The sequence below is a fragment of the Odontesthes bonariensis genome, chromosome 12 (genome assembly GCF_027942865.1).
Source record: "Odontesthes bonariensis isolate fOdoBon6 chromosome 12, fOdoBon6.hap1, whole genome shotgun sequence".
Taxonomy (NCBI): domain Eukaryota; kingdom Metazoa; phylum Chordata; class Actinopteri; order Atheriniformes; family Atherinopsidae; genus Odontesthes; species Odontesthes bonariensis.
In genome coordinates this window covers 221203-292946 of record NC_134517.1, presented here as the reverse complement: position 1 = coordinate 292946, position 71744 = coordinate 221203, and the positions used below count along the sequence as shown (strand labels likewise).

Sequence of the window (71744 nt, the reverse complement as noted above, 5' to 3'; positions counted from 1 at the left end):
CAGAGGGACCTGACCCAGAGGAGCCTGACCCAGAGGAGCCTGACCCAGAGGAGCCTGACCCAGAGGGACCCTGACCCAGAGGAGCCTGACCCAGAGAAGCCTGACCCAGAGGGAGCCTGACCCAGAGGAGCCTGACCCAGAGAAGCCTGACCCAGAGGAGCCTGACCCAGAGGGACCAGGACCCAGAGGAGCCTGACCCAGAGGGACCCTGACCCAGAGGAGCCTGACCCAGAGGGACCATGACCCAGAGGAGCCCTGACCCAGAGGAGCCTGACCCAGAGGAGCCTGACCCAGAGGGAGCCTGACCGAGAGGAGCCTGACCGAGAGGAGCCTGACCCAGAGGGACCCTGACCCAGAGGAGCCTGACCGAGAGGAGCCTGACACAGAGGGACCATGACCCAGAGGAGCCTGACCCAGAGGGACCCGACCCAGAGGAGCCTGACCCAGAGGGACCCTGACCCAGAGGGACCCTGACCCAGAGGAGCCTGACCCAGAGGGACCCGACCCAGAGGAGCCTGACCCAGAGGGACCCTGACCCAGAGGGACCCTGACCCAGAGGAGCCTGACCCAGAGGAGCCTGACCTAGAGGGACCCGACCCAGAGAGACCCTGACCCAGAGGGACCCGACCCAGAGGAGCCTGACCCAGAGGGACCAGGACCCAGAGGAGCCTGACCGAGAGGAGCCTGACCCAGAGGGACCCTGACCCAGAGGGACCCTGACCCAGAGGAGCCTGACCCAGAGGGACCTGACCCAGAGGAGCCTGACCGAGAGGAGCCTGACCCAGAGGGACCCTGACCCAGAGGGACCCGACCCAGAGGAGCCTGACCCAGAGGAGCCTGACCCAGAGGAGCCTGACCCAGAGGGACCTGACCCAGAGGAGCCTGACCGAGAGGAGCCTGACCCAGAGGGACCCTGACCCAGAGGGACCCTGACCCAGAGGGAGCCTGACCCAGAGGACCCTGACCCAGAGGAGCCTGACCCAGAGGGACCCGACCAAGAGGAGCCTGACCCAGAGGGAGCCTGACCCAGAGGGACCTGACCCAGAGGGACCCTGACCCAGAGGGACCTGACCCAGAGGGACCCTGACCCAGAGGAGCCTGACCCAGAGGACCCTGACCCAGAGGGACCTGACCCAGAGGGACCCTGACCCAGAGGAGCCTGACCCAGAGGAGCCTGACCCAGAGGGACCAGGACCCAGAGGAGCCTGACCCAGAGGGACCCTGACCCAGAGGAGCCTGACCCAGAGGGACCATGACCCAGAGGAGCCCTGACCCAGAGGAGCCTGACCCAGAGGAGCCTGACCCAGAGGAGCCTGACCCAGAGGGAGCCTGACCGAGAGGAGCCTGACCCAGAGGGACCCGACCCAGAGGAGCCTGACCCAGAGGAGCCTGACCTAGAGGGACCCGACCCAGAGGGACCCTGACCCAGAGGGACCCGACCCAGAGGAGCCTGACCCAGAGGGACCAGGACCCAGAGGAGCCTGACCGAGAGGAGCCTGACCCAGAGGGACCCTGACCCAGAGGGACCCTGACCCAGAGGAGCCTGACCCAGAGGAGCCTAACCCAGAGGGACCTGACCCAGAGGACCCTGACCGAGAGGAGCCTGACCCAGAGGGACCCTGACCCAGAGGGACCCGACCCAGAGGAGCCTGACCCAGAGGAGCCTGACCCAGAGGAGCCTGACCCAGAGGGACCTGACCCAGAGGAGCCTGACCGAGAGGAGCCTGACCCAGAGGGACCCTGACCCAGAGGGACCCTGACCCTGACCCAGAGGGAGCCTGACCCAGAGGACCCTGACCCAGAGGAGCCTGACCCAGAGGAGCCTGACCCAGAGGGACCCGACCAAGAGGAGCCTGACCCAGAGGGAGCCTGACCCAGAGGGACCTGACCCAGAGGGACCCTGACCCAGAGGGACCTGACCCAGAGGGACCCTGACCCAGAGGAGCCTGACCCAGAGGAGCCTGACCCCTCCTGTGATCCACAGAACCAGCTCAGCTCAGACTGACTTGACAAATGTCTTCCGGGTTGATGACAGCCCTGTCAGCTCAGGCGCGCCTCAACAATCTAACTGACAGACCCAGAACCAGACCCAGAACCAGACCCAGACCCAGACCCAGAACCAGACCCAGAACCAGAACCAGAACCAGAACCAGAACCAGACCCAGACCCAGACCCAGAACCATTAGCAGTCTGATCTCCGGGGGAACTCGTGCTTTTCCGTCCTTTGTCTGAACTTTGGCTGCTGTTTCCGGAGGCTGAGGGCTTCCTGTGAGGAGCCGGCAGCTGGACGGGACCACAGGGACTCTCCTGCTATCACCGAGCCGAACTTTAAACAGCCCACCGGTCCAACCCTCTCTGTGTCCGGTCATAAACCCACTAGGACCACCGATAGAAGCCCGGACCGTCTCTACGCCTGTTCAGATGACGTGTTTTCCGCCCTCGAGCTTCTTCTGCTTTAATCAGCAGCTCTCTGAACCTCACGAGGAGCGGCTCTTGGCTCGGTTCTGCTCCGGGATCAATCCGCCACCAACACCCCGCTCAGAACTCACCGTGGAGGGAACTCCGGTCTGTGTCCGTCTGTGCTGGAACCGAACAGCCTCCACTTCCTTGTTGTGTCTCAGCCACTGTCACCTCACAGCCACACTGGCACACGCTCCTCTGACGTCACCTGCTGCTGCTGACGTCATCTGCTGCTCATCCGGACAGACTCGTTCAGACCTTTGTCTGAATCAGGCTGCTGTGCCGCGGGGGTCCCAAACCTTCTCCTTCACTGCGGGGGTCCCAAACCTTCTCCTCACTGCGGGGGTCCCAAACCTTCTCCTTCACTGCGGGGGTCCCAAACTTTCTCCTTCACTGCGGGGGTCCCAAACCTTCTCCTTCACTGCGGGGGTCCCAAACCTTCTCCTTCACTGCGGGGGTCCCAAACTTTCTCCTTCACTGCGGGGGTCCCAAACTTTCTCCTTCACTGCAGGGGTCCCAAACCTTCTCCTTCACTGCAGGGGTCCTAAACCTTCTACAGGGGGGCAGTTGTTGTTGACTGATTCAGCTGCAGAGTCTCACCTCTGGTTTCTCTGAAAACAGACCCACAACTACCAAACACACATTATATTTCTATAGTGATAAATAAGAAGGGTTAGAGATAAATATACATATTTATTATTATTTTTGTTATATCTAACTGAGTTCAGAGTGTCTAAGCAAGCTGTGGTCTCCTCATGACAGAGATCTCATCAGGAACACTTTGGTGCACTGAGGAAGGAACACATGTCTCTGTCCTTCTCTCTGTTATTAAAGCTGCAGGTGAACACATGCTCTGGTTGTTCTGTTATTAAAGCTGCAGGTGAACACATCCTCTGGTTGTTCTGTTATTAAAGCTGCAGGTGAACACATCCTCTGGTTGTTCTGTTATTAAAGCTGCAGGTGAACACATCCTCTGGTTGTTCTGTTATTAAAGCTACAGGTGAACACATCCTCTGGTTGTTCTGTTATTAAAGCTGCAGGTGAACACATCCTCTGGTTGTTCTGTTATTAAAGCTACAGGTGAACACATCCTCTGGTTGTTCTGTTATTAAAGCTACAGGTGAACACATCCTCTGGTTGTTCTGTTATTAAAGCTGCAGGTGAACACATCCTCTGGTTGTTCTGTTATTAAAGCTGCAGGTGAACACATCCTCTGGTTGTTCTGTTATTAAAGCTGCAGGTGAACACATCTTCTGGTTGTTCTTCTGTTATTAAAGCTACAGGTGAACACATCCTCTGGTTGTTCTGTTATTAAAGCTGCAGGTGAACACATCCTCTGGTTGTTCTGTTATTAAAGCTACAGGTGAACACATCCTCTGGTTGTTCTGTTATTAAAGCTGCAGGTGAACACATGCTCTGGTTGTTCTGTTATTAAAGCTACAGGTGAACACATCCTCTGGTTCTTCTGTTATTAAAGCTACAGGTGAACACATCCTCTGGTTGTTCTGTTATTAAAGCTACAGGTGAACACATCCTCTGGTTGTTCTGTTATTAAAGCTACAGGTGAACACATCCTCTGGTTGTTCTGTTATTAAAGCTGCAGGTGAACACATCCTCTGGTTGTTCTGTTATTAAAGCTACAGGTGAACACATCCTCTGGTTGTTCTGTTATTAAAGCTACAGGTGAACACATCCTCTGGTTGTTCTGTTATTAAAGCTGCAGGTGAACACATCCTCTGGTTGTTCTGTTATTAAAGCTACAGGTGAACACATCCTCTGGTTGTTCTGTTATTAAAGCTACAGGTGAACACATCCTCTGGTTGTTCTGTTATTAAAGCTGCAGGTGAACACATCCTCTGGTTGTTCTGTTATTAAAGCTGCAGGTGAACACATCCTCTGGTTCTTCTGTTATTAAAGCTGCAGGTGAACACATCCTCTGGTTGTTCTGTTATTAAAGCTGCAGGTGAACACATCCTCTGGTTGTTCTGTTATTAAAGCTGCAGGTGAACACATCCTCTGGTTGTTCTGTTATTAAAGCTACAGGTGAACACATCCTCTGGTTGTTCTGTTATTAAAGCTGCAGGTGAACACATCCTCTGGTTGTTCTGTTATTAAAGCTGCAGGTGAACACATCCTCTGGTTGTTCTTCTGTTATTAAAGCTGCAGGTGAACACATCCTCTGGTTGTTCTGTTATTAAAGCTACAGGTGAACACATCCTCTGGTTGTTCTGTTATTAAAGCTGCAGGTGAACACATCCTCTGGTTGTTCTGTTATTAAAGCTACAGGTGAACACATCCTCTGGTTGTTCTTCTGTTATTAAAGCTACAGGTGAACACATGCTCTGGTTGTTCTTCTGTTATTAAAGCTGCAGGTGAACACATCCTCTGGTTGTTCTGTTATTAAAGCTACAGGTGAACACATCCTCTGGTTGTTCTGTTATTAAAGCTACAGGTGAACACATGCTCTGGTTGTTCTTCTGTTATTAAAGCTACAGGTGAACACATCCTCTGGTTGTTCTGTTATTAAAGCTGCAGGTGAACACATCCTCTGGTTGTTCTGTTATTAAAGCTACAGGTGAACACATCCTCTGGTTGTTCTGTTATTAAAGCTACAGGTGAACACATCCTCTGGTTGTTCTGTTATTAAAGCTACAGGTGAACACATCCTCTGGTTGTTCTGTTATTAAAGCTGCAGGTGAACACATCCTCTGGTTGTTCTTCTGTTATTAAAGCTGCAGGTGAACACATCCTCTGGTTGTTCTGTTATTAAAGCTGCAGGTGAACACATCCTCTGGTTGTTCTGTTATTAAAGCTACAGGTGAACACATCCTCTGGTTGTTCTGTTATTAAAGCTGCAGGTGAACACATCCTCTGGTTGTTCTGTTATTAAAGCTGCAGGTGAACACATCCTCTGGTTGTTCTGTTATTAAAGCTGCAGGTGAACACATCCTCTGGTTGTTCTGTTATTAAAGCTGCAGGTGAACACATCTTCTGGTTGTTCTTCTGTTATTAAAGCTACAGGTGAACACATCCTCTGGTTGTTCTTCTGTTATTAAAGCTACAGGTGAACACATCCTCTGGTTGTTCTGTTATTAAAGCTACAGGTGAACACATCCTCTGGTTGTTCTGTTATTAAAGCTGCAGGTGAACACATCCTCTGGTTGTTCTGTTATTAAAGCTGCAGGTGAACACATCCTCTGGTTGTTCTGTTATTAAAGCTGCAGGTGAACACATCCTCTGGTTGTTCTTCTGTTATTAAAGCTGCAGGTGAACACATCCTCTGGTTGTTCTGTTATTAAAGCTGCAGGTGAACACATCCTCTGGTTGTTCTGTTATTAAAGCTGCAGGTGAACACATCCTCTGGTTGTTCTGTTATTAAAGCTGCAGGTGAACACATCCTCTGGTTGTTCTGTTATTAAAGCTGCAGGTGAACACATCCTCTGGTTGTTCTGTTATTAAAGCTGCAGGTGAACACATCCTCTGGTTGTTCTGTTATTAAAGCTGCAGGTGAACACATCCTCTGGTTGTTCTTCTGTTAATAAAGCTACAGGTGAACACATCCTCTGGTTGTTCTGTTATTAAAGCTGCAGGTGAACACATCCTCTGGTTGTTCTGTTATTAAAGCTGCAGGTGAACACATCCTCTGGTTGTTCTGTTATTAAAGCTACAGGTGAACACATCCTCTGGTTGTTCTGTTATTAAAGCTGCAGGTGAACACATCCTCTGGTTGTTCTGTTATTAAAGCTGCAGGTGAACACATCCTCTGGTTGTTCTGTTATTAAAGCTACAGGTGAACACATCCTCTGGTTGTTCTGTTATTAAAGCTACAGGTGAACACATCCTCTGGTTGTTCTGTTATTAAAGCTGCAGGTGAACACATCCTCTGGTTGTTCTTCTGTTATTAAAGCTGCAGGTGAACACATCCTCTGGTTGTTCTTCTGTTATTAAAGCTGCAGGTGAACACATCCTCTGGTTGTTCTTCTGTTATTAAAGCTACAGGTGAACACATCCTCTGGTTGTTCTGTTATTAAAGCTGCAGGTGAACACATCCTCTGGTTGTTCTTCTGTTATTAAAGCTGCAGGTGAACACATCCTCTGGTTGTTCTGTTATTAAAGCTACAGGTGAACACATCCTCTGGTTGTTCTGTTATTAAAGCTACAGGTGAACACATCCTCTGGTTGTTCCGTTATTAAAGCTACAGGTGAACACATCCTCTGGTTGTTCTGTTATTAAAGCTGCAGGCGAACACATCCTCTGGTTGTTCTGTTATTAAAGCTGCAGGCGAACACATCCTCTGGTTGTTCTGTTATTAAAGCTACAGGTGAACACATCCTCTGGTTGTTCTGTTATTAAAGCTGCAGGTGAACACATCCTCTGGTTTTTCTGTTATTAAAGCTACAGGTGAACACATCCTCTGGTTGTTCTGTTATTAAAGCTGCAGGTGAACACATCCTCTGGTTGTTCTGTTATTAAAGCTGCAGGTGAACACATCCTCTGGTTGTTCTGTTATTAAAGCTGCAGGTGAACACATCCTCTGGTTGTTCTTCTGTTATTAAAGCTACAGGTGAACACATCCTCTGGTTGTTCTGTTATTAAAGCTGCAGGTGAACACATCCTCTGGTTGTTCTGTTATTAAAGCTGCAGGTGAACACATCCTCTGGTTGTTCTGTTATTAAAGCTGCAGGTGAACACATCCTCTGGTTGTTCTGTTATTAAAGCTGCAGGTGAACACATCCTCTGGTTGTTCTGTTATTAAAGCTACAGGTGAACACATCCTCTGGTTGTTCTGTTATTAAAGCTGCAGGTGAACACATCCTCTGGTTGTTCTGTTATTAAAGCTACAGGTGAACACATCCTCTGGTTGTTCTGTTATTAAAGCTACAGGTGAACACATCCTCTGGTTGTTCTGTTATTAAAGCTGCAGGTGAACACATCCTCTGGTTGTTCTGTTATTAAAGCTGCAGGTGAACACATCCTCTGGTTGTTCTGTTATTAAAGCTGCAGGTGAACACATCCTCTGGTTGTTCTGTTATTAAAGCTGCAGGTGAACACATCCTCTGGTTGTTCTGTTATTAAAGCTACAGGTGAACACATCCTCTGGTTGTTCTGTTATTAAAGCTGCAGGTGAACACATCCTCTGGTTGTTCTGTTATTAAAGCTACAGGTGAACACATCCTCTGGTTGTTCTTCTGTTATTAAAGCTACAGGTGAACACATCCTCTGGTTGTTCTGTTATTAAAGCTGCAGGTGAACACATCCTCTGGTTGTTCTGTTATTAAAGCTGCAGGTGAACACATCCTCTGGTTGTTCTTCTGTTATTAAAGCTGCAGGTGAACACATCCTCTGGTTGTTCTGTTATTAAAGCTGCAGGTGAACACATCCTCTGGTTGTTCTGTTATTAAAGCTACAGGTGAACACATCCTCTGGTTGTTCTGTTATTAAAGCTGCAGGTGAACACATCCTCTGGTTGTTCTGTTATTAAAGCTGCAGGTGAACACATCCTCTGGTTGTTCTGTTATTAAAGCTGCAGGTGAACACATCCTCTGGTTGTTCTGTTATTAAAGCTGCAGGTGAACACATCCTCTGGTTCTTCTGTTATTAAAGCTGCAGGTGAACACATCCTCTGGTTGTTCTTCTGTTATTAAAGCTACAGGTGAACACATCCTCTGGTTGTTCTGTTATTAAAGCTGCAGGTGAACACATCCTCTGGTTGTTCTTCTGTTATTAAAGCTGCAGGTGAACACATCCTCTGGTTGTTCTGTTATTAAAGCTGCAGGTGAACACATCCTCTGGTTGTTCTGTTATTAAAGCTGCAGGTGAACACATCCTCTGGTTCTTCTGTTATTAAAGCTACAGGTGAACACATCCTCTGGTTGTTCTGTTATTAAAGCTACAGGTGAACACATCCTCTGGTTGTTCTGTTATTAAAGCTGCAGGTGAACACATCCTCTGGTTGTTCTGTTATTAAAGCTACAGGTGAACACATCCTCTGGTTGTTCTGTTATTAAAGCTACAGGTGAACACATCCTCTGGTTGTTCTGTTATTAAAGCTGCAGGTGAACACATCCTCTGGTTGTTCTGTTATTAAAGCTACAGGTGAACACATCCTCTGGTTGTTCTGTTATTAAAGCTGCAGGTGAACACATCCTCTGGTTGTTCTGTTATTAAAGCTACAGGTGAACACATCCTCTGGTTGTTCTGTTATTAAAGCTGCAGGTGAACACATCCTCTGGTTGTTCTGTTATTAAAGCTGCAGGTGAACACATCCTCTGGTTGTTCTGTTATTAAAGCTACAGGTGAACACATCCTCTGGTTGTTCTGTTATTAAAGCTACAGGTGAACACATGCTCTGGTTGTTCTTCTATTATTAAAGCTACAGGTGAACACATCCTCTGGTTGTTCTGTTATTAAAGCTACAGGTGAACACATCCTCTGGTTGTTCTGTTATTAAAGCTACAGGTGAACACATCCTCTGGTTGTTCTGTTATTAAAGCTGCAGGTGAACACATCCTCTGGTTGTTCTTCTGTTATTAAAGCTACAGGTGAACACATCCTCTGGTTGTTCTGTTATTAAAGCTACAGGTGAACACATCCTCTGGTTGTTCTGTTATTAAAGCTGCAGGTGAACACATCCTCTGGTTGTTCTGTTATTAAAGCTACAGGTGAACACATCCTCTGGTTGTTCTGTTATTAAAGCTACAGGTGAACACATCCTCTGGTTGTTCTGTTATTAAAGCTACAGGTGAACACATCCTCTGGTTGTTCTGTTATTAAAGCTGAAGGTGAACACATCCTCTGGTTGTTCTGTTATTAAAGCTGCAGGTGAACACATCCTCTGGTTGTTCTGTTATTAAAGCTACAGGTGAACACATCTTCTGGTTGTTCTGTTATTAAAGCTGCAGGTGAACACATCCTCTGGTTGTTCTGTTATTAAAGCTGCAGGTGAACACATCCTCTGGTTGTTCTGTTATTAAAGCTACAGGTGAACACATCCTCTGGTTGTTCTGTTATTAAAGCTACAGGTGAACACATCTTCTGGTTGTTCTTCTGTTATTAAAGCTACAGGTGAACACATCCTCTGGTTGTTCTGTTATTAAAGCTGCAGGTGAACACATCCTCTGTTTGTTCTGTTATTAAAGCTGCAGGTGAACACATCCTCTGGTTGTTCTGTTCTTAAAGCTACAGGTGAACACATCCTCTGGTTGTTCTGTTATTAAAGCTGCAGGTGAACACATCCTCTGGTTGTTCTGTTCTTAAAGCTACAGGTGAACACATCCTCTGGTTGTTCTGTTATTAAAGCTACAGGTGAACACATCCTCTGGTTGTTCTGTTATTAAAGCTGCAGGTGAACACATCCTCTGGTTGTTCTGTTATTAAAGCTGCAGGTGAACACATCCTCTGGTTGTTCTGTTATTAAAGCTGCAGGTGAACACATCCTCTGGTTGTTCTGTTATTAAAGCTGGAGGTGAACACATCCTCTGGTTGTTCTTCTGTTATTAAAGCTGCAGGTGAACACATCCTCTGGTTGTTCTGTTATTAAAGCTGCAGGTGAACACATCCTCTGGTTGTTCTGTTATTAAAGCTGCAGGTGAACACATCCTCTGGTTGTTCTGTTATTAAAGCTGCAGGTGAACACATCCTCTGGTTGTTCTTCTGTTATTAAAGCTGCAGGTGAACACATCCTCTGGTTGTTCTGTTATTAAAGCTGCAGGTGAACACATCCTCTGGTTGTTCTGTTATTAAAGCTACAGGTGAACACATCTTCTGGTTGTTCTGTTATTAAAGCTACAGGTGAACACATCCTCTGGTTGTTCTTCTGTTATTAAAGCTACAGGTGAACACATGCTCTGGTTGTTCTTCTGTTATTAAAGCTGCAGGTGAACACATCCTCTGGTTGTTCTGTTATTAAAGCTGCAGGTGAACACATCCTCTGGTTGTTCTGTTATTAAAGCTACAGGTGAACACATCCTCTGGTTGTTCTGTTATTAAAGCTGCAGGTGAACACATCCTCTGTTTGTTCTGTTATTAAAGCTGCAGGTGAACACATCCTCTGGTTGTTCTGTTCTTAAAGCTACAGGTGAACACATCCTCTGGTTGTTCTGTTATTAAAGCTGCAGGTGAACACATCCTCTGGTTGTTCTGTTCTTAAAGCTACAGGTGAACACATCCTCTGGTTGTTCTGTTATTAAAGCTACAGGTGAACACATCCTCTGGTTGTTCTGTTATTAAAGCTGCAGGTGAACACATCCTCTGGTTGTTCTGTTATTAAAGCTGCAGGTGAACACATCCTCTGGTTGTTCTGTTATTAAAGCTGCAGGTGAACACATCCTCTGGTTGTTCTGTTATTAAAGCTGGAGGTGAACACATCCTCTGGTTGTTCTTCTGTTATTAAAGCTGCAGGTGAACACATCCTCTGGTTGTTCTGTTATTAAAGCTGCAGGTGAACACATCCTCTGGTTGTTCTGTTATTAAAGCTGCAGGTGAACACATCCTCTGGTTGTTCTTCTGTTATTAAAGCTGCAGGTGAACACATCCTCTGGTTGTTCTGTTATTAAAGCTGCAGGTGAACACATCCTCTGGTTGTTCTGTTATTAAAGCTACAGGTGAACACATCTTCTGGTTGTTCTGTTATTAAAGCTGCAGGTGAACACATCCTCTGGTTGTTCTGTTATTAAAGCTACAGGTGAACACATCCTCTGGTTGTTCTGTTATTAAAGCTGCAGGTGAGCACATCCTCTGGTTGTTCTGTTATTAAAGCTGCAGGTGAACACATCTTCTGGTTGTTCTTCTGTTATTAAAGCTACAGGTGAACACATCCTCTGGTTGTTCTGTTATTAAAGCTACAGGTGAACACATCCTCTGGTTGTTCTGTTATTAAAGCTGCAGGTGAACACATCCTCTGGTTGTTCTGTTATTAAAGCTGCAGGTGAACACATCCTCTGGTTGTTCTGTTATTAAAGCTGCAGGTGAACACATCCTCTGGTTGTTCTGTTATTAAAGCTGCAGGTGAACACATCCTCTGGTTGTTCTGTTATTAAAGCTGCAGGTGAACACATCCTCTGGTTGTTCTTCTGTTATTAAAGCTACAGGTGAACACATCCTCTGGTTGTTCTGTTATTAAAGCTGCAGGTGAACACATCCTCTGGTTGTTCTGTTATTAAAGCTGCAGGTGAACACATCCTCTGGTTCTTCTGTTATTAAAGCTACAGGTGAACACATCCTCTGGTTGTTCTGTTATTAAAGCTACAGGTGAACACATCCTCTGGTTGTTCTGTTATTAAAGCTGCAGGTGAACACATCCTCTGGTTGTTCTGTTATTAAAGCTACAGGTGAACACATCCTCTGGTTGTTCTGTTATTAAAGCTACAGGTGAACACATCCTCTGGTTGTTCTGTTATTAAAGCTGCAGGTGAACACATCCTCTGGTTGTTCTGTTATTAAAGCTACAGGTGAACACATCCTCTGGTTGTTCTGTTATTAAAGCTGCAGGTGAACACATCCTCTGGTTGTTCTGTTATTAAAGCTACAGGTGAACACATCCTCTGGTTGTTCTGTTATTAAAGCTGCAGGTGAACACATCCTCTGGTTGTTCTGTTATTAAAGCTGCAGGTGAACACATCCTCTGGTTGTTCTGTTATTAAAGCTACAGGTGAACACATGCTCTGGTTGTTCTTCTGTTATTAAAGCTACAGGTGAACACATCCTCTGGTTGTTCTGTTATTAAAGCTACAGGTGAACACATCCTCTGGTTGTTCTGTTATTAAAGCTACAGGTGAACACATCCTCTGGTTGTTCTGTTATTAAAGCTGCAGGTGAACACATCCTCTGGTTGTTCTTCTGTTATTAAAGCTACAGGTGAACACATCCTCTGGTTGTTCTGTTATTAAAGCTACAGGTGAACACATCCTCTGGTTGTTCTGTTATTAAAGCTGCAGGTGAACACATCCTCTGGTTGTTCTGTTATTAAAGCTGCAGGTGAACACATCCTCTGGTTGTTCTGTTATTAAAGCTACAGGTGAACACATCCTCTGGTTGTTCTGTTATTAAAGCTACAGGTGAACACATCCTCTGGTTGTTCTGTTATTAAAGCTGAAGGTGAACACATCCTCTGGTTGTTCTGTTATTAAAGCTGCAGGTGAACACATCCTCTGGTTGTTCTGTTATTAAAGCTACAGGTGAACACATCTTCTGGTTGTTCTGTTATTAAAGCTGCAGGTGAACACATCCTCTGGTTGTTCTGTTATTAAAGCTGCAGGTGAACACATCCTCTGGTTGTTCTGTTATTAAAGCTACAGGTGAACACATCTTCTGGTTGTTCTTCTGTTATTAAAGCTACAGGTGAACACATCCTCTGGTTGTTCTGTTATTAAAGCTGCAGGTGAACACATCCTCTGTTTGTTCTGTTATTAAAGCTGCAGGTGAACACATCCTCTGGTTGTTCTGTTCTTAAAGCTACAGGTGAACACATCCTCTGGTTGTTCTGTTATTAAAGCTGCAGGTGAACACATCCTCTGGTTGTTCTGTTCTTAAAGCTACAGGTGAACACATCCTCTGGTTGTTCTGTTATTAAAGCTACAGGTGAACACATCCTCTGGTTGTTCTGTTATTAAAGCTGCAGGTGAACACATCCTCTGGTTGTTCTGTTATTAAAGCTGCAGGTGAACACATCCTCTGGTTGTTCTGTTATTAAAGCTGCAGGTGAACACATCCTCTGGTTGTTCTGTTATTAAAGCTGGAGGTGAACACATCCTCTGGTTGTTCTTCTGTTATTAAAGCTGCAGGTGAACACATCCTCTGGTTGTTCTGTTATTAAAGCTGCAGGTGAACACATCCTCTGGTTGTTCTGTTATTAAAGCTGCAGGTGAACACATCCTCTGGTTGTTCTGTTATTAAAGCTACAGGTGAACACATCCTCTGGTTGTTCTTCTGTTATTAAAGCTACAGGTGAACACATGCTCTGGTTGTTCTTCTGTTATTAAAGCTGCAGGTGAACACATCCTCTGGTTGTTCTGTTATTAAAGCTGCAGGTGAACACATCCTCTGGTTGTTCTGTTATTAAAGCTACAGGTGAACACATCCTCTGGTTGTTCTGTTCTTAAAGCTACAGGTGAACACATCCTCTGGTTGTTCTGTTATTAAAGCTGCAGGTGAACACATCCTCTGGTTGTTCTGTTCTTAAAGCTACAGGTGAACACATCCTCTGGTTGTTCTGTTATTAAAGCTGCAGGTGAACACATCCTCTGGTTGTTCTGTTCTTAAAGCTACAGGTGAACACATCCTCTGGTTGTTCTGTTATTAAAGCTGCAGGTGAACACATCCTCTGGTTGTTCTGTTCTTAAAGCTACAGGTGAACACATCCTCTGGTTGTTCTGTTATTAAAGCTGCAGGTGAACACATCCTCTGGTTGTTCTGTTATTAAAGCTGCAGGTGAACACATCCTCTGGTTGTTCTGTTATTAAAGCTGGAGGTGAACACATCCTCTGGTTGTTCTTCTGTTATTAAAGCTGCAGGTGAACACATCCTCTGGTTGTTCTGTTATTAAAGCTGCAGGTGAACACATCCTCTGGTTGTTCTGTTATTAAAGCTGCAGGTGAACACATCCTCTGGTTGTTCTGTTATTAAAGCTGGAGGTGAACACATCCTCTGGTTGTTCTTCTGTTATTAAAGCTGCAGGTGAACACATCCTCTGGTTGTTCTGTTATTAAAGCTGCAGGTGAACACATCCTCTGGTTGTTCTGTTATTAAAGCTACAGGTGAACACATCTTCTGGTTGTTCTGTTATTAAAGCTGCAGGTGAACACATCCTCTGGTTGTTCTGTTATTAAAGCTGCAGGTGAACACATCCTCTGGTTGTTCTGTTATTAAAGCTACAGGTGAACACATCCTCTGGTTGTTCTGTTATTAAAGCTACAGGTGAACACATCTTCTGGTTGTTCTTCTGTTATTAAAGCTACAGGTGAACACATCCTCTGGTTGTTCTGTTATTAAAGCTGCAGGTGAACACATCCTCTGTTTGTTCTGTTATTAAAGCTGCAGGTGAACACATCCTCTGGTTGTTCTGTTCTTAAAGCTACAGGTGAACACATCCTCTGGTTGTTCTGTTATTAAAGCTGCAGGTGAACACATCCTCTGGTTGTTCTGTTCTTAAAGCTACAGGTGAACACATCCTCTGGTTGTTCTGTTATTAAAGCTACAGGTGAACACATCCTCTGGTTGTTCTGTTATTAAAGCTGCAGGTGAACACATCCTCTGGTTGTTCTGTTATTAAAGCTGCAGGTGAACACATCCTCTGGTTGTTCTGTTATTAAAGCTGCAGGTGAACACATCCTCTGGTTGTTCTGTTATTAAAGCTGCAGGTGAACACATCCTCTGGTTGTTCTGTTATTAAAGCTACAGGTGAACACATGCTCTGGTTGTTCTTCTGTTATTAAAGCTGCAGGTGAACACATCCTCTGGTTGTTCTTCTGTTATTAAAGCTACAGGTGAACACATCCTCTGGTTGTTCTTCTGTTATTAAAGCTGCAGGTGAACACATCCTCTGGTTGTTCTGTTATTAAAGCTGCAGGTGAACACATCCTCTGGTTGTTCTGTTATTAAAGCTGCAGGTGAACACATCCTCTGTTTGTTCTGTTATTAAAGCTGCAGGTGAACACATCCTCTGGTTGTTCTTCTGTTATTAAAGCTACAGGTGAACACATCCTCTGGTTGTTCTGTTATTAAAGCTGCAGGTGAACACATCCTCTGGTTGTTCTGTTATTAAAGCTGCAGGTGAACACATCCTCTGGTTGTTCTGTTATTAAAGCTACAGGTGAACACATCCTCTGGTTGTTCTGTTATTAAAGCTACAGGTGAACACATCCTCTGGTTGTTCTTCTGTTATTAAAGCTGCAGGTGAACACATCCTCTGGTTGTTCTGTTATTAAAGCTACAGGTGAACACATCCTCTGGTTGTTCTGTTATTAAAGCTACAGGTGAACACATCCTCTGGTTGTTCTGTTATTAAAGCTGCAGGTGAACACATCCTCTGGTTGTTCTGTTATTAAAGCTACAGGTGAACACATCCTCTGGTTGTTCTGTTATTAAAGCTACAGGTGAACACATCCTCTGGTTGTTCTGTTATTAAAGCTGCAGGTGAACACATCCTCTGGTTGTTCTTCTGTTATTAAAGCTGCAGGTGAACACATCCTCTGGTTGTTCTGTTATTAAAGCTACAGGTGAACACATCCTCTGGTTGTTCTGTTATTAAAGCTACAGGTGAACACATCCTCTGGTTGTTCTGTTATTAAAGCTACAGGTGAACACATCCTCTGGTTGTTCTGTTATTAAAGCTACAGGTGAACACATCCTCTGGTTGTTCTGTTATTAAAGCTGCAGGTGAACACATCCTCTGGTTGTTCTGTTATTAAAGCTGCAGGTGAACACATCCTCTGGTTGTTCTGTTATTAAAGCTGCAGGTGAACACATCCTCTGGTTGTTCTGTTATTAAAGCTGCAGGTGAACACATCCTCTGGTTGTTCTGTTATTAAAGCTGCAGGTGAACACATCCTCTGGTTGTTCTGTTATTAAAGCTGCAGGTGAACACATCCTCTGGTTGTTCTGTTATTAAAGCTGCAGGTGAACACATCCTCTGGTTGTTCTGTTATTAAAGCTACAGGTGAACACATCCTCTGGTTGTTCTGTTATTAAAGCTGCAGGTGAACACATCCTCTGGTTGTTCTGTTATTAAAGCTGCAGGTGAACACATCCTCTGGTTGTTCTGTTATTAAAGCTACAGGTGAACTCTGGTTCTAGAGGCAGACAAGCAGCGCCTAACTCAGCCGAAGCCAATAAATTCAAACTAAAACTATTTGTTTTCCAGATGCAGCATGCTGTTTCTCAGTACAACATTATGATGCGACCATGAAAAACTATTCATTCCAATGTTGTTTGTCACAATCAGGATTTAGTCCTTATTCTAAATGTTCGGAACACCATTATAGACCTGCAGCCACCTGGTATTCAGTACAAAGGACCCATTTAAGATAAATGTATTTATTATGGAACACATGTTGAATTAAAGCAGTCTGTTTTATTAGTGTAAATAGTAACTGTAATCATTAGTCTGTAAATAACCAAACCACTCAGGTTTTATACTCTTGCAGAAAAAAGACTGCCTGATTCCATGACCGTCAGAGCAGCTGCATGTTGAGAGTAAAACCGGCATTCCATGAAGGTGGTGGTGAGACCAAAAGGGATCGTCTGCAGAAACGTGCACAGCCTATTACAGATGTTTTATGCTGTTCCAAAAACATCCGGCACAGTTTCATCATTTTTTTAAGCAGCAAAAAATACCACAAATGTCATGTGCAAGAGGAGATGAGGTGTGCTATGAATGTTTTACCTCAGATGGCCCCTTTGAATCAGTCTTATTACCTCTAAAATTCAGGAACCCCTCTTCGACGAGTGTCTGAGCAAACAAGGAGTCAGCCAAAGCATTCTTTGCCTTACCAGACCGGCCCTGGGGAGAAAACTCCCAGCTCATCCACATGTTCATCCACATGTTCATCCACATGTTCATCCACATGTTCATCCACATGTTCATCCATATGTTCAGCTGGTGCTGATGTAGCTATGGCTTCAGGGACAGGCTGCACCTGTCCTCTGGTAATCATTCCCATGATGAGCAGATACCTTTGATAGGATAAAACATCTGTTCTGCCACAGTGGGGAAAACACTCACTAATTTGGACTAAACTTCTAGGGGAGCTGGAATGTAAACCATTTCAACTCCGTTAACTAAAGTGCCAGAAAGATGTCATCTCAGAGGCACTTAAAGGAATCAGTCAAAGTGAAGCCAATTAGAATTCAATTAATTGTAATACAATTAAAATCCAATCAAATCCTCCCATCCATTGTCTATACGCGCTTAATCCAACTCAGGGTCACTGGGGGGGGGTTTACACCCTGTACAGGTCGCCAGTCCATCACCGGGCCACACAGAGAATGACAACCATGCCCGCTCACACTCACTCCTAGGGACAATTTAGAGTCACCGGTTAACCTAACATGCATGTTTTTGGATGGTGGGAGGAAGCCGGAGAACCCGGAGAGAACCCAGGCATACACGGGGAGAACATGCAGACCCACACAGAAAGAAAAGCTGGGACACGAACCCTGTGGGGTGAAGGTGCTGACCACCATTTAAATCAAATTAAATAAATTCCAAATTAGTCCAATTTATTCATACAGAGCCGATTCAACTTTCTTCGAATTGGAAAAGAAAGTTACAGAACTAAGAAAACCATCAGATTGCACCGAAACTTAAATCCCCATCCTGAGTGTGCACGAGACAAAAAACTCCATCAGAACCAGGAACCATCTGCCTGGACCAGCTGGGAACTGAGAGGACAGGAGAGAGGGGACAACAAGCAGCGTAACACCAGGCCAGAGACACCTGCTGAGAGGACAGGAGAGAGGGGACAACAAGCAGCGTAACACCAGGCCAGAGACACCTGCTGAGAGGACAGGAGAGAGGGGACAACAAGCAGCGTAACACCAGGCCAGAGACACCTGCTGAGAGGACAGGAGAGAGGGGACAACAAGCAGCGTAACACCAGGCCAGAGACACCTGCTTGGAGGACAGGAGAGAGGGGACAACAAGCAGCGTAACACCAGGCCAGAGACACCTGCTGAGAGGACAGGAGAGAGGGGACAACAAGCAGCGTAACACCAGGCCAGAGACACCTGCTGAGAGGACAGGAGAGAGGGGACAACAAGCAGCGTAACACCAGGCCAGAGACACCTGCTGAGAGGACAGGAGAGAGGGGACAACAAGCAGCGTAACACCAGGCCAGAGACACCTGCTGAGAGGACAGGAGAGAGGGGACAACAAGCAGCGTAACACCAGGCCAGAGACACCTGCTGAGAGGACAGGAGAGAGGGGACAACAAGCAGCGTAACACCAGGCCAGAGACACCTGCTGAGAGGACATGAGAGAGGGGACAACAAGCAGCGTAACACCAGGCCAGAGACACCTGCTGAGAGGACAGGAGAGAGGGGACAACAAGCAGCGTAACACCAGGCCAGAGACACCTGCTGAGAGGACAGGAGAGAGGGGACAACAAGCAGCGTAACACCAGGCCAGAGACACCTGCTTGGAGGACAGGAGAGAGGGGACAACAAGCAGCGTAACACCAGGCCAGAGACACCTGCTGAGAGGACAGGAGAGAGGGGACAACAAGCAGCGTAACACCAGGCCAGAGACACCTGCTGAGAGGACAGGAGAGAGGGGACAACAAGCAGCGTAACACCAGGCCAGAGACACCTGCTGAGAGGACAGGAGAGAGGGGACAACAAGCAGCGTAACACCAGGCCAGAGACACCTGCTGAGAGGACAGGAGAGAGGGGACAACAAGCAGCGTAACACCAGGCCAGAGACACCTGCTGAGAGGACAGGAGAGAGGGGACAACAAGCAGCGTAACACCAGGCCAGAGACACCTGCTGAGAGGACAGGAGAGAGGGGACAACAAGCAGCGTAACACCAGGCCAGAGACACCTGCTGAGAGGACAGGAGAGAGGGGACAACAAGCAGCGTAACACCAGGCCAGAGACACCTGCTGAGAGGACATGAGAGAGGGGACAACAAGCAGCGTAACACCAGGCCAGAGACACCTGCTGAGAGGACAGGAGAGAGGGGACAACAAGCAGCGTAACACCAGGCCAGAGACACCTGCTGAGAGGACAGGAGAGAGGGGACAACAAGCAGCGTAACACCAGGCCAGAGACACCTGCTTGGAGGACAGGAGAGAGGGGACAACAAGCAGCGTAACACCAGGCCAGAGACACCTGCTGAGAGGACAGGAGAGAGGGGACAACAAGCAGCGTAACACCAGGCCAGAGACACCTGCTGAGAGGACAGGAGAGAGGGGACAACAAGCAGCGTAACACCAGGCCAGAGACACCTGCTGAGAGGACAGGAGAGAGGGGACAACAAGCAGCGTAACACCAGGCCAGAGACACCTGCTGAGAGAGAGAAACACAAGTTAATGACTACAGGAACCCAACGGGACGTTTGGGTTAAGGCTGGAGGCAAACACAGGATGTATGTTGGTATATTGTTTGCTTGTGATATCAATATCACCAAAGAAAATGTTGCTCAATTCAGTGTTATCTCTGTGAATGATGAATACTAACATCATTCTTTTTTCAAACTACAGGCGATAAAACAGTGATTTATTTTTATAAATAATACCTTTGTTATTCCAAATATAGTAATTGGGGGAACTGGAGTTATGTTTATAAATCAATAACCAAGATAAAAGCTTGTTGGTTGATGTCAGCCATATTTAAAGGAGTTTTACCAAACGAAAAATTACATTTCATCAGAAAATGAATGCCACCGAGTTTATTAAACAGATAAACTGGGAGGGCGATCCAGATGCTATTAGGGTTCTTCAAAAAGTCCATAATCCATTTCATTTTAAGCGTATAGAGTGTTAAAGTCCAGAATCTCCAGACCACCTTGTTCCCTAACCTAAAATGATGTGTTTTTCTCCTCCAAATACAATCCTACAGCATTTTATCGGATTCTTTCATGAGATTTCTGTGGACATCAAGTGACAAAGAGTCAGCTCTGAGCCATAAGATGACGGTTTCTGTCGGAGGGAACACGTTACTACATGCTGCGTAGAAGAAGAAACTCGTTCCATCGCAAATTCCGGCCGCGTGGTGACGTCAATTTTGTGCGCCAGACAGAGAAACGTGGGTGCGTTAGTGAAGCAGAGCGGCAGAAAGAGGAACGACTCACCACGTGAAGCTTTGAGAGCATGTCGTCGGTCCAGGAGCCAGAAGTCCAGTTGGCTCAGAGGTTAGCTTCTAATGAGAAGCCCGTCCGAAGCAGAGCCATGAAGAAGCTGCGGAAGTACATCAGTGTCCGCTCACAGAGGGAGGCGGGTGAGTTAGCATGCTAACACATGGAGCTAACAGGTGCAGCAGCTGACTGTTGCTCTACTGACACGTTGTTGGGTTTAGCTGACATCTACCCATCAAACCAGAAAAGATAACTTAGCACCTCATAGTAGGAACTGGGTGTAAATAAAGTGGATGGTGGACAGTTGAGGAGGGTTAGAGGGCCGCTGCTAATGTTGTAGCTGACTCAGTTAGAGTCCATGTTCAGTACCTGGAGGCCACCGCATCCACACTCAGCAGATCACTCTGATCGATTAACCTACTGATGAATGTCGGTTCATATTTCAGGTGGATTCTCAGGGGATGAGCTGTTGAAGCTGTGGAAAGGCCTCTTCTACTGTCTGTGGATGCAGGACAAACCCCTGCTACAGGTCAGTGAACAAAGTTCTGCACATTCAGAACACGCCCTTACAAAGAGAGGAGGATTAGACATCAAAGCAGTTACAGCAGGTTTTATTCTGCTGGCCTCCTGTCACATCTACAGTCATGTGACAAAGGTCCATCCTCCATCAGGTCTGAGGGTTTTTCCAGGACATTTTCCAGAATCTGCTCACACTGAGCTGTTTAAAGAAGATCTGAGTCTCAGAAAGGTCAGGGACGCTTCAGATCTGGGTTCCAGGGTCATGAAACTCTTTCAGGTGTGACCGTGTCACCTGACCACACTGACTCACCGTCTCTTCTTCTTTGAAGACTGCTCCAGTGTTTCCTAAAGATGAGGGTAAAGTTAGTTTAGTCCAAAGTTTAGAGGATTCAATAAGTTCTAAACGTTGCTGCCACAAGGAAACTTCCTGAGCAACAACAATTATTCAGCCTGAGCCTTCTTCCTGCTCAGTGGGAAACATGTTCCAGGTGCATTACTGCAGCCTTCTGGGCTGTGTGTTACACACTTTGAGACTTCACTGTTGAGTTTTTTTTCTCACATTGATAAAAGTCAACATAATGTTCAGTCTTACTTTCCTGCCTGCAAATTATTGAGTAAACTAACAAAACGTATCACTTTCCAATGATGACCTCATACTGGTACCATGTAAGGGGGTCAGTTTACTGAATTCTGTCCTTTTTTGTCCTCAGCAGCTTGAAGCTGCTCTGAGACTGGCATCAGGGTGGGAACGGTCTGAAGTCCAGCAGGGTCTCTTTCATGGAGCACTTCTGTTGAGTTTGCTGACAAAGCACATTTTAGGAATACTTGCTATGATGTTCAGAACAGGGAACTCCCAGAAAGTCGATGATGTTCCAGTTTTAGGTCTGCTTCTGATGAAGAACCTGCCGTGGGAACATTCAGTTTACATCAGTTACACTTTTGTTAATCCCTGAAGAAAATGATGTTCCTGCAATATTAATGATTATTAAGATGTTATAAATAGATAATGAAATCAAATCTAAACATGTGGAAAGTGTAGCAGAGAGGAAGGTGTGGTCATCGGTGGGTTGAGAAGTTGTTTCTTGTAGCTTGGCAACAACTTAGCTGATGATGTCACACACAGGGTCAATAGATGTGGTCCAATGTGGTCCGGTGACTTTAGCTGCTCGTCAGGCGTGCAGCACAACTCCGGCCGCTCCTTCCAGCGTTAGAGCGAGCGTTGCCTTCTCCACCACCCTGGGAGCGTTGAGAATAAAACGATTTCTGCTCTGGTTTTTAGACGTTTATCAATCTGTAACGTGCGCTCTCTGTCTGCCTGTGGAAGTGTGCACGTCACGCTGTGTGTGACGCAGAGGAGCATTGTAAATGCCAACCTCCTCAACAGAAATGACGTGTGGTGGTATGAATAACGTAAGGCTAGTTCCTGGTTGGATTCCCGGCTGGTTCGTTCTGTGTGGAGTCTGCATGTTCTCCCTGTGTGTGCGTGGGCTCTCTCCGGGTTCTCTCGGTGTTCTCCGGCTTCCTCCCACCATCCAAAAACATGCACACCTGCACAGCTGACCTTTTCCAGGGTGTTACCCCCCCCCAAATATATAATGGTAGGGTTGTCACGGTCTAATATATTGTGAAATAATAATATAAGAAATAACATGACTTTCCTTTTTGAACAATTGTCACTGCTGTTGTTTTTATTCATTATTTATCAGTGAACTCATGAATTAAGTCGTTTTTGATTTTATGAGAGCAACCCAAAAAATGTCTTAATTTTAATGAAGTGCTTATTTACAGAAATGTGTTTTTGTGTGTTATGGGATGAATATTGTATTTGGTTTTTGTATGAATATTTCTTGTTTATTCTCCTCTGAGAAGTCTTCCAGGGTGGGTTAGGGTTAGGGGGTAACCCTAACCCAGTGAAAAAAGGATGCTGGAAGTTCAGCTCATTCAGCCTCTGATGCTTTTTGTCTTAAGGAGGAACTCTCCAACCAGATCTCCACCCTGATCCACAGCTTCGACGAAATCGACGGCCGTAAGTTTCCTACACATTCCTTCATCATTTGATATTTCCTCTCTGATAGCCAGTAAATAATTCCTGTGTGGTGACGATGATGATCTTCCCTGCAGAGTTGTTGTACCTGGAGAGCTTCCTGCAGACCCTTAAAAGAGAGTGGACCGGTATTGATAGGCTACGAATGGACAAATTCTTCCAGGTTTGTGAGGGAACAACGCTGAAAGGCTGAAACCTTTTTGAACAACTGTTCCAGTGAGATGCACCGTGATGGGATAGAAATGATGGTTTACAGTAAAAGGGTTCAACTTGGGAAAAGGTTTTGTGTCAGGCTGGGGTGGGCAACATAGCATATATTTTCTTTGAGTCTTGATCATGATATAGGATTTGATTATGTCATCAATATTTGTGTGTGTTATGACTTTTTAGCCATTTTCATATGTAGCTGCAGTTTAAGTTTAAATGACTGACTGGCCCCAGACTGTAATGCACTCAACCACATGGAGAGGATTTAAATGCCACTACTGACTGTGTGACGGATTACATCAACTTCTGTATCTGTAACCTAAACCCTGGATCACCAGTGAGCTGAAAAGGCTCCTGAACATCAGAAAGAAAGCCTTCAGTGATATAGGGTTAGGGTTAGGCAGGGAGTCATTGGGAACTGTTAGAAATCAGCTGAAAAAGAAGATAATAGTGTAAGGATGTGTACTGTAAGGAATTAACTTAACAATATGAATGTGTGACTTTACCATGGAGTCCAAGAACCTCTCTGTAGACCTTTTTAGGATACCATGGATAAGAATAGAGGTGTTAAACCAGTTCTGAAACTGTGTGTTCTCAGAAGTTCATTGGCTTCAGATATGAAATGGAAAAAACTTTGACTCCCCCTTAGATCTGTACTTGGGTCCGAAGACAGCGGGTCCTTTGTCAGGGAGCCGGCTGGAAGTCTTACTTGGGATTAAAGAAGGAAGAAACCATTTTAGCATTTAATCTCTCACTCTGAGTGGCACATGGCAGTTTACCAGATTTCCTTTGATGGACTTTTAAACTTCAGTAACATTTTTTGGTCTATGGGTCAGAACATGAAAAGTTAACGGGTATCATTACTTCTTTGGTGCAGTTTATGTCAACATGGCAGCAAAGTTTGAATATCCTAAAACTTCAGATAACATTTATTGTGTCCTTCACAGCTGGTGCGTTTCATGTTCAGACAAACCTTTGAGGTGCTGAAGAGCAAAAACTGGGACAACAGGTAATATTTTTTTTTTGTCCATTTTGGTGTCAACTGAGTCTGAATTGAGAAAGTGCTAACTTTTTTTCTCTCCTTAGTGCGGTGGCCAAGTTTCTGGACCTGCTGACTCTTCATCTCCTGCAGAATGGCAGCGAGGCGCCCTGTGGGCTCCAGCTGCACATCCTGGACCTTTACCTGACCGAACTGGCAGCTGTGGGCTCAGCAGAGGTACACAACTGACATGTGTGACAATGATTTGTGCTCAAAATGCGGGTAAATTAGACCAGATCTGCAGCTGCATCAGCCTCAGACTGCATGTACATCTGTTCAGAAGCTGACTGTGAAGTCAAACTGTGCAGATTGGATTATCTATGTGGAGGACTAAACTTCCTATTTTCACGGTGGAACATCAAAATTTACCATGAAGACATTTGGCGACAATTTTGAATTTGAATGACCTGAAATCCTGAAAGTCTTGGGTATATTTTGCCAAACTTTAAAGTGTAAAAGCTCCACAAAGATGAACTCTTCCACCTGTTCTGTGTGGGCATGGCTAAGGTGATGGCGGGAAGTTGGCCAATCAAATTAATTGTACCTGCTTTATTACAACGTTATTACCATTTTATTTTTTTTTTTTTTTCGTCTTTGCATAAAATCTAAATTCACCATGCCGTTACAAAGACACCATCCGGGGGTCTTTTTTTTTTTTTTTTAAAAATGGCAAGTTGGTGTGGTGAAGAAGGTCCGAGTAATAAAGCAACGCATCATAGTTCAGCTGCTGCCGTGGCCACACCCTTTTAATGACTCACAGCAGCTGTTCAGCTCAGCAAACACCATGTTTTGTCTTTCATTTTAACTAAAGAAAAAAACCGTCTGTAATACCAAGAAAACAACCAACTAACTACGACCAATAAGACCAGTGAACACTCAGTTGGAGCTCCCTGCTGATGACGTGTGGGCAGCCACGTGAGGTTTTAATGGAATGTGTCTGCCGTTGCTTTGCCCGACTCAGCTTTTTCTGCCGATGAATTTTTCTTTTTTTTTTTAAACATTTCTTTCTTACAAACAACACCTTTCAGTTGATTTAAAAGTAAATACTTTGAATAATTCTGTCAGATGAGCATTAAATCTTTATTTAACAAAGTGTGGTTGGATGATGCAGCTGAGTCCTACGGGACGACGTCTCCTTATAAAAGTTGAAGTCCTTACATGAACACATTCCAGTCGGGCTTTAATAAGATAATTGAGGAAATGAAACATGTTGCACAGTGGTCTCAGAATAATTCTCTATTGATCTTGTGGGTCAGTGTTTAATAACACTGTTCTGATATAAATGCACCTTTTCTGCTCTCGCTGCCACTCAAAGCCCTTTAACCCTGCATGCCACATTCACTCACAGCTGCTTGTACTTCCTGCACTTCAACATGTGACCGGAGAGCCGGAGTGGAACCACCAACCTTCCGCTGAGGGGACTGCTCTGACTCAGGGGACTGCCTAATGGCACTGTGGTCCTGACACAAGCCTTTGCTTTTCCTTCCAACAGCTCTCTGCCGATCAGAACCTGCTGTTCATCAACCCGTTCTGCAAAACAGCCGCCAGAACCAAGAAGTAAGTCCTCATCAGCACCTTTAGGCTCCAGATCCCATTCATGTCGCTTCAAAGAGAGCGTTTTCTTTCTCTTTGGGTTTGGTTCTGATGTCACAGAATAACCCTTTAAACAGCAGTAAAAAGGCAGAGTGGGTGTGGGAGGACAGAGGTCTCTTTTTTTTTTTTTTTTTTAAAAAGAAAAAAGCTGACATGGTTCCCTCTGAACAACAGCTCTGCATCAGACCGGTGGTATTTCTCCTGGAGTGAAGCCTGCTTTCATGTAAACTCAGTTCTTCTTCTGCTCCTCCTTCGTTTCCTCTGCAGTCGAACCCTTTTCAGAGAAATCTGCAGCAGCATCTTCAGCACCATCATCGACCAGGCTCCCTTTGCTATCGAGGATCTGATGAAGGAAGTTAAAGCAGCCGAGGCCGCGGACTCTGATTCAGGACGAGCATCTGAGGAGGACGAGGAGTGTGAAAGAGAAGAGAAAACCAGGAGCAGAGCAGCCTGCAGGAGAGGAGGGGGGAAGCAGATCAATGGTACGTCAGCGTAGTTCTAACAGTGGACGTTCTCCTTTCAGATACAGATCCACTCAGTCCAGCTGTGGTGTCCTGTATGTCCTCATGAATCCACTCAGTCCAGCTGTGGTGTCCTGTATGTCCTCATTAATCCACTCAGTCCAGCTGTGGTGTCCTGTATGTCCTCATGAATCCACTCAGTCCAGAAGTGGTGTCCTGTATGTCCTCATGAATCCACTCAGTCCAGCAGTGGTGTCCTGTATGTCCTCATGAATCCACTCAGTCCAGCAGTGGTGTCCTGTATGTCCTCATGAATCCACTCAGTCCAGCTGTGGTGTCCTGTATGTCCTCATGAATCCACTCAGTCCAGCAGTGGTGTCCTGTATGTCCTCATGAATCCACTCAGTCCAGCTGTGGTGTCCTGTATGTCCTCATGAATCCACTCAGTCCAGCAGTGGTGTCCTGTATGTCCTCATGAATCCACTCAGTCTCCACTCAGTCCAGCTGTGGTGTCCTGTATGTCCTCATGAATCCACTCAGTCCAGCAGTGGTGTCCTGTATGTCCTCATGAATCCACTCAGTCCAGCTGTGGTGTCCTGTATGTCCTCATTAATCCACTCAGTCCAGCAGTGGTGTCCTGTATGTCCTCATGAATCCACTCAGTCCAGCAGTGGTGTCCTGTATGTCCTCATGAATCCACTCAGTCCAGCAGTGGTGTCCTGTATGTCCTCATGAATCCACTCAGTCCAGCAGTGGTGTCCTGTATGTCCTCATGAATCCACTCAGTCCAGCTGTGGTGTCCTGTATGTCCTCATGAATCCACTCAGTCCAGCAGTGGTGTCCTGTATGTCCTCATGAATCCACTCAGTCCAGCAGTGGTGTCCTGTATGTCCTCATGAATCCACTCAGTCCAGCAGTGGTGTCCTGTATGTCCTCATGAATCCACTCAGTCCAGCAGTGGTGTCCTGTATGTCCTGGTGTTTGCAGGTGTTTAGGACGAGGTTGTTGGCTGAACACCACTGTGTTGGCACCGTTTGGTGCTCTTGTTCCTGCAGAGAAACAGTCGTTTGATGGGGTATGGGAGGGCATGTTTTTTCCATCAGGCTTCTTTTTCACCAAAGTGGTTCCAGTTCTGGTGGAAATCCAGAGCCACATTTAGAACCATTTCTTTCTGTTTCAACCACCAAAGCTCTGGCTCCTGTGTTTCTCTCTGGGATAGAACATGGATCTGCTTACGTCAGGGCTGTGGGCAGATGAATGGAGACTAGAGTCAGAGTAGCGTTTCGACCACTTCATTTAAATTAAAAAAACTAAGCTTTAGCTTGTTAGCTTGGATATGAAGTGGAAGCAGCAGGAGAACCAGATGTGCTCGGTGTTCCTCTCTCAGGTGTTCCTCTCTCAGGTGTTCCTCTCTCAGGTGTTCCTCTCTCAGGTGTTCCTCTCTCAGGTGTTCCTCTCTCAGGTGTTCCTCTCTCAGGTGTTCCTCTCTCAGGTGTTCCTCTCTCAGGTGTTCCTCTCTCAGGTGTTCCTCTCTCAGGTGTTCCTCTCAGGTGTTCCTCTCTCAGGTGTTCCTCTCTCAGGTGTTCCTCTCTCAGGTGTTCCTCTCGGGCTGTGTTCGAAACCGCCTACTACATACTACATACTTGCAAACGGCATACTGATCGATCAGACAGCATGCAGAGCGTTTACACACAGTGCACTTCACTCCTGCCCGAGCCGACATCAGCTGGCCTGAAAATCTGATTTCGCTTAAGCTATAAACTCTGTAAATATATAACTTTAGCAACATTTGAAACATTTTCACGCGAGAAAGTAGTCATTTAGACCCCCAAGGTGTTGAAAATCTGACAAAATACCGGCTATTTACAATTTTGTTCCCACGAATTCGGCGCTAAAGCTAGCCGCAGTGAGCAACGCACTTCTGGTTATGCCGTTTTGACTGCTCTCGTCCCGTTAATGGAATTTGACCGTTCAAATGGCGATGGGCGACGTCACGTTACGTTGCATCTTGGGTAGTTTGAGTGTGACAAGTAACCTCATGATGAATACTCAACATTTCGGCGAATCTAGTATGCATCTAGTGTACATCCGGGAACGTAAAAAAGTATGACTAGTAGGAATAGTTGGAGAAGTAGGCGGTTTCGAACACAGCCTCGGTGTTCCTCTCTCAGGTGTTCCTCTCGGTGTTCCTCTCTCAGGTGTTCCTCTCTCAGGTGTTCCTCTCTCAGGTGTTCCTCTCGGTGTTCCTCTCTCAGGTGTTCCTCTCTCAGGTGTTCCTCTCGGTGTTCCTCTCGGTGTTCCTCTCTCGGTGTTCCTCTCTCGATGTTCCTCTCTCAGGTGTTCCTCTCGGTGTTCCTCTCTCGGTGTTCCTCTCTCGATGTTCCTCTCTCAGGTGTTCCTCTCTCAGGTGTTCCTCTCTCAGGTGTTCCTCTCTCGGTGTTCCTCTCTCGGTGTTCCTCTCTCGGTGTTCCTCTCTCAGGTGTTCCTCTCTCGATGTTCCTCTCTCAGGTGTTCCTCTCTCAGGTGTTCCTCTCTCAGGTGTTCCTCTCTCGGTGTTCCTCTCTCGGTGTTCCTCTCTAGGTGTTCCTCTCTCAGGTGTTCCTCTCTCAGGTGTTCCTCTCTCAGGTGTTCCTCTCTCAGGTGTTCCTCTCTCGGTGTTCCTCTCTCAGGTGTTCCTCTCTCAGGTGTTCCTCTCTCAGGTGTTCCTCTCTAGGTGTTCCTCTCTAGGTGTTCCTCTCTAGGTGTTCCTCTCTCAGGTGTTCCTCTCTCAGGTGTTCCTCTCTCAGGTGTTCCTCTCTAGGTGTTCCTCTCTAGGTGTTCCTCTCTAGGTGTTCCTCTCTCGGTGTTCCTCTCTCAGGTGTTCCTCTCTCAGGTGTTCCTCTCTCAGGTGTTCCTCTCTAGGTGTTCCTCTCTAGGTGTTCCTCTCTAGGTGTTCCTCTCTAGGTGTTCCTCTCTAGGTGTTCCTCTCTAGGTGTTCCTCTCTCAGGTGTTCCTCTCTCAGGTGTTCCTCTCTCAGGTGTTCCTCTCTCGGTGTTCCTCTCTCGGTGTTCCTCTCTTGGTGTTAACTTATTAAACACGCGCAGGTTGTGTCCGTGTCGTATGAGGAAACATTTCAGCCTGACAACATGACGTAGCTAACGACCACCAAACACCTCCGTCAGATGTGTTCCTACAGAACCCAGAACAGACCCAGCTGAGGAGAAGGAGCTGAAATGGTTCCAGGAACTGAGGGCCGTGGTCCCTAGTTCCTGTATGTCCGAATGCGGGAGAAAACGGCCCTGTGGATTAAAAGGATATAGGAACTGCCAAAGGTTCCTACAGTCCGAATGCGGCTATAGATCCAGCTCTCAGTGGGTCAGTGGGGGTCACATGGTGTTACTGATCACATGGTGGATATGAGAGGCAGCCATGATTCAATTCAATTCAATTCAAAATACTTTATTAATCCCCGAGGGGGAAATTACAAGCAGTTCCAGTACGACCCATCCAAACAGACAACATAAAAACAAAACAAGGGAGATGGGTGACTGTGGCCATGCAGCTCAGTGATAAGCGCTGCCAGATAGAAGAAAAGGTAGGTGAGAGGAGGAGAAAAAGAAATCATATTTCACATTTTACCCTTACCAGGATACAGTTTGAGATTGCAAAAAACCTCAGCACAAAAAAAGCAAAACATACACACAACATCAAGCATTGGGACCAGTGAGGAGGTGTGGGAATTGTGTATGTTAATCAATGAGCATGTGTGCGTGTGAGTGTGAGTGTGTGCAAGTAAATCCATGAAGCACTGTCTCACTTGTCCTTGATAATGCGATGGAAAGTTTATCAACCAGCCTAAACAGTTTCCACAGGAGTCCTCAGGAACGGGAGGGAGCACATGGGGGGGCAGAGTGTCTTATTTACATAGCATCCAGAAGAAGTTGCAGCTGGCAGCCAAGGCCAGCACAGGGGAGCCAGATTGAGATAACAAAAATTGTTTGGCTCAGACAGACTCTTAATTTTTGATGATTTTTGATGGTGATAAGCATGCATACGTGTAGTTAACTGCAACTGCATTTTAGGCTGTCTTTGCTGTATCATGTATTTGGAGGCATGTCAGTATTTTTAAAATAAAAATCAAGTTTATTTTTATATTACATTTCATGTACAAAACAATTCTAAGTGCTTTACTATAAGCATTGCAGCATTAAAAATACAGAAAAGAACATAAAGAGAAATAAATAAAATGTGTGAAAGTGTGCTGGGCTCTTTGCTTCCAGGAAACCAATCAAACAAAGAAGAAAAGGATTTTGATGATGATGATGAGGAGCTTCTTAACCTGGAGGACTCTGACACAGAGCTGCAGCATGATGAAGACATCGGGCCAGTCCTGCAGGTGAAGGCTCACTTCTCTCACCACCTAATTTCTGTTTGTGGTGTCTGAGTGGAGCTCTAATCATAATGCTCAGAGTTTCTGTAGTTTATACTTTCTCATTTGTTAGAGCTCAGCTCCCCTTTTCTGCTGTATTTCTAACCCTCACAATAAATCCTGAACATGGGAGAGATCAGCAGTGTGTCCACACAGCATCTGGTGAGGCTGTGGGGATGCAGAGGCCCGATTATTTATTTATTTTTTTTTTTATGTATATATATTAGGGGTGGAACGGTACAAAAAACTCACGGTTCGGTACGTACCTTGGTACGGACCCTACGGTTCGGTACATTTTCGGTACAGTGCCGAAGGAGGCGTGTAGCGAGGTTCGAGCACATGTAATAGATATCTGAATCCTGCCTCTTCTACAGGGGAATATGGGCGCATAGGAGATGCGATGTAAATTCCAATTGCTTCGGTAATTTGTTTTGCTCTGCATGTATTCATATCCTGGGGTTGTTGTAATACATTTGGGAGACGTAATTGGTCGGGTCTTTTCATGGTTTCTATAGCAACACATCTGACGGAGGTGTGTGGTGGTCGGTAGCTACGCCCCATGTCATGCTGTCACGGCTGAAATGTTTCATCATACCACACAGACAGAACCGGCGCGTGTTTAATAAGTTAAACTTACACGTTGTCTCCTTTGTCTGCGGCGCGCTGCTCTCCTTTCTTCCTTCATGAAACGAAGAAGTATCACCTGCGCTTGATCCTGACTCTGTGAGCTCTTCCAGCCTCGATGTTAGACGCCTGATGTGATGTCCATGATTAATATCACCATCATGCAGACCATGAACACGGTGGCCTCCCCGCTCTCCATGTTAGCTTCTTTGTGGTGTTTTTTCGTCTCTCGGGTTTTGTTTTGTTTTGTTTTGTTGTTGAATGTGGCGCTAAACGGCTAACGGCTAACACGTCACTGACGCAGACGGCTGCGCGCGGCGCATCAGTCCCGACTCATGTGGGAATGCAGACTGAAACAGCTCCGCTGGGGAAGGACAGTTATCAGAACGGAATTCAAGTAGGACAGTTCTGATAACTGCGTTCTTATAACTACTCTGTACGAAAGCGTATATCTCTACGGACCAATCAGAGCTTGCATGTGGTAGTGTTTAAATGGGTCCTGAAGGAAACTCTTGCAAAATAACAGTTCCGCGTTCAGAAAACTTCCGTACCGTGTGTATTCTGCGTGGAAATGCGCGTACCGAACCGTGACCCCCGTACCGTGACGGTTCGGTACGAATACATATACCGTGCCGGCCCTAATATATATAGAACATATAAAGATCTTTATATAAATGTATCAAATGTGCGTGTTGTGTTTCAGTTTGATTACACTGCCCTGGCAGACAAGCTGTTTGAGTTGGCCAGTCGGAGCAGCACCCCAGGACAAAACCGACAGAGACTCTACAAAATTATCAAAGTGTGAGTAATGGCTGCAGAAACTGTGTTCTGTGTGTGTTCTGTGTGTGTTCTGTGTGTGTTCTGTGTGTGTCCTCTGTGTGTGTTCTGTGTGTGTTCTGTGTGTGTTCTGTGTGTGTCTTCTGTGTGTGTTCTGTGTGTGTCCTCTGTGTGTCCTCTGTGTGTGTTCTGTGTGTGTCTTCTGTGTGTGTTCTGTGTGTGTGTGTGTTCTGTGTGTGTGTTCTTTGTGTGTGTGTGTTCTGTGTGTGTGTGTTCTGTGTGTGTTCTTTGTGTGTGTGTGTGTGTGTTCTGTGTTCTGTGTTCTGTGTGTGTTGTGTGCGTGTTCTGTGTGTGTTCTTTGTGTGTGTGTGTGTTCTGTGTTCTGTGTGTGTTCTGTGTGTGTGTTCTGTGTGTGTTGTGTGCGTGTTCTGTGTGTGTGTTGCGTGTGTTCTGTATAACGCGTGCTGCATGAATGACAGGTCATCCAAAGGTAAACAGTGCTGTGGACCTGCTGTTTGTCCTCTGATTAAAAGTTTCTGCTGATTCTGTCTGCTGTTCAACAAGTTGCAGGATCCTAGTTCTTCAGTTTGTGTGGAGACAGTTGACTAATATTATATCATGTTTTATATATATATATATATATATATATATATTATAATATCATATATATATAATATCATATATATATATATATATATATATATATGATATTATATCTCTTAATGGTAAACTCACGCATGCGGTGTTAAACACAGGCTGGTTTTTAGACTGAGAGTCGCACTGTTATAGTCCAGCACTGCGTTTCCATAGTGATGAACACACTGCAGTTTTTTTTTTGTTTGTTTGTTTTAAACTGATGTGTTTTTCCTGTTTGTCTCTGAATCTTAGGCTGCGGGACCTCAGTGAAGGTAGGAAACATCTGCTTTTTCCAGACTCCACACATGCAAATGAAACATGGCTCACTCACTCTCTGCTTGGATTTCCCTCTCAGGCATATTTCCTCAAGGTGATTATCCAGAGGAGGTTTCCACGGATGAGGACGATGAAATGTTTGGCAGCAGGAAGAAGATGAAGAGAGCCAGACACAGGGAGGAGGCTGAGGATGGGGCACCGACAGGAAAGAAGAACAAAGCTCAAATAGGTTGGTAGTTCGTTCTGTCCATGAAAAGTTTGTTGTTTAGTAAAAGTCTCCTTTTTTAAATCAAAAAAGAAGTCATTTATAATAGTTTTTTTAAATCATGGTTGTGTGCGGACAGTTTCATCGTGTGTTCAGGTTCAGTAACAGCCAGGATGGGTCTGTCTGTAGACACCTTTAGTTTAGATGTTGGTGAATTCTACCTGTCAGGTGGATTGCCCGGGGCATTCTTTGTCTTATCCATCTTATTTTTTATTAGTTTTTTATTCAGTCAAATACTCAGCAGTCAGAGGTAATAAACCGTGGAGCGGGTCGATGCTGCCACATTTACTGCCAATGCTCTAGCTTTAAGCTGCTGCTGTCTCCCAACCAGAAAACCCTTTATGTTCAACTGTCAGATTCACTTCACTTCAATTCAATTTATCTATAAAGTGCCAAATTACAACAAGTGTCATCTCAAGGCACTTAGATAATAAAGTCCAATTCATGCCATCTGGAGTCCAATTCATTGTAATCATAATCCAATCAAAACCAATTAATCAAATTCAAAATAATCCAATTCGTTCATACAGAGCCAATTCAAAAACAGTTTCCTAGCTAAGAAAACCAACAGATTGCACTGAAAACTTTTTGTTTTTCGGCCCAATCTCCCGGCCTGAGCGTGCCTGAGGCGACTGTGGAGAGAAACGACTCCCTTTGAACAGGAAGAAACCTGTAACACTGTAACACCAGGCCTGCTGAGAGAGAGAAACACAAGTTAATGACAACAAGGATGTCACATGTATATAATGTCATATGAGGAAATAAAAAGGGTGGAAAAAGAGATTAAAGAGAGGAGAGGTGCATCATGGGAGCTCCCCCAGCAGGCTGGGCCTATAGCAGCTTAACTATGGGATGTTTCAGGATCACCTGAGCCATCCCTAACTATAAGCTTTATCAAAAAGGAAAGTTTTAAGCCTGGTCTTAAAAGTGGAAAGGGTGTCTGCTTCCTGGTTACAGCATCCTCTGATAGACACCTTCTATATGTAAATTTCTTCTCAGAAACTGTATAGTCAAGTAATGTAAACTCAAAGGTTATCAGAAAATGGTCAGATAAGACAGGGTTATGAGGGAACACTGTTAACTGTTCACTCTCAATGCCATAAGTCAGCACAAGATCAAGGGTGTGATTAAGGCAGTGAGTCGCTCTGTGAACACTCTGAGAAAATCCAATAGAGTCCAATATAGAATTAAAGTTCATATTCAGGCTGTCATTTTCAACATCTACATGAATATTAACGTCACCCACTACAATGACTTTATCTGTACTCAGCACTAACTGGGATAAAAACTCTGAGAATTCAGACAGAAACTCAGAATAAGGGCCAGGTGGACGATACACAACAACAAACACAAGAGGTTTCTGGGATTTCCACTTTGTGTGGGAAAAACTGAGAATCAGAGATTCAAAAGAGCTCAAACTAATCTTGGGTCTGGGACTGATGAGTAACCCTGATCTGAAGATAGCTGCCACTCCTCCTCCTCTGCCTGTGGTTCCAGGAACGTGAACATTTAAACAGTCAGAGGGAGTTGCTTCATTAATGCTAACATGATGCTAACATGATGCTAACATGATCCTCCTGCTGCGGCCAGGTTTCTGTAAGACTAAATATATCAATATTTCAATTCATTTCAATTCATTTTTATTTATATAGCGCCAAATACAACAAATGTCATCTCAAGGCACTTTGATAATAAAGTCCAATTCAAGCCAATTGGAATTCAATTAATTAATAATAATCATAATTCATAAAATAATCCAATTCGTTCATATAGAGCCAATTCAAAAACAATTTCCTAGCTAAGAAAACCAACAGATTGCACTGAAAACTTTTTGTTTTTCGGTCCAATCTCCCGGCCTGAGCGTGCCTGAGGCGACTGTGGAGAGAAACGACTCCCTTTGAACAGGAAGAAACCTCTGGCAGAACCAGACTCAGGAAGGGTGGCCATCCGCCTCCACCTGCTGGGGTTTGAGAAGACAGAAAGGGGGGGGGGCACTGTAACACCATTCAAAGGATATCTGTTGGAACAGGGAAACACGAGTTAATGACCACAATAATATCACATATACATAAAGAGAGTAAAGTGAGGAAAGGTGTGACAGATGAGGCCCCCCAGCAGTCTAGGCCTATAGCAATATGATGATCACACAGCAACTCATTCACTAACAGAGACTTGGAAAGGAGAGATCTGATATTCAACAAACCACATTTAATAGTTTGATGTTTTTGTTCAGTTAAATCAGTGTCAGTGTAGATGTGCTCTTGTCTGAAGGTCTTACTTTCCTTTGACTATCTCTCTTTTTCTGGCAGTGTCTTTGAACTGCTTTCTAAAAACAGGAAATGCAGAGTGATCCCTAAAAGAAAAACCAACAGGTCTTCTAGAGATGGTGATCATTTTAGATGTAGCTCAATCTAAAAAAAACTTGGAAGCACAAGAAGCTGAACAGCAATTTCCATCAAAAGCAGGCAGTTCAAAGGAAGTGTGTAACCAGGCAGGATTCTAGCAAAGGGAAAGTTTAGGTGCAGCACTGCTTAAATACGCTGACCGTAACAGCAGAACACTGTTCAAGGCATGAAGAGTAACTGATGTGTATCTGCTTCTTCAGGAGAAGAGGACCTCACACAGAAGAAGAGCAGTGAATCAGCTGATGTTCCAGTTAATAGAAACAAGAAGAAGAAGAAGAAGAAGGCAAAGGAAAACTGTGAGAGTTTGGTGCAGGAACAGACTGGGGCTCCTGCAGTGAGCCGGGATATAGACACTGAAGGTCTGGAGAATGCACAGCATTTAGTAAAAGATGTGAAGCTGCAAAGCTCCATCTCAACTGTCCAAGTCACAGAGGGTCCATCAGAAACTTTGCTCCTCTCAGAACTGAAGAGGCCCCCATCAGTCAGAGTCACAGAAGATGTTGACCAACCAGAGCCCTGCAAGGACAAATTAAAGAAGAAAAAGAAGAAGAAGAAGAAGCAGCAGCTGAAAGCTGAGGCAGAGATCTCAGCAGGAAGCTCTGAGATGTCAGAGGAGCCCACAGCAACATCACCTGAGGCTGATGCCACAACTTCTGCTAAGATCAAAAAGAAGGGTCGCAAAGCTCAAACGAAGCCTGAGTGTGAGGAGCTGCTTCATGATGGGAGCTCATCAGCAGAGCTCAGCACAGTCAACTCTACACATTTAGTAGATGAGGTTCCAACCCCGGGGCCCGAGAAGATGTCTGATGATGCAGCCTCTATCAAGAAGAAGAAGAAGAAGACGAGTCTCAAAGCTAATGTGGGGCAGACGGCTGTGGCTGAGCCAGTCCAAGCAGAGGCCGTTAGCACTTCGAATGAAATTCCAGCTGGATCTCAGGTGGCTGCTGAAAAAACAACAAAGAAGAAGAAGAAGTCTCTGAAGCCGACCGCTGGCCAACTGAATGAGATCCGAGAAGAAAGCCTTCCCTCACTTGGACCTGAGGTGGTCAAAACTTCTGGCAAAGCAGCCAAGAAGAAGAGGAAAGTCCCTGTAGAGTTTGAGTTTGAGGCTGATGAGCTGGCAGAGACACCGTTCAACGGCGTCACCGTAGAAAAGACCGCCGTCAAGAAGACCAAGCTGGGCATTGTGAGTATTTAAAGAGTTTTCATTTCTTTTCAAATATTTTTATTAGAGCACACAGTCATAGTGTCACACAATTACAACAAGCATATAAATGAACAGTGTATATCCATACAAGAATGTGTGCAGCTAGGACACAGCGCCCTCTTTTTGTTTTATGTTATGACAAAGGAAAATGAAAGAACAGACAAATATGTAGGAAACAAAATACAGATAAAGAAATAATAAACTAAAAAGACAAAACCTAAGCAAATATCCCCCACCTACCCACCCATCCCCCCACCCAGCCGTACCCTACCGTCTATTCGGTAATTTGTTGTGATAAAGGGGAAAATTAATTGCCACTACGAGGTGTGAGATATTGAATAAGAGGTGACCAAATTTTGTCAAATAGCAGTAATTTATCCATAAGAGTATATTTTATTCTCTCTAAATGGAGAGTGTTAGTAAGATCAGTAAGCCACATCTTTGTGGTGGGCACGACTTTCTTTTTCCAATGCATGAGAAGTAACTTCTTCGCGACAATGAGACAATAAGAGAGGAAACATTGTTGGAAGTTGTTTAACCTTTTAACATTATCTAACACTCCCAGAATAATGGTGAGTGGTTTAGGATCTAGTTGTACGTTAAGTATTACAGATATTAAACTGAAGACATTAAACCAAAAGATCTTGACCTTGTCACATAAAGCAAAGCTGTGAAGCAGCGTGTCGTCTGTTGCATGGCATCTGTCACATATAGGGGACAACTCAGGGTAAATTCTGTGTAACCTTTCCTTAGAGTAATGAAGACGATGTAAAATTTTAAATTGGATTAGGCGGTGCCTGGCATTATTGGAGCATCGGTGAATGTGTTCCAAACTCTTTTCCCAGAGAGTGTCCGAGATCTCAGTGCCCATCTCTTCCTCCCATTTTGTCTTTATTAGGGTGGAGTTCACTGGACTAATAGAATGCAAGGTGTCATATATGTAAGATATCGATTTTTCTGAGCAAGATGTGGGCCGGAGGCATCGATCAAGACAAGAGCCTTTAAAAGTCTCAAAGTCTTGCAGATGTGTTCTCACATAGTCTCTAATTTGCAAAAACCTAAAGAAACTACTTCCTGGTAGATTATATTTACTCTGTAATTGTGCAAAGGATGCGAACATGCCCTTATATAAGTCTCCTATTGTATGGATGCCTATATTCCTCCAGAGATTGAAGGTATTATCCATAATGGATGGTGGAAAGGTAGGGTTTCCAGCGATAGGAAGTGCATAACAAATAGGTTTCAACTTAAGGTGTGACTTAATTTGTTTCCAAATGCGCACTGTACTATGGATCATCACATTGCAATTGTATAAAGACTTCTCAATAGTGCAAGGTGCTAGAAGAATGGCACCCATAGAGTTAGGCTGGCATGACTCTTGTTCTAATTCGAGCCAGTTTGGTGGGGTTGCTGTGTCATCCAGCCAGTATGCCATAATCTTAATTTGTGAGGCCCAATAATACGATAAAAAATTTGGGAGTGCCAAGCCCCCCTCCAAATTAGATTTACAAAGGTGTTTCTTGCCAATTCTATGAGTTTTGTAGTCCCAGAGGAAAGGGAGCACGATCAAGTCTATTTTCTTAAAGATGAACTGAAACGAATGTTCATCTATCATTCAAATTAAATTTTTGTCTTTTTCTAAAACCATCAACCCAACTTGAACTAAATTTTCCGGGCATAACTTGTTAAAACGGCCATTTAAAAGTGTGAATTATGTGGCCTTTGGTGCGAAATTGGCCACATGACCGTGACATCATAGGGTTGACTCCCTTATTTGCTAGTATGGCTGGCAGTGAAAACAACATACATTTGATGGACTTATATCTCATAAAGGAAACAAAATTCTGATACAAACATCAGCAGGTCAAATGAACACACCTCTAACATTATGTGGAAAAACTTTCGTTGAATTTAAGCCACACAAATCGATTTAATATCTATATTGTAGAGGCTCTCTGCACCTCCGTATGGGTAATGGAAATGAAAGAAAGTTACCATTTTCGGCACAGGATCGGTGGCACAAAACAGCCATCGCTCCTACTACACGCTGATTATTATTAAGATGTTATCAATCAAATGACACAATAGTGTATGTTTGCTGTGGTAAACTGGAAAAGATTTGAACATGCCGGTTTGGCAGATATGGCATTCTGCTGCGCTGTCTTTGACACATTGAAACCTAACGAAGGGGCACTTTGAAATCCAGCCACTTAAAAAAAACGTATGTGATAATAACATAGTTTTAATGTAAGCTTAATAAACAATGGCGTGGATTAACGGGTCGGAGATCCTCCAGTGCGCGGCCCCATCTGCGGATCCTCACGGGTCGGCGGCAGGGAGGTGGGCACCCGGCCTCGGCACGACTGACAGCAGCCATCGGTAGGACTGATCCACGGAGCCTCGGATGTCGTAGCTGGCGCAATCACCGGAGAGACCAGACAGCAATTCTAGCTGGATATGTGTGTAGACCGAAGAGCAAAGCGAGCAGTCCCCTGCTTCCGAGCAGCAATTCAGGTGCAGCTATCGACAGGCGGCAGCACGCTGTGATACGATCCACCGTGCTCTCAGCCAATAGCAGTGGTCGACACTTGCCTCTCAGAAGCGAACAGTAAGCGAACATTATTATATATAAAAAAACCAAGTCCAGTAATGTCCGATCTGGAAATTTCAGACTCACCTGTCTTCGCGCCCGAGCAGTAGTTCGAGCAGGGACAGTCTCCGTCGGCACACCAGGTCCAGCGATGTCAATAGTTGGAACAGCTTCAGCTAAAAGACGTCTCCTATTCCCAACCATTCCCGCGATCTCCACATTTTTAGTGAAACAGTTGTGATGGAAATGTACGGAGCACAACACGGATGTTGAGGACACTTCAAAATCACGACGATGCCTCTGTACAAACTGTATCCACCGTGCTCTTGTCTTTGCCTTCTCCTTGTCAGCCTCAGTTCCAGTATTTTTTAGTTTGGGAAACATGTGCAGAGAGATCCCTTCAGTGAAGCTGCTATTTTTGCAACTAACACCATTTGTTCCTCCAGCAACACAATATTTTCTGCCGTGCTTTGATGTCTTAGCCATAGACGCCGCCATTACAGTTAGACTACGAGAACTGCTGTGTCAACCCTATGACGTCACGCATTAAAAAAAGAATTCGCACAAAAAGACAAAATGTGGCTCCTTTTGAGCCCGTTTTAACATGACTTCCCGGATAAATTATTATCCAGACAATATCTCATTTTAATCGCAAGGCTTGGAACCTTTAGAATCAGCAGCAAAAACTGTGAAATTCCAACAATTAAAATTCGTTTCATAAGCACTTTAAAGAAGGATTTACGAAGAAACACTGGAATGTTCTGAAATAAATACAGTAACTGGGGCAAGAAAATCATTTTAATAGCATTGACTCTGCCCAGTAATGATATTGGTAAGGACTTCCAAAACTGTATATTTGACTGTAATTTAGACAACAGTGGTGGGAAATTCTCTTTAAATAAATGGGAGTGGCACTTTGTGATCTGAATTCCTAAATATGTAAATTTTTCAGGAGAAATACGAAAAGGGAGGTTCTGTAACCAGGCATCGGTCTGTACATGTACGGGCATTAGCTCGCTTTTATTCCAATTTATCCTATAACCAGAGAAGGTCCCAAAAGAATTGATTTTATCGAGTATTTGCGGAATCGTGACTTGTGGCTGAGAGATGAATAACAAAACATCATCAGCATATAATGAAATTTTATTCAAAGAATTTTGTGTGTTGTAACCATGAATTAAAGGGTCTGAGCGGATACTCTCGGCAAGGGGTTCAATTGCTAAGGCAAAAATCAAGGGCGATAGGGGGCACCCTTGTCTCGTTCCTCTATGTAGATTAAAACGGGGAGACAATATTTGGTTTGTGAGTATCTGAGCACAAGGGTCCTTATAGAGAAGTTTTACCATTGAAATAAATTTTTCCCCAAAATTAAATCTTTTTAAAATTTCAAACAGATAAGGCCACTCGACTTGGTCAAATGCCTTCTCAGCATCGAGTGAGAGAATGGCTAACTCTTCTTTTGGTCTGTCTGTAGCATACATGATGTTAAATAATCGTCTAAGATTGAAAAAAGAATTTCTGCCAGGTATGAAACCAGTCTGATCTGGATGCACTAATTTCTCTAAAAAGGGGCTTAATCTATTTGCCAAAATTTTTGAAAATAATTTCCCATCTTGGTTTAAGAGGGAAATAGGACGAAAAGAGCCTACTTCTTCTGGGTCCTTACCCTTGTTATGTATAACAGTAATGACTGCTTCTGTTAAGGTAGGACACCATCGGTGTGGGCTTGAGTAAACATCTTATGTAGATAAGGGCAAAGAGTTTCATTAAATTTTTTATACAGTTCACCTGGGAGGCCATCAGGGCCAGAGGCTTTATTGCTTTTAAGTGAAGTGATGGCTTTTTTAACTTCTTCAATAGAAATTTCAGAGTTCAGCTGAGCCGACTCGTGTTCATCTAGCTGAGAGAGATTACATTTATCTAAGAAATTCTGCATAGCTACATAGTCTGTGTCATTTTTGGAAGTGTACAAGTTTTTATAAAATTGGAGAAACCGATCATTAATATCCTTGGGTTTGATGAGAACTTCACCTTTTTCAGATTTGATTTTATGTATTGTGCGATCATTTTCCTGTTTTCTGAGTTGTCAGGCTAAGAGTCTGTGTGGCTTGTCATTAAACTCAAAATATTTCTGTTTAGTATACAAAAATGCCTTACTAAGCCTTGCCGAGAGTATCTTGTTATATTCATATTTTAAGGCTGATATTTTTTTATGTAAATCACTGGAAGGAGTCTGGGCATTCTCTTTATCCAGAAGGTTAATTTGGTTGTCTAGTTCAAGTAACCTAGCCTTGTTCCTTTTCCTTCTGAATGCTTCAAATGAAATAATAGAGCCTCTAAGAAAAGCTTTGAATGCCTCCCAGAGAGTAGAAGGGGTCGTTTCTGAATTATCATTAGTATCAAAATAGAGGGATATTTGAGTTTTTAAATAATCACAAAACTCTTTTTCGGTTAATAACAGAGGGTTTAGCCTCCAGTTTGTCTGCGGCTTCGCCATGTTTAAAATATTCAGAGTACACGTGAGGGGGCAGTGATCTGAGATCAGAATGTTGTGGTATTTCGCATTTACGGCATATGGCATCAGTTTTGCATCTATAAGAAAATAATCAATCCTGCTGTATGAGTTATGCCTTGCCGAGTAAAAGGAGTAATCCCTGCCAGTCGGATTAGCAGTTCTCCAAATGTCAGACAAATTAGTATTGTTGATAAATGTATTAAGAAAGACACTTGAGTTGCTTTTCTCCATTCTCCGAGTGGAAGATCGATCTAAATACGGATCTAACACGCAATTGAAATCTCCTGCGATAATTAAATTAGTTTGGGACAAATCTGGTATAAGAGACATCACCTTCTGAAAGAATGATGGATTGTCTATGTTCGGAGCGTATATATTCATCAAGGTGAGAGGTGTAGAATATATTTCCCCAGTTACAATCAAAAAGCGACCTTCCTTATCAGAAATGGTGTCTTTGTGGATGAAGGGGACGCCTTTCCTTATCATGATCGCTGTACCTCTCGCTTTAGCATTAAAAGATGAGTGGAAAATATTATTAATCCATTTACACCTTAATCTGGTATGGGAGTCCTTTTTCAAATGGGTTTCTTGTAAGAATATCAGATCTGGCGCTAATGATTTAAGATGAGCAAAGATTTTACCTCTCTTTATCGGGTTGTTCAGTCCACGCACATTCCAGCTAGCTAAAGTTAGACCTTCCCTTTCTCTTGTATATAGATCATTTTGTGTTGACATATCAGAAAAAAAACTGAGTAGATATCTGTCTCAATTAGTCCACCTTTAGGTTGTGATTTTACATTAGCTAGACGGCTAAGTCCCATCCCTCCCTCTCCCTTCCCACAAACTCCCTTAAATCCCCTTGAACAAACAAAGTAAACCAAAAACGAAAACATTTCTAGCCAGTACCAAACGGGTATGGCGCGAGAGTACTTCGGGAAGTGATCAAAGCGTAATAAGAAAGATAAAAATAATAATAATAATCCAACCAAAATATAATACTTCCCTGAGCTGTTACTGTTAACCCTTGTTAACCTTAGTAACTAACGTTCTCAAAATAGATAGCTCGTCAAATGTCTTAAGTTTGAATACAACAAAAACATTTTCACTGTAGCATGAAAGCAATTTAACTGTAACACTGTCCTACCCTGAATTTAGGGGAATGAAACCAGTATGCATATCTGCTGGGGTGGTTCACCTGTTCAGATTCAACACATTAAACATATAACATTCAGAAATGCAGGCTATTACTCTCTCCGCGAACAAACGAGCGAAGTGCGGAGAAGAGGGCGAGAGAGAGAGAGAGAGAGAGAGAGAGGAAAGAGTACCATCAAGTTCACCACATCGGTGACATCTCACCGACAGTCAGTGTCCTCTCGTAGCCCTCCGTTCAGGAATATGAATGTCTGTATGCGGCTCGTTTTCCACTCGGTCGGGCAGCCGGTGTGTCCCGTTAGATGTCAAAGTCTACTGTGGCTGTCCAAAGTGTTTCTCGGCGTAATCTTGAGCTTCCTTCGGGTCGGTGAACGACATCTTCACTCCTCCGTGCGTCACCATCAGTCTGGCCGGATAAATCAGTCCGTATCTGACGTCTGGTCTTCCCCGTAACATTCCTCTAACTTTAGTGAATGCTGCTCTCTGCTTGACCACAGAAGAAGGAAAGTCCGGAAATATGAATATTTTCCGCCCCTGGTATTCCAGATTATTCTTTTCTGCGGCCCTGCGTAGTATTTCCTCACGAACATGGTAGTAATGCAGCCTTAAGATGAAGGGACGCGGGGGGTCTTCGGGTTTCGGTTTCTGGCGGTTTATCCTGTGTGCCCGGTCAATCAGCGGTTCCTCCGGCAGAGACAGCGCTTCGGTTAGGAGTTGTGCGATGAAATCTCTGGGCCGTGGTCCTTCTTTTCCCTCCAGTATTCCTATGATCCTAATATTGTTCCTCCTCGAGCGCGCCTCGAGGTCCTCACATTTTTCATCCAGGTGTTTAAGTTTCGTTGTCAGGAGGTCCACTGTATATTGCAGTGTGGAAAGCATGTCAGAGTGGGATGAAGCGCTTTCTTCTAGCTCTTTAAGAGCGGCTTCGTGCACAACTGATTTGCCTCTCAGCTCCGAAATAGACTTCTGGACATTTTCACTTAGTGATGAAATTTCGCCCCTAATGGTAGCAGAAACTTCTGTGATGCGGTTTTCTATGGTAGCACAGACCTCTGATTTGATCCGGTTCACCTGTGTGCTTAAAGCACCGATGGCCTCGAGTACCGTCTTATTAGAGGGTTCATCCATACTACTATCGTCAGCTTCCGGGGTCTCAGGGTCTGGCGTGCTCGAGGCTTCAGAGCCTGATTCTGGTGACTCGTTCTTCTTGCCTCTCGGTTTAACCATTGTGAAAAATGAGCAGAATATTATGCTCCCGTGAATCCTGTTGCGTTTATGTTCTTCAAAAAGTGGATAACGTTCAGTAATTTTGCGTTTTTGTTCAGTTTTAGACGGATTTTTGACGAGCTATCTGGAGGTGCAGCTTACCCTTCCATTGCTCGCTAGCGCCCCCAAGAGTTTTCATTTCTGTCTGAAGTAAATCAGTACATAAAGAGAGTGAAACCATACATACAGGTGTGTAAATTAAGACCCTGTTTCATGTTTTTAAGTATTCAAAAGATTAGATTAGATTGTACTTTATTTATCCCACAATGGGGAAATTCACTTGTAACAGCAGCAACAACAGACATGAAACCAGAAAATAAAAGAGAAAACTTTTTTTTTTTTTTTTAGTATTATTTTTAAAAGAGAAAAAGCAAGTACTAGAAAGTAAAAAAAAAAGTAAGTACTAAAAAGTAAAGTGACCTAGTATAAATAATATTGCACATTGTGAAGTTGAAATGAATAAAATATAAATAATACGGGTAAAGAAAAATCTCTATATGATTATCATGGGAAAGGCAACAACATGATCAGTGTTGTAAAGTCTGACAGCAGCCGGGATGAAGGACCTGCGGAACCTCTCCTTCTTTCACCGTGGATGTAAAAGTCTGCTGCTGAAGGAGCTGTACAGGGACCCCACAGTGTCATGGAGAGGGGGGGGGAAGTTGTACATGACGGATGTCAGCTTAGCTAACATCCTCACCCACATCCTCAATGGAGTCCAGGGGACGGTCCAGGACAGAGCTCGCTCACCTGATCAATTTGTTCAGTCTCCCTCTGTCTCTGTCCGTGCTGCCCCCTCTCTGTCCGTGCTGCCCCCTCTCTGTCCGTACTGCCCCCTCTCTGTCCGTGCTGCCCCCTCTCTGTCCGTACTGCCCCCTCTCTGTCCGTGCTGCTCTGTCCGTGCTGCCCCCTCTCTGTCCGTACTGCCCCCTCTCTGTCCGTGCTGCTCTGTCCGTGCTGCTCTGTCCGTGCTGCCCCCTCTCTGCCCGTACTGCCCCCTCTCTGTCCGTGCTGCCCCCTCTCTGTCCGTGCTGCTCTGTCCGTGCTGCCCCCTCTCTGCCCATGCTGCCCCCTCTCTGCCCGTACTGCCCCCTCTCTGTCCGTGCTGCTCTGCCCGTGCTGCCCCCTCTCCGTCCGTGCTGCCCCCTCTCCGTCCGTGCTGCCCCCTCTCCGTCCGTGCTGCCCCCTCTCCAGCAGACCACAGCATAGAAAATTGCTGAAGCTACCACAGAGTGGTAGAAAGTCCTGAGGAGAGTCCTGCACACACTGAAGGACCTCAGTCTCCTCAGCAGGTGGAGGCGACTCTGGCCCTTCTTGTAGAGGGCTGGTGTGTGATCAGTCCAGTTTATTGTTAAGGTGAACACCCAGGAATTTGTAGTTCTCCACCATCTCAATGTCCAATCCCTGGATGTTCACCGGTGTCAAGTGGGGTGTTTTCCTCCTGAAGTTGACGACCATCTCCGTTATTTTGCTGGTATTAAGCTGAAGGTGGTTCAGCTCACACCAGCTGACAAAGTCCTTGATGACCATCCTGTATTCCAGTTCGTTATCCTCAGAGACGCATCCAACAATGGCTGTGTCATCAGAAAACTTCTGGATGTGGCAGTGTGTGGTGTTGTTACATTACATTACATTACGGTCATTTTGCAGACGCTTTTAACCAAAGCGACTTACAATAAGTGCGTTCAACATCGGTAAGCAAAAGAACTTCAGGTCACAAGAAATCATAAGTGCATTTCCTTCCAATACCGAACAGCTAAGAGCAAAACTAGTGCTAGAGTAAGTGCGATAACCAACCAGCCTCTCACCAACTGCACACCAGTCACAGCGGGGTGGGGATGCAAACCCTGGTTCGGGTAGGGGGAGAAATAAAAGAGGTAAGATAAGCGGGAATGGGATGCAAACCCTGGTTCGGGTAGGGGAAGAAATAAAAGAGGTAAGAAAAGCAGGACTGGGATGCAAACCCTGGTTCGGGTAGGGGTAATGAAAATATAGAGGGTGCCAGTGGTGGAGGAAACAATAAATGCGTAAGGAACTAGGACGGCGCAGGTGCTGTCCTAAGAGGGCGGATCAGGGTAGGTCAGGGTGTTGTGTGTGAAGTATACAGGGTGAAGAGGAAAGGAGAGAGCACCATACCGAGGGGCCCCTGTGCTGCAGAGCACCACGTCAGACACACAGTTATGTAGCCTCACATACTGTGGTCTGTTGGTGAGGTAGTCTGTCGTCCATGCAGCCAGGTGTTGGTCCACTCCCGCATTTTCCATCTTCACCCTGAGCAGTGATGGCTGGATAGTGTTGAAAGCACTGGAGAAATCAAAAAACATGATCCTACCAGTGCTCCCGTTGTCCTCCAGGTGAAGCAGTGATCTGTGCAGTAAAAAAATTACTGCGCCGTCCACCCCAACACCAGGCCGGTAAGCAAACTGCAGGGGGTCCAGATGTGTGCCCACCAGTGGTCGTAGGTGACCCAGGAGGATCCTCTCCATGGTCTTCATCAGGTGTGAAGTCAAGGCAACAGGCCTGAAGTGGTTTAGGTCCTTGGGGCGTGGTACCTTAGGAACAGGGACCACGCAGGAGGTCTTCCACAGGTCTGGAACCTTCCCTAGGCTCAGACTCAGGTTGAACAGGTGCATGACCACACCACAGAGCTGGTCTGCACAGTCTTAGAGCAGTCTTGGGCAGATGCCGTCAGGGCCCGGGGCCTTCCTTGCCTTGATCTTTCTTAGTTGACTCCTCACCTGATCATCTGTTATGGAGAGGGGGGTGGGGGGTGACTCGGGTGGGGATGTGAGTGTGGTATGTGGAGAGTATCTCAGGAGGGGGGGTGAGAGTGGGCTGGTGGACTGGTAAGGGTCAGTTGTTGAAGATGGCAGGCTGAGGTGTGGAGGGGGAGGGGGAGCTGGCCAGGAAAAGTGTGAAGTGGGAGCAGGGACGGTAAGGGGGGGAGAGGAGGAAGAATCAAATCTGTTGAAAAACGGATTTAATTCATCTGCCCAGTCCTTGTCACCACAGGTTGGGTTTCTTCCAACCTGTTCTCCGTGGCCTGAGATGTTCTGCAGACCTCTCCAGATGTTTCTGGCATTGTTCTGCTCCAGTCCCTTCTCCAGTTTCCTCCTGTAGCTGTCCTTCCCCTTCCTGACACCAAACTGTAATAATATAGATTCAAAAATATTTATTTCTGATACATACCACATAGTCCTGAACCTAGCCTAACCCCCAACCCACAGAAAAGATCAGTAAGAAAACAAAGCAGCAGCTAAAAATGCAACGATACAAGCTGTAAGCTTCAAATCCAGTTTGTTACAGTAAGGTACTTTAATTCATCTTTATGTAATTAAGTCTTAATGTTATGTGGGTGTTTTTAATCTGATTTTTATCGCAGCAGGCAGAGCAGCAGCCTTTGGTGATTCATGAGTTTTAATAGGCAACTTCTCAGTTACAGTCTCAAACTGACAACAGAAATGAAAAATGATGTTAACACGAGCAGCTTTACTGGAAATTCAGGTGTATTAAGTTACAGCAGGAGAGACCGATGTAAAGCCCTCACACTATAAATGAGATATGACATCAGAAGCACACCAGTCTGTGTAATCTGTTCCCACAGATTATCAGAAGTTCTACTGCTGCAGACATTAAACCTATAGGAGAGGATCAGTGCTGTGCAGTGTGTTCATGAGGCTGAGGCTGAGGCTATGGCTAACCCTCTCCTGACTGCTGATGCCGTGAGTCTTTAGTCAACTTCAGCCTCATCATCAGCGCAGACTGAAAAAAGTTTTAAAGATTTTTCTGCAGGACAGTGATGGGGCTAATTACAGGGAGCGTTGACAGGGGCCTCTGGTGAACACAAACTTTTTGTATTTACACTTGTCTCCATGGCCACTTCAGGATATATGAAAATGAAGCTGGAGACTGTGGGTGGAGCGTCCAAGTCTTGAACAGTTGAGAAAATTTACAGACCATCCCGCAAAGCCTTCTGTGGATTCTGTCTCTTCTGTAAAATAATGTTTCCACTCCAGTTACTGTGATGTGTGTATGACTTATCAATATTTATTTAAGCAGATACACGGTTTAATAATTTATGAGTTTACCATCAGAATTAATAAGTTTGTTCTGGGGCTGCACATGTTTGTGAGGACCACACTGTCGGTCCTCCTCAGCTGGGGCTCAGGAAGCAGTATGAGCTTACATGGAAGTGAAATGCCATTCTCTATAAGTCGAGGTCTTTTCCACAAACCCATTCCTATTTGTTAGAAGACACATTCAATAAATAAAAAGAGCTTTAAAATCAAGGAGAGCAACATTGGTTAAAATGAAGCCAAACACAAAGTGCTGATGATTGTTTGTTGCCCTAGAAATAAATAGAATAAATGTAGCTGCAAGCAGCGATGGGGGGGTCCTAGAAGCATGGCACAATAGGCAAGGCTTGGGCTGCTAAGGAAGGCGTCATGAGTCCATGCACCAAGTTTGGCATCGATACATAAATGCATCACAGAGATATGGCCTAACGTCCTGTTTGCGCGTGGGCGTAGAGTTTGATTGGCTGCCAAGGGCAAACGGAAGCTAAATGTAAAAATCCACATGATAACTTATGTGTGCCTTGGTCTGAAGATTCTATGTGCCAAGTCCCGTGGAGATCGGACAATCTGCATGGCCTGAAATGCTTTTTGTAGGTTTTCGATTAAATTCAAAATGGCGGAAAATCCAATATGGCGCAGATGACCCCATGAGGTGCTTTGACCTCGTCTGTATCCAGGGATTCCAACGGTACCTCATTTGTGAAATTTGGACCAAGGGGTCCAAAGATATGAGCAAAAATGCATTTTTGCTACATACAGCGCCACCTATTGTTCAAACGTCATCAAACTTCTTTGGCCTCTTACCGTCATGGACATGAGTCTGTTATAAGTTTGACGTCATAACATCAAATGGTTGCCAAGATATGGCCTCACCAACCTCGAGTTTGATTGGCTTTTATGGAAAAACGGAAGCCTAATTAAAAATTCCTCGCAAATTGGACTCGTCATGATCCAAGGATTCCAACGATGCCTCATTTGTGAAATTTGGACCTTGGAGTCCAAAGTTATGCATTTGGATGCACTTTGAACTTTGACATGTTGGTGGCGCTAGAGAGTACGCTCTTGGGGCCTGAAAATTCTTGACTTTGACTTTGTCAGTTACCGTAGTAACAGACTCTATGAACCTGGAGTTTCTCTCTGTCTCCGCCCCCTTTCAGCCACACACGCCATCTGATTTCCTCCTTCGTTCAATCAGCGAAGCCAGTTTTGGCGTAGCAGCTAGTTCTTCTACTTCTATAAGTACAGGGACTGGATAGTGTTGTGGTAAGATTGCCACCTTTCATGTTGGTGACCTGGGTTCATATCCCCTGCATGAAAGGTAGGGGTCCTTAGGCAAGACCCCCTTACCCTACCTGCCTACCTGTAAGCCGCTTTGGATAAAAGCGTCTGCCAAATGCATAAACATAAGAAGTCCATTAGGCTTAGGAGGAGGCGACGTTTTCACCAACATGGCATGTCCATTTGACAACGGTCCCGTGGATGAAGGAGCAGCATTACTGCGCAGAGAATTAAATATTCGTCGGGAGATGGTTATCAGACTATCAAACATAGATGTTTTAGCAATTCCAGACAATTATCTTTTTGAGCAGTACCGTTTCACGTCACCAACGGTAGTCAGCCTCTTCATCTCAGATGAGTGTTATGTTTCAGCATTATTAAACTACCATTTGGTAAAATCTTTGGAGTATTGCCTACTTACAGTTACAGTTACAGTTAAGGTCTGTTGTGTAGTGAGGGGGCTCCACCAGGCAGATAGCACCATCAGAATGCTATCTTTCTCTTGGGACAAAAGAAAAGACATAAAAGACAAATAAATATTTGTATGAATAGGCTTAAAAAAATATCTATAGGCTTATTACATTTTATAAAGGCACTTGTGTCTTGGGGGGTGGACTCAGAAGATGAGCTCCCTCCAGGGATTCCCTCAGCCACTGGCCTTCCAATATTCTGCTTAGGGCCAGCTCCTCTGCCTGGTGCTGGGCCACCACCCGTTTTACAGGCATCTGCCTTCTTTCTGTTGGCTGAGTAGAAGTCTGTGTTAGTTTAAATAGGCTTAATTATTTAACAGAACATGCTATCAGCACCTCCAAATCTGAGACCATGGTCCTCGGCCGGAAAAGGGTGGAATGCCCTCTCCGGGTCGGGAATGAGATCCTTCCCCAAGTGGAGGAGTTCAAGTATCTCGGGGTCTTGTTCACGAGTGAGGGACGAATGGAGCAGGAGATTGACAGACGGATCGGTGCGGCGTCTGCAGTGATGCGGGCTCTGCACCGGCCCGTCGTGGTGAAGAAGGAGCTGAGCCAGAAGGCGAAGCTCTCGATTTACCGGTCAATCTATGTTCCTACCCTCACCTATGGTCACGAGCTGTGGGTAGTGACCGAAAGAACGAGATCGCCAATACAAGCGGCCGAAATGAGTTTCCTCCGCAGGGTGTCTGGGCTCTCCCTTAGAGATAGGGTGAGAAGCTCGGTCATCCGGGAGGGGCTCGGAGTAGAACCGCTGCTCCTCCGCATCCAGAGGAGTCAGATGAGGTGGCTCGGGCATCTGGTTAGGATGCCTGCTGGACGCCTCCCTGGTGAGGTGTTCCGGGCCCGTCCCACTGGGAGGAGGCCCCGGGGAAGACCCAGGACACGTTGGAGAGACTATGTTTCTCGGCTGGCCTGGGAACGCCACGGGGTCCCCCCAGAAAAGCTGGAGGAAGTGGCCGGGGACAGGGACGTCTGGGTTTCTCTGCTCAAGCTGCTGCCCCCGCGACCCGATCCCCGGACCAGCGGAAGATGATGGATGGATGGATGGATGGATGGATGGATGGATGTTATAGATGAGAATACATTTGTGTGTCAATGCGCGTCAGGCTCTTGGAAGAGACCGGGTAGATATCCTTACGGAGACAGACGACTGGCTGACATCCTGATTTAGATTGCCAAGTGTGCTGCTGCAAATATGCAGCTTGCTAAAGCCACAACTCCAGAGAAACATGCCGATCAAACCCAATTCCCCCCAGCAATAGACACATATATGCTCATCAAAGCAGCCGTGCTGTTGTGGAGCGCTCTGAGCTGAAGGCCAGGTGGGTGTGTCTCCATACAGCGGGGGGGAAACTGCTCCAGATTATTCTGGCATGCTGCGTTTTGCACAATATTGCCATGAACGAGGGTCTCCCACTACCTGAACTAGCCCAGGCAGACCAGAAGGTGTGGTGCCAGAAGACCCCCCTCATGGACCACCCCATCAAAGAGCCATCATGATGAGGCAACAGCTGATTGTACGGCTTTAGTTGCAGTCATCGAGCGCCTGGCCATGGAGAAACGTTTTTTTATCTTCTTTATTTCGGTGACATTACGAACTACAGGTGACACAGAATTAACAGCACTCGTAATAACTTCCCATTTCTTGGCTTTAGCAGGTCCCGTAATTCCACTGCTGACTCTGCTAAAAATGACAGATTTTCCTTTTTGGATCTCTGAAAGCAGAACTTCAGTCTCAGAACCCCTAGAGTTGTTCCTTTTGCGCCTTGATGCCATTCTCATGACTCAACACTCAACACTTCCTGGCAGGAGCGAGGAAGCACAGCCTTATATGGTATCATTTTGGGCGTGGAGTATGCACAGGTCGTTTACACACTTTTTCCGAAGCTAAGAGCGTTTTTTGCATTAAGATTTCCAATTGCAGGTTGGTGAAAAACGTAGCCCGTCCTCTTCCCCGTTGCCATGGTGACTCGTCGAATCGGGGCGCCATTGATGCAGACTTTTTATAGTTGTGGTGCACGCGCTAAACTCAAGGTGAAACTACTCAAATCAGCGTTTCTGGAACTAAAAACTCAGTTTTCTATCTCAGAGTAGATCAACTCAGAGTTCAGGATTAGACTCAGAGTTTGTTGAATCTGCTTTGTGAAATGGACCCCTGGTCAGCTCCAAGCTTAAAGAATTGATAACTGGATCCCATTAATAGAATAGAATAGAAAAACACTTTATTCATCCCCCAATGGGGGAAATTCAAAGTATAATGGTGTGTAGTTGCATTATATGCTGTAGGAAAATGGAAGTATGAAAATAAGACACTCTGCATATAATCAGTCAAACGTGACTAACCATCATAAGGGACAAAATCCATATCTACACTGTAAAAACAGAAAAATGACAATGAGAGTTGAGTCAAGCTTTGCTACTGCATGCAATGGAAAGGGGACAATATCACCTTTTATTCATACCAAAAGGCCCCATTAGGGCCCTTGATATAAGACTCCCAACATTACTCATTAACTGTCAATTTCAGGATGTCAGTGAGGCAACCACTGCTTTGAGCCTTAAAAAAACCCAAAAGAAGAAGAAGACTGTCCAAGGATCAGAGTGTGGGTTCATCACCTTTAAGACCAAAGCTGCTGTCCCGACACCACTCTTCTGCAAGACCAAGAGAAACCAGAGTACTCCCCTCCTCAGCAAGGAGGTAATGTGAATGAGGTCATGGGGCTACCCACTGACACCAGAAAACTTCTGTTTTGGGTTCTCATCTTACTTCCTGATGAAGGATCTCTTGATCAGTCTGGTTGCATCTAGTGCTGGGCGGTATACCGGTTCACACCGAATACCGGTTTATAATTTCATTATGATATGAATTTTTACTATACCGCCATACCGGTGTATTTGATTACACAACGAGGGGAACGCTGCGTCGCGCGACATTGTTTGAGACGGGACCCTTTTCAGTGTTGCACTTCTAAACGCGCATGTTTACTGTCTATTTTTAACGCTATTTAAAAAATACTCGTATTCGTTAAGCTGCATTTCCTTTCCCTGCTCTCCCTCCGTCTCTGTCAGTCATGCGTCTCTCTCGCATAGCCTACACACACACACACACACACACACACACACACACACACACACACACACACACACACACACACACACACACACACACACAGCCCCTCCCCTCCGTGCACACCGCGTGTGTCTCCATCAGCGAGATCATGCTTGGAAGCTTGCTAGCTTCAGCGTCGCGTTAGATTAGCTCAACCGAAAGAAGACGGCTGGCGAAATTCCCAAAAGGTTGGTATCATGTGCAACTTTATAAAATCACACATTAAAAAGTCCTATAAAAATATTTTATATTTTTAATACAATGTTGTCCCGTCCCGTCCCGACCCATAGCAAACAAGCGATTACGCCTTCTTTATAAAGTTAACTAGTCGCAAGTTTGCCAGGAAAAAAAAAATAAAAAATGTAGTTGGGTTGTCGAGGTCTAAACACTAGCAGCTGTGAATCAAATAAAGTAGTTTTTTTAAACTCTTACACTGAATGTTTGCTGCTTCAATCCAGATGAGTATTGAAAAATATTTTCCGCGATTGAAAAAGAGACGTGCGTGTTGAGTATGAGGAGCAGCCTGAACCGGAGGTATCAGTGTAATTAGCTATATTATTAATTTGTTTACAATGAAGATGTGAATATTAATACAATAAAGTTTTGTGTGACCAATTATTAACAAAGGAATTATTTTGAAGAACTTTTATTTTAATTTTTAATTCTGTTCTCAATCTGTAGAAAATGCTGTGAACACCTAATTATGCATGAAAAAAAAATACCGTGAAACCGTGAAAAAATTCCGTGATATGTATTTTTGGTCATACCGCCCAGCACTAGTTGCATCCCTCTTAAATATTTTGACTTCTCAGTACAGTTCCATGATGTCATCCCAGAAGAAGCCATGCAAGCCCCTGCCCAGATACAGTATTACCTTAGCCCTGTTTCACAGATGAACCTACGTGTTCAGGATCATGAGCAGATACTTTTTGTCCAACTTTAGTCTTTCCATCACTGTGGGTCATCACATTTGGTTTCCATCCATATTTACGGGTCATGTCACTCAGGAAGGTTCTAACCCTAACCCTGACTCAACATCTTGTCACATGCTCTTGAAGGTGGGACTGATGCACCTTTGTTGTAGATCAGTGTTTTGTGAAAGTTCAGGCATTTTGTCATACTTTCCCTTCCAAGGCAGAAAAGGAGAAAAAGGTTACATTTCTTTTAAGGAGATGATCAGGTTTTTAGAAGCAGGCTGACTGAGGAGTTAGGGTGAGGGTCTTTGTGTCTAACCTGCAGCAGACCAAAGTCAGAGTCCTTTTTTTGGTTGGTAAGGTAACCGCTCCTCTGAACAGGGCTACAAGAAAACTTGCTGTCTTAGCATATATGTTCATGCCATATAAATCTATATTTATGTATGTCTGTGTAGTCATATTGTGATTTTTTTACAGCGTGACTTTGGCATCAGACTGTTGTTTACTTTATCCTTTCTTTAGTTAGGAAAACATATGGACAATGTTTCAACACAGACTTCCTTCAGTGGAAAACACGAGGTGTAGAAATGATTGAAGGCAAAACTCCACAGGAAAGGGTTAACTCACTGCTGTGAAGTTAATGGTTTGTTTTAGATGATGAAACCCCACACTTACATGTCCATGTAGTAGCTGTTTGCAAAGTCCCCAGAGCAATTAATTTATGATCCTCCAAATTGAGAATCCCCTTAACTGCTGTCGATTGTGGGTAAAAACACCGACTGCTCAGAGGTTCTTCACACAGCCACATTAAAAAGATGCTCAGCAAAGTCATGTTGATGGGATGAACTTATTTTCTGTGTTTTTATTCCACAGAAGAATCAAACTCCCAAATCACAATCAAAGAAGGTGACTTTTGGTCTGAAGAACAATAAAACGGCCGGTAAGAAACTGAATATGATTTAATTTTTATTCTGAATTATAAAGTATTGTATATGGGAGGGGGGGTTTGAGAAAAGTGTTGGAATCATCTGCGTCTTCATTTGAAACTGTAAAAGTATTTAGCAGTGTTTGGTCCAACAAGATGAAATAAAACTTAGGCAGTGCCCTTTTTCTGCTGCATGCTGGGAAAAATGGCTCTTTATGTGGACTTAATTCAGGTTTCCTGAATATTTTACATCTTTTGTTCATACAACTTACATATGTTTTACTGCTAGGAAATTCAGGTTTATTGGTGTTGAACATTTCCTTCACAAGGCAAACTGCTTTGTATGGTGTATTTTAAATTAGCATAAAACATATAAAAGCAAAAAACAAGAAGAAAACTGATGCGATGCTAAAACAGTTGTTGGTCTTTTTGTCTGTACAGATTTTTTTCACCGTTTGATTACTTGGTACTTTAATCCTTCCAATATCTTTCATTGATAAAATAAATAGACATGACCAGTTAACTGAAACTTGACATTGTCCAAAATATTTCCCAGCACTGAAAAAGAAGCAGCAAACAGAACTGACATAGTTCTGTGATGTGCAGTATCACCTCACTGCTCTTGTTTGAAGCATATGATGAGCTGTCTCCGAGTCATCTGTGATTAAGTGCACATTTACACTAAAATGAGATTCTGCATCAATGTAGAGTTATCCCACCTGCCTTCTTACATGATTTCATTGACTTTTGTTTTCTTCTTGTTGGGTTCGTTGGACTCATTCGTGTAGTGATGTCAGTGTTTGATAATAGTTGTGCCATCCCTATGAGTGTGAATATGACAATGGTAACTAGATATTCAATAAAAGAGATCTCAAGATTCATATCACAGATTGATACAAACTACTCTCTTCCCTGAGGCTATGACTTGTGCCATGACTAGCTCACAACCTTCCTTGGTTAAAGAATGTTGGGTAATGTCATACATGATGGAATAATCCTCTTTTTGTTTTTCTGTCATCCAGAGTTCAAGAAGACTGACCGCAGCTTGCTGCTAAGTCCTGACGGATCATCACGAGTACCATTTGACCCAACGCAGAGACCAAAGTTTGGGGTCCTAAAGTCTCCACCCGACACAGTGTCCACCAGCTGTAAGAAGACCCCCAACAGAAACAAGAAAACCAGCTCTAAAACTCCAAAGAGCACCCTTAAACCGAGACCATTGGCAGCAGACTTTTTCTAACAGAATGTAGAGACGCTTTGATACGTCAACTTTTTTTTTTTCTTTTTGAATATCTGATGTTGTATTTTGTCTGAGTGACTCAGCGTTTTAATAAAGTTACTCCAGTTTTCCAAGTTTTTCCAATGTTGCACGTATAGCTCTAAAAAGATAAGTAGATGACATAGTTTTTCAATATAATTAATTATTTGAGTACTTGGCCTCAGCTGTGGCTCAGGAGTTTTTTGTGTTGCAGTCTGAATATATTGGTGGCTTTGCAGTGCGTGTAAGAAGGAGGAAAGGCTCCTCATAGATGGATAAAGAAGCACTGCACAACTGAATGTGATTGACCAACATTATCCAATCCAATTTTATTTATAAAGCACTTTAAAACAACCTCGGTGGATAAAAGTGCTGTACAGAAAAATAAAAACAAAATTAAAAGAATAAAATACAAGAATAGGTTAAAAGACATAAAACGGCTATATAATTTAAGACAATAAAAATACTAAAATAAACAAAATAATACATTCAACATCTCACATCGTGTCGAAAGCCAAGGAGAAGAGATGTGTTTTAAAAACAGACGGAGAGCTAGATGGCTCCACAGTTTAGGAGCCGCCACAGCAAAGGCACGCTCACCTCTGGTCACATTTTGTAGAACTTTGATAAGGCTGAAAACCCTAACCCTGAAATAGTCTTTAAAGATTCTGAAAAAATACTGACACAATAAAATAAACAAAGAAATTTTGTTTTTCATAACTTCAATAGATAAAATTGATAAATCCTCTTGAAAATGTGCACATGCCCCCTAAATCTGTCATACTTTCACATTGATTAAATTAAAGTTTGGAATTCCAAATGATCATTTGTGATTTGAACCTCCTCATGCTCCAATTTGTTCAGCAGCTGTTCTCTTTCCAAAACCTTCCTTACTCATTTTATACCAAGAATGCCATATGAACAGACTTAACTCTGGGGAGGCTACACCTTGTATCTATGGACTTCCCCAGATACACAAGGTGGGAGCCCCACTCGGGTCCAGTATTAGCAGCGTCAACTCAGTCACTTGAGGCGCGTTTCCACCAGCTCGCTTCGGCTCGGCGCACTATTTGCGTGTTTCCACTAGCACGCAGTACCTGCAACAGGGTACACTTTTGGTATCACCTCAGCCCTGGTTCCAAGCCTAGCTGAAGCGTTACTAAAACATGACGTCAGCCGACTGCCTTCCACTGATTGGCCGATGAGTGTCGTCACTGGAAGCGTCATAACCGCGCGGCGACCGACTAGAATGTAAATAAATACAAGACTCAAGACAAGACTCCACATTTTACTGCTTCAGTTTGTACTGCTACGAGATGGCTTCGCAGAGGAAATCCACTCCTTGGTCGGTCAAGGAGGTCTGTCACAGAGGTTTCGCGCAGCCGTGTTACGACGACCCCGCCCACATCGAGGAGGCACGAAGTGATACTCGGTTGTAATGGAAACACAACCAAACCAAGCCGTGCTGAGCTAGTGGAAATGCGCCATTATGACACTGCCAAACATTTTGCTTCCATCTTAGCCTCCACCCCGCTGTAAAACACTGCAACATATACAGAATTCCACAGACTTTGTGAAAAAGATCCAACATCTGAAACTGTATCCAAAAGAAACTATTGTATCCCTGGATGTGACCTCACTCTTTACCTGGATAGCGATTTCAGCAAGAGTGGAGACTGTCAGGAAACGGCTGCGACAAGATGTCTCACTGAACAACAGAACCAACTTCAGTCCTGATCAGATCTGTGTCCTGTTGAACCTTTGCCTCTCCACCACCTATTTCAAATACATTTCAATTCAGTTTATTTATATAGCACCAAATCACAACAAATGTCATCTCAAGCCAGTTCAATGATACAGTCCAATTCAAGACAATAAGAGTCCAATTCATTGTAAGCAGCATCCAATCAAATCCAATTAATTAAATCCTAAATTAGTCCAATTCATATATACAAAGCCAATTCAAAAAACAATTCCCCTAACCCTAACCCAAAAGGTAGAGAGGCTGTCTGCTTCCTGAAGCCAAACAGGCAGCTGGTTCCACAGAGAGGGGCATGATAACTGAAGGATCTGCCTCCCAAACTGGCAGCTGGTTCCACAGAGAGGGGCCCGATAACTGAAGGCTCTGCCTCCCAAAGTGGCAGCTGGTTCCACAGAGAGGGGCCTGATAACTGAAGGCTGTTCAAAGGGAGTTGTTTCTCTCCAGAGTCGCCTCAGGACGGGAGATTGGACTGAAGACAAGTTTCGGTGCAATCTGTTGGTTTCCTTAGCCAGGAAATTGTTTTTGAATTGGCTCTATATGAGTGAATTGGATTATTTTATGAATAATTATGATTACAATTAATTGAATTCCAATTGGCTTGAATTGGACTTTATTATCTAAGTGCCTTGAGATGACATTTGTTGTATTTGGTGCTATATAAATAAAAATGAATTGAATTGAATTGAATTAGACCCAGAAGGTCCTCACAGAGCTCCTTCTTATCTTTGTTAAAATATCTCACATACACCAAAAGCTGGGCATTGTCAGTAACATCTGTAGACTCATCAATGGCCAAAGACAGGCATGGTGCACTCTGAATAGCTGCATCAAGCTGTGCCAGGACATCATCTGCTTTTCGCGCGATTTCATTCACACTGCAAAGGCAGCCTGGAAACCACCGCCCTTATTTTTGCCTGAGTTAGGGAACCAATCACAGAACGGGGGGGGGGGGCAGCAAGACGATGACGATGTCTATGCGTGACACCGAAGCTTGTAGAGTGTTAATCCAACATGGCAGCGGACACAACGTTACCGTTCGATGCAGCCTTAGAAAGTGTTTTAAGTAGCTTAGAACGCAAGTTTAGTTTTAAAAAAGAGCAACGTTTGGCGTTGAAAGATTTCATTGCCTCGTCGAATTTCTGTCACTCTACATACGTCATCTGGTATAAGTGATACAATTGGCTATGAATCGCGCGCAAAGCAGCATGGGAAGAACCAGACGCCATTTGATAGACATTCGTAGCGCCCAATAAACGGCTCTAGGCATTCATAAACCACGCCTCAAATACGAGAAAATGCACACCTAGTTCCCAGACCACCATCTCATCGAGATGTAGACGCATCAGCCAGGCTAGGTTGCTGTAGTAGCTGACATCAGGATTTGTTTGATTTTTTCACACATCTCGTCTTTTTGTTTTCCCTCAAACCCTCAGCAACGGCGTTTAAGCACTCTTTCACAACGGTCCCATCACTAAATGTCTGAATCATCTGAATCATCGGTTGCGTCAGGGTCACATGGTGCCTCAGAGTCTCTGTCCTAGTGCACAGTCTCTGTGGAGGATTGAAAGAAAAATTTAAATTGATTAAGTGCAAAAGGCATCACTTGATCCTCACAGACTCAAACAGCTGGATTGCCCTGGGGACAAAGGACCTCCATAGCCTGTCCGTCCTGCAGGCAAGGGTGAAACCATAGTGTAGATATTTCGGGGGTCCAAATTAGAACTGTAGACCATATTCCAGCGGGGGGTCTGGGGGTCCTCCCCCAGAAGATTTTTTATTTCTTAGATGCCATTTCCTGCATTCTAGTGCATTTTAGGGTGACCTGTACAAATCCTAAACCCATGAAATATATACTGTATAGAACAGTAGATTTCAGCCCTTGGTCCAAATGTGAGCCCTTCCCAAAATATTTATATTGAAAATGTTGTACAATTTTCATATAGGTGTATTGATAAAGATGTGCTTGTATAGAACATAGTTTTTAAGAAATGCAGTATGACCAATTAACAAGTTACAATTCAAAGCTCGTTTTTTATTGTATGTCAAGTAGCAAAACACAAATACAACATGTGCAATTGTAAACTTATTCCATACTATTTTGTTTGTATACTGTTTCCCACATTGAAAGTAAATCTGGAACAGCAAGGGACTGATCTAGGAAAGAAGGAGTACCTTTATATGTCACATACTAGACAAAATATTGGAGGGGACAGATTGGTACTTTCCCAACATTGGGGGGGACGTGTCCCCCTCAATGTCTATGGTGGTTACGCCCCTGCCTGCAGGGGATGGCGTGGAACCTGTAGCTGAACAGGCTTCTCTGGTTGGCAAACACAGAGTGCAGAGGGTGACTGTGGTTGTCCATTATAGAGAAGAGCCTGCTCAGTGTCCTCTTCTCAGCTGTGGAAGTGAGAGCCTCCAGTTCTGTGCCTACAACAGACCCAGCCTTCCTCACCAACCTGTCAAGGCGTCCAGCATCTCTCTTCCTAATGCTACCCCTCCAGCATGTCACAGCATAGGAGAGCACACTGGCCATGACAGACTGGTAGAACATCAGCAGGAGTCTGTTGCAGACATTAAAGGATCTCAGCTTCCTCAGAAAGTAGAGGCTGCTCTGACCCTTCTTGTATAGTGCGTGTGAGTTTGCAGACCAGTCCAGTTTATTGTCCAGATGTACCCCTAGGTACTTGTACGTGCAGACTGTCTCCACTGTCTCCCCCTCGATAGAGACAGGCACCAGGGGCGGGGTGGTTCGCCTGAAGTCAACCACCATTTCCTTTGTTTTGGTGGTGTTCAGCTGCAGCTGGTTGGTCCTGCACCATCTGGTAAAGTTCTCCACCAGTCCCCTGTACTCCCCCTCCTGCCCATCCTTAATGCATGCAACAATGGCGGTGTCATCTGAGAACTTTTGTATGTGGCAGGTCTCAGAGTTGTAGGTGAAGTCAGTGGTGTACAGGGTGAACAACACCGGGGAGAGCACCGTTCCTTGTGGAGCTCCAGTGCTACTGACCACAGTCTCTGATGTGAGGTCACCCAGTCTGACGAACTGGGGCCGTTCTGTGAGGTAGTCTGTAATCTAGGTCACCAGCCCTGTCTCCACTCCCATCTGCAGCAGTTTGTCTTTCAACAGGAGTGGCTGGATCGTGTTGAAGGCGCTGGAAAAAATCACAAAACATGATTCTCACCGCACTGCCTCCTTTATCCAGGTGAGAATGCACCCTGTGCAGCAGGTACAGGATAGCATCCTCTACTCCCACATTCTCCTGGTAGGCAAATTGTCCAGTGCTTGGTGAACCTGGGGTTTCAGGATGTTGAGCAGCAACACACGCTCAAATGTCTTCATTATGTGTGACGTGAGGGCGATCGGTCTGTAGTCATTCAGTTCTTTGGGGTGTGGCTTTTTGGGGACTGGTATGAGGCATGAGGTTTTCCACTGTGTAGGCACCTTACCCGCATGTAAGCTCTTATTGAATATATGTTGCAGTGGCTCAGCTAGCTCTTCTGCACAGGTCTTAAGTAGTCTGGCACAGACACCATCAGGGCCACTAGCCTTCAGTTTTAGCCGTTTAAGTGCCCCTCTCACCTGGTCTGTTGTAACGGTGGGGGGTGGCTGTTGTCGTTCAGTTTGTGGGGGAGGGTGGGTGATTTGAGAGTGTGATCCACATTCCACAGGTGGAGGGATGGAGGTGACTTCAGAGGAGGTATAAGGGGGAGGGGGGAGGGGAAAGTCCAGCTTGGGTGCTGGCAATCGATAGTACATTGGGGGGGGTGAGTGCTGCACAGTCCTCAAGTGGTAGGGGGCAGCTAGTGGGGGTTACTTGAGAGGAGGTAGGTGGGGGAGGGAAGTCCAGTGTGTGTGCTGGCAGTTGATTGTCAGTAAGGGGGGAGGGAGGGTGGGCAGAGTGTGAGCTGCACATACCTTGGGTGGTGTGGTTTTCATGGTGCCTTCAGCAGTGGATGGGGGGGGGCTCAGTAGGGAGGAGGTGTGGAGTTTTACAACTTAATCTGTTGTAAAACACATTGGCCCTCATTTATCAAACTTGCGTAAGACGAAAAACATGCGTAGGTCGTGTGTACGTTCTTTTCTGCGCAAAGGTTGGCATTTATCAAATCCATCGTGAGCGCAGGAAAGATGAAATCGCCACGACAGGTCTGAAGCCGTGTACGCATTTTCCATTTTGACTTGCGGTGACTGCAATAGCATACATAAACAGCAGCGTCACTAGTGCGTGCCTCATGAGTCGCAACAAATCCCTAGGTTAAAATTACAGACTTATCACTTCAAAGAAGGCCCATGTTTTATTTGACTTCAACATAAATATAAACATTAACGCAAATTAAATAAATTAAACAAGTACAACTCCGTAATTGGAAGAGTGATGGCTCATTATTCAACCGCCTATTTAAGAGGTGATTCTAGCGGCGCGGTAATGGCGAAACGATGGCAGATCTGGCTTTGTTAGAGGACCTGAACGCGCGCATCAGGCGTGAGAGAGTGTTCCGGGACCGGCAGAATCTCTTTCGGGAAAATTATGAGTGGCTCATGAGCCGTACAGGAGAGGCGCTTTAACACTGCGCATACGCAAAGACGTGGCTCCGATCAGGCCAGCCACCCTCTCCTCCAAGGCACTCAAATCCAAACCTGGATCGGAGCCCCCCCCCCGTTTGTGACATGCTGCGTCGGAGAGCTGCAAATTTCATATCGGACCACTTCTTCCTGATCTTATTGGAGAAAAAGTAAAAGTTCAATTTTAGATTTCATTTAATCTGGAGTTTATCACATTTTATTGACCATCACAGTAGGGGAAAATACATAACTCGTCCGGTCTGCGATTTACATCGCCGCTGTTGACAGCTGGGACGGCTGTCAACAGCGTTGACAGCGTTTCTTTGCCGCCTTTCTTCTTTCCATGTCGCAAATTCTAGAGGTGCAGCCTTTTGTAGAAGGCGTGGTTAGGATCATTACGATGGATTTCAGCCGCCGGATTTATCAACAGCCGCTCGGTCTTACGATGGGATTGGTGTGGTACGCATGTTCTGTAAATCTCACTTGAGCCTCTGCGTACGACGAGTTCTCCGCTCATATCAAAGATGCTTTCTACGACGGCTTGATAAATGAGGGCCATTAAGTTCATCTGCTCTGTCCTTGTTGCCTTCTGCCCCTCCACTCTTGACACCGAATCCTGTCATGGTCTTGATGCCCTTCCACAGCTCCCTTGTGTTGCTCTCCATTCTCTTCTCCACTTTCTTTCCATACGCCTCCTTAGCAGCCCTCGGTGCACTCTTCAGCTCCCTCTGCACGTTCCTCAGCTCCTCCATGTTACCCTTCCCAAAGGCTGCCTTCTTCCTTTTCAGGAGTTGTTTCACACTGCCAGTCACCCAGGGTTCGTTATTTGGGAAGCAGCGCACGGTCTTGGTGGGAACTGCAACATCCATGTAGAAGTTGAGGTAGTCAGCTGTGCAATCAGTGATCTCCTCCAGGTTTTTGCTGTCCTGTAGTACACTCCAGTCAGTGGACTCAAAACAGTCTCTCAGAGCCTCTTCTGCCTCTGGAGTCCACATCCTTACAGTGTGTGTTGTGACAGGGAGACATTGTACTCTTGGCTTGTACACAGGCTGTAGGTGTATTAGGTTGTGGTCAGAGTTTCCCAGTGGTGGGAGGGGGGTGGAATTGTATGCATCTTTTACATTGGTGTAGAGTAGATCAATTGTCCTGTTTTTCCTTGTACTGCAGTCCACAGGCTGATAGAAAGATGTCAAGGTGGAGTTGAGTGTGACGTGGTTGAAATCACCAGATATTGCAAAAAAGGTATCCGTGTGTTGTGTCTGGAGCCTTGCCACTGTTGCATGGATGAAGTGAATTCTCTTGGCAAGTAGAACGGGCGTAAACTCAACGCAAGTAGTTCCAAGTCCTTACTACAAAAAGTCTCCTTCACCGTCACATGTCCGGGGTTACACCATCTGTTGTTGATGTAAACCAACAGTCCTCCTCCCCTCTTCTTTCTGGCGAGTTTCGTATCACGGTCCAATCTTACTGTACTGAATCCGGGTAAATCCACTTCGGCGCTAGAGATGTTGTTGTTCAACCATGTTTCTGTCAAGCAGATCAAGCTGGCCTCCCGGTACAGCTTCTGATTCTTAACTAAGGCAGCCAGTTCGTCAGTTTTGTTCACAAGAGAGTTAACATTTCCCATAACAATTGCTGGCACAGGGGGTTTAAATACTTTGCATACTTTGTTAGATATACAGTATATAAATATCACTACAAATATTGAATATCATTTTCTTGGATAAATGCTGTCACACCCAGAGATTTGCAGGACACAGGAGCAGGTGATGTAAATCCAAAGCTTTTATTCAGGAGGAACAAGGTTGTCCAAACTCTCCAAGAGAGAACAAAAAGGACTACTGCACTGCTCATTGATCTATATAATACGGAGTGTAGGGAATTATTCACTGAGTCTGGTCCTTTATTTTATTTTATTTTTATTTTCTTTAGCACAAGTTTCTTGTGTTTATATTGAATTGAGTTATCAATAATTACATATACTTCTCCCAAAATGAGAGAAGTATATCTATGAAAAGTTATAGAAATAATAATCACTCCACTGAGGAGGAAAAACAAAGGCTTTGAAACTTTATACTTTAAACTAATAATCACTCCTGCTACGGAGGAAAACAAAAAACCTCTCCTGTAAAAATAGGAGGCACTAAGATATGAAACTTTACTTAGAAACGAAAAATCACTCCACTCGGAGGAAAAAGCAATAATGCTATTAAACTTAAACTGCACTTTTACAAGGCTATAAATACAAAAGTTATCCAAAAACAATAACTCTTAGCGAGATCAGAAACGTGGCATGGAACATGGACTTTGGTTTTTGAAAGAAGGCAAGAGTGAGGAACGTTGGCTACAACAAGAACGACACACTGGCACAAGACAAAGGGAGACGTCAACTCTTATACACACAGGGTTAACGGGGAACAGGTGGAATCCCTCATACGACAATCAGACTGGAACACAAGAGGAAGGGCAAGTGACCTGAAACGAGAGGGGAGTTAATCTTTCAAAATAAAACAGGAAGTGACGAGACATGACATGGAGACGAGACAAAAAACCCACTTGACCTCACCGCGGTGTGACAAATGCTTTGTTTTGAACATGTTATTTTAAATCTTTCAACAAAACTTTGATTTAAATTCTTCTTTTATTTTGGCAGTCCACAGGTCTGGCCAGTCACTATTGATGTCTACAGAAAAACAACAAAAATTATGCATATCTCACACATACCTACTCACACTATTGTGATCACAATATTCATCAGCAAGACATACGCACCCCCCTCTTTACATTAACAATCTGGAAAAGTGAGGCTACACTTCTATAAACTGGAGATGCATTTAGCTGCCTTTGAATACTCTGACCTGGTGGTGGTAGCCTGGCTCCTTGTGTCTGCCCACACTGACTTGCCTGGTTGGGATCTGCCATGGCTGCTGGTTTCATGGCTGGGGTCTGACTGGGCCTGATCTGGGTCTGATCTGAGCTTCTTTACAAAGAAGTCTGCAATATTCTTTTCATTGTTATCTGTCCCTACACAAAATAAGACGGATTAATTCATTAAAGACGGTGGCATTCTCAAGTTCTGTAATTGGGAGACATTCATCGCTGACATCCACCGTCTTCCCTATTTTTTTTTTTTTAAATATGAGCTTTGTCATTTTCTGGTTATTTGTGATAGTAATGTCACTAGTGTCTGTATCGTCAGAAGAATCTTCAACACTGTTGGGAATATACTCTTCTCCACTCTCATCTGAGGTGTGATCATAAAGCTCCTCTGAATCAAAGTCAACCCGACCTTTCATCTTCAGGAAAAGTGAAGAGAAAAAAGGTAAATTCAGTTTCAGGCACCATGCCACTTAAGCATTTGGCAAACACACTTAATTAAGGCAAAACTATTGGTTTAGAAATGTTAAAGGATAAGACCGGTTTTTTGACATTGGGCCCTTGATTTCACATTATAACATGATGTTCTACTCACCCCTGCTTGTTGTTGAACATTTGGAGCTGTTCCGAAGATATTCGCGAGGCGTCTGGCTGCTCTCTTGAGATATTCGGCCATGAAACGGTTTCCTATGGGCAAGCTTATACAGGCACAAACTATGCTGTTTATAATTTATTAATTACTCTACACTAGCACTGATAACGTGGAGGGCGTCGCTTACTTAAAAAAATTCGGGTTATTGTAATTTAGATTTTTTTGTCGTAAAGTGGGTGTTACTGACGTCCTCGTCGTGCTACTGCCACAGACAGCCCACAGACCTGCTGCCTATTTATTCATTCGGCTAAAATTCAAAATTAGTAACCCGGATTTTTTTAAGTAAGCGACGCACCTCCACGTTATCAGTGCTAGTGTAGAGTAATTAATAAATTATAAACAGCATAGTTTGTGCCTGTATAAGCTTGCCCATAGGAAACCGTTTCATGGCCGAATATCTCAAGAGAGCAGCCAGACGCCTCGCGAATATCTTCGGAACAGCTCCAAATGACCAACAACAAGCAGGGGTGAGTAGAACATCATGTTATAATGTGAAATCAAGGGCCCAATGTCAAAAAACCGGTCTTATCCTTTAAGTATATGCATTAATATTTAATGTGCGTGTTGCACACCTGTATACTCTTGGTCCTCCTCAACCTTGGAATAAACCGTTTGTCCTGGTCAGTGAAGTTAACCTCAGATTCAGAAGTCAGACTCCATGTCTATAATGTTTAAACAAAAGTGAAAAATTGTACTAGACATTTGTACCAATCAAATTTCCACAATTGACAAAGTATCAACATCAAAGTACCTGGCAGCTTCCATTTAGCAGTGAAGAGCTGGTGTATGGCCCCTGAGATTCTTCAGAATCTGTGCAGCCAAGGGAAGGAATTATTCCAGCTGTATATGTTGAATGATCAGGGTATGATTCATCCAAGTTCTATAGGAGAAATAGATAAGATAATCTGACACTGGGAATCATTAAGACATTTTGCTGACTATGAGATCCAACTTCACAGGGCTGTATGTTAAAATAAAGAAATAAAATACATTTTCTTAAACTCTCCTACAACAGCTATATGGGACATCTTGACAAAAAAATTACACGACAATGCAATATCCCATTTCATTATCTGATCTCAACCCAACTCAAGTGGACTTTCAAGTTCAAATTGGTTGAGATTTATCCAATATCTTCTGTCTACACTGGAATATTGTAAAAACTGAATTTAGCATGCATGCATGGTGTTTTGTTGAGTTAATGCATGAAAAATTAATGACCGTGTCAGTAAATGTACAGAGTATTACATAGCCAACGTGGTCTCCACAAATAAAGACACCTGACAAGTGTGTAACACAGCAGCCATCGTACATGACTGGACGGTCCCCACTTGATCAGTAAAACCAAACTGTGCTTGGAAACATATTTGACATCAGAGCGGGACTGATCTAAACTAAATCAAAACAAACTGTACTCACAATAGTAAACTTTGCACATATTTGACTAAAAAAGAAAAAACAATATTGAAATACAACTGATTCTTACCTCCATGATGGCAGGTGAATGTCTCTCAGGAGACTTCGGTATCAGAGGACTTGTCAGTCCATAACTGAAATAATAACATACTATTAATGCAAAGCTACTCAACAGGATCACATTCATAAATTAAACATATTTTTGCATAGATACAACATGTATGTAGCCTGCTGTAGCACTGCAGTGACTGTAAAGATCTGACAATAAGCCATTATTTGCAATCATTACACTTTCTTGACAGCACACTGACCATCATTCATAACAAACCTGTTTCCTCCATGGCCAATCGCTGTCACCATAGTCATATGTTATTTCTTCTTCTGGTTGAATGTCCCTCAAGGCAAATAAACAGAGGTATGGTTTGCAATTGGGCTGTCTGTGGTCATCATTGACAAGTCGTCCAAGGCTGTAATCCTCTTGAGATGCATCAATACTTGAGAAAGATACAAAATGAGTGATTATACTTATATAAATATTTAAATACTAATTACATTACCTTGTGTTAATGTAACAACAAATGTCATCTCAAGGCACTTAGATAGTAAGTCCAATTCAAGCCAATTGGAATTCAATTAATTAATAATAATCATAATTCATAAAATAATCCAATTCGTTCATATAGAGCCAATTCAAAAACAATTTCCTAGCTAAGAAAACCAACAGATTGCACTGAAAACTTTTTGTTTTTCGGTCCAATCTCCCGGCCTGAGCGTGCCTGAGGCGACTGTGGAGAGAAACGACTCCCTTTGAACAGGAAGAAACCTCTGGCAGAACCAGACTCAGGAAGAGTGGCCATCCACCTCCACCAGCTGGGGTTTGAGAGGACAGAAAGGGGGGAGAGGGCCGCGGCGGCGGCACTGTAACACCATTCAAAGGATATCTGTTGGAACAGGGAAACACGAGTTAATGACCACAATAATATCACATATACATAGTAAGAGTAAAGTGAGGAAAGGTGTGACAGATGAGGCCCCCCAGCAGTCTAGAACTATAGCAGCTTAACTATGGGATGTTTCAGGATTACCTGAGCCATCCCTATTCAAGGTAAACACAAGAAACTTGTGCTAACGAAAAAATAAATAATAAAATAAAGGACCAGACTCAGTGAGTAATTCCCTATACTCCCTATATAGATCTGCTCCTCACACCACAACAACCATCTTTTTACAGCCACAAGCTACCTCAGCCTCTCACCAACTCCACACCAGTCACAGATAGGAATTTCGAATCCTGTCATCTAACACTTTGTCCCCAACTGTGCTGCCCTGTAATGGTAAGACCTTTCCTGTGTACAATGTACATGGAATAACTCATCTCCATGAAGATGCCAGGCACTTCAACTGCTACCTAAATGACATTTCCTGTTTTCCATTTGAAAACTACCTGCAGCAGATCAAGAAGCATGTGAAGGCAATAAAAAAGTGAATTAAAAAAAAAAAAAAGAAGCATGTGAGGATTGGGAGAAATCCTCTGGAACAAGTCACCAGACGTTTATCGGAAAGCGAACATTCAGAATGAACAAGAGCAAAACGCACCCCAAAGTGTTTGTTTCTGTTAAAGAAAGGGACAGTTGTTTTCTCTTGGAAGATGAGAGGTTTGCTTTTGTTCAACAGAAAAATGCAGATGGTACCTTGGCTTGTCAAATCCTGCACCAGCGTCACACTTCACCATTATTTCACCAACCATGTAGCTCTGGACTTGTAAATATAGTGTGCATAGGAAATGGTCAGGTGAGGATGAAAAAGGATCTGTTCCGCAAGGTGGCCTACCTCCCACAAGAATCTGGTGGTGCTGTGCTCATAACCCTTCGCCATGGCCTGGATACACACATTAAAGGTTCAATTTTCATATATTTTTTAAAAGCTATAGCCCATCCATCCGTTAGTTTTATTCTCCGATACTCCTCCCACCTGCGTGTCCTTTCTCACTCCAACCTACTCTGGAAAAAAAAAAAAAATCCTTTTCTTAATGTAGCCCTCATCCCTCCTTCACACATAGCCAAACTCTCTAAACCTCAATCCACTAAATTAACTGGGTCCCATTTGCTTATTGGTAATTGTAGGAGCCAAAGTATTCCTTTGCTTCTATAGGTTTTACGTCATTCATTCAATTCAATTCATTTTTATTTATATAGCGCCAAATACAACAAATGTCATCTCAAGGCACTTAGATAGTAAGTCCAATTCAAGCCAATTGGAATTCAATTAATTAATAATAATCATAATTCATAAAATAATCCAATTCGTTCATATAGAGCCAATTCAAAAACAATTTCCTAGCTAAGAAAACCAACAGATTGCACTGAAAACTTTTTGTTTTTCGGTCCAATCTCCCGGCCTGAGCGTGCCTGAGGCGACTGTGGAGAGAAACGACTCCCTTTGAACAGGAAGAAACCTCTGGCAGAACCAGACTCAGGAAGGGTGGCCATCCGCCTCCACCAGCTGGGGTTTGAGAAGACAGAAAGGGGGGAGAGGGCCGCGGCGGCACTGTAACACCATTCAAAGGATATCTGTTGGAACAGGGAAACACGAGTTAATGACCACAATAATATCACATATACATAGAGAGAGTAAAGTGAGGAAAGGTGTGACAGATGAGGCCCCCCAGCAGTCTAGGCCTATAGCAGCTTAACTATGGGATGTTTCAGGATCACCTGAGCCATCCCTATTCAAGGTAAACACAAGAAACTTGTGCTAACGAAAAAATAAATAATGAAATAAAGGACCAGACTCAGTGAGTAATTCCCTATACTCCCTATATAGATCTGCTCCTCACACCACAACAACCATCTTTTTACAGCCACAAGCTACCTCAGCCTCTCACCAACTGCACACCAGTCACAGCGGGGTGGGGATGCAAACCCTGGTTCGGGTAGGGGGAGAAATAAAAGAGGTAAGATAAGCGGGAATGGGATTCAAACCCTGGTTCGGGTAGGGGGTAATGAAAGTATAGAGGGTGCCAGAGGTGGAGGCAGAACAAGACACACTAGCAGACACACTATCAGATTCAACAGACCTAACTATAAGCTTTATAAAAAAGGAAAGTTTTAAGCCTGGTCTTAAAAGTGGAAAGGGTGTCTGCTTCCCGGACATTTACTGGCAGCTTATTCCACAATAGAGGGGCCTGATAACTGAAGGCTCTGCCTCCCATTCTACTTTTAGAAACTCTGGGAACCTCAAGTAAACCTGCAGTTTGGGAACGAAGTGCTCTGTTAGGAAAATATCTTACAATGAGATCTTTAAGATATGATGGAGCTCGGTCATTAAGAGCTTTATATGTAAGGAGAAGAATCTTAAATTCTATTCTGAATTTAACAGGGAGCCAATGAAGAGAAGCTAAAACTGGAGAAATATGATCTCTGCTGTTAGTTCTCATCAGAACTCTGGCTGCAGCATTTTGGATCAACTGGAGGCTTTTCAGAGAATATGTGGGACAGCCCAATAATAAAGAATTACAGTAGTCCAATCTTGAAGTAACAAATGCATGAATTAGTTTTTCTGCATCACTCTGAGACAAGATGTTCCTGATTTTAACAATATTACGAAGGTGAAAGAAGGCAATCCTAGAAACCTGTTTTATATGCGAGTCAAATGATAAGTTCTGGTCAAAAATAACTCCAAGGTTCCTCACTGTAGAACTAGAAGCCAAGGAAATACCATCTAGAGTAACTATATAGCTAGACAATTTCTCCCTGAAGCGCTCAGGTCCAAAGATAACGACTTCAGTTTTGTCTGAATTTAGCAGCAGACAGTTCTGAGTCATCCAGGTCTTTATGTCTTTAAGACATGCTTGTAGTCTGACCAACCTATTGGGTTCATCTGGCTTTATAGATAAGTACAGCTGAGTATCATCAGCATAGCAATGGAAATTTATGCCATGCTGTCTAATAATGTTACCTAATAGAAGCATGTATAAAGTGAAAAGAATCGGTCCAAGCACAGAACCCTGGGGAACTCCATGACTTACTCTGGTGTGTGAGGAAGATTCTTCATTTACAAGAACAAACTGAAATCTATCAGATAAATATGACTTAAACCAGCCTAATGCAGTTCCTTTAATCCCAATAACATGTTCAAGTCTCTGTAATAAGATACTGTGATCGACCGTATCAAATGCAGCACTGAGATCCAACAGGACAAGCACAG

At 44.4% G+C, this 71744-nt stretch overlaps 2 protein-coding genes across 5 annotated transcripts in view; one reads left to right on the top strand and one right to left on the bottom strand.

Moving 5' to 3' along the window:
* The window catches only part of slc37a1 (solute carrier family 37 member 1), an 80951-nt gene extending 78284 nt beyond the window's left edge, over positions 1-2667 (bottom strand). For 2 of the 3 annotated variants that reach the window (XM_075478861.1, XM_075478860.1), the window contains exon 1: positions 2550-2667. The gene's annotated coding sequence lies outside the window, so the exon portion shown is untranslated. The remainder of the gene's footprint in view (positions 1-2549) is intronic. The other variant, XM_075478859.1, reaches the window with a different exon arrangement.
* A 17511-nt stretch (positions 2668-20178) lies between these two features.
* On the top strand, positions 20179-56367 carry rrp1 (ribosomal RNA processing 1). Of its 2 annotated transcripts, XM_075478857.1 has the most exons (16): positions 20179-20393; positions 20697-20779; positions 22738-22795; positions 22891-22976; positions 23968-24029; positions 24107-24236; positions 25552-25616; positions 25920-26134; positions 30373-30488; positions 31849-31946; positions 32811-32830; positions 32914-33063; positions 35705-36690; positions 52586-52756; positions 54955-55021; positions 56029-56367. In XM_075478857.1, exons 1-16 carry the CDS (start codon positions 20267-20269, stop codon positions 56244-56246), a joined length of 2652 nt encoding a protein of 883 aa, XP_075334972.1. In that variant the 5' UTR covers positions 20179-20266; the 3' UTR covers positions 56247-56367. The 2 variants fall into 2 exon arrangements, with proteins under 2 accessions (XP_075334972.1, XP_075334973.1); XM_075478858.1 differs by lacking the exon at positions 52586-52756.
* Positions 56368-71744: the final 15377 nt, after the last annotated feature.

Excerpts from the sequence above, each read along its gene's own strand:
- rrp1 (XM_075478857.1), top strand. The coding sequence starts at position 20,267 with ATGTCGTCGGTCCAGGAGCCAGAAGTCCAGTTGGCTCAGAGGTTAGCT. Across the intron at positions 22,977-23,967 it reads GAATGGACAAATTCTTCCAG|CTGGTGCGTTTCATGTTCAG; the intron begins GTTTGTGAGGGA and ends TGTCCTTCACAG. Across the intron at positions 55,022-56,028 it reads GAAGAACAATAAAACGGCCG|AGTTCAAGAAGACTGACCGC; the intron begins GTAAGAAACTGA and ends TCTGTCATCCAG.